Source organism: Zingiber officinale, chromosome 4A (genome assembly GCF_018446385.1).
Source record: "Zingiber officinale cultivar Zhangliang chromosome 4A, Zo_v1.1, whole genome shotgun sequence".
Taxonomy (NCBI): domain Eukaryota; kingdom Viridiplantae; phylum Streptophyta; class Magnoliopsida; order Zingiberales; family Zingiberaceae; genus Zingiber; species Zingiber officinale.
In genome coordinates this window covers 156,414,676-156,485,815 of record NC_055992.1, presented here as the reverse complement: position 1 = coordinate 156,485,815, position 71,140 = coordinate 156,414,676, and the positions used below count along the sequence as shown (strand labels likewise).

Genomic DNA, 71,140 nt, shown 5'->3' with positions numbered 1-71,140 from the left:
CGCTTATCTAATATTTCTAGCAAAAATAGAAAAAATAATAAAGATAGGTTGCTTACCCCATCTTCCTCTTACGTCCGCACATATGGACCTTTGGCCGGAGTAAGTGAAACGCTTAAGAATATGCTTGTTGCCTTTTGCGTCGGCGACTATAAGAAGTACCGACCGAGAAACTCATTGCACCGACAGAGAAGGTCTTTGGGCGTGAGAGCCTTGCTTACTTATAACTCGCACTAGGACGAGAGTCTGGGACCCGACCTGAAAGGTCATTGGGCGTGAAAGTCTTGCTCACTTATAACTCGCACTGGGGCGAGAGTGTGGGACAGCCGACCTGGAAGGTCGTTGGGCGTAAGAGCCTTGCTCACTTATAACTCGCACTGGGGCGAGAGTCTGGGACCCGACCTGAAAGGTCGTTGGGCGTGAGAGCCTTGCTCACTTATAACTCGCACTGAGGCGAGAGTCTGGGACAGCCGACCTGGAAGGTCGTTAGACGTGAGAGCATTGCTCACTTATAATTCGCACTCGGGCGAGAGTCTGGGACAGCCGACTTGGAAGGTCGTTGGGCGTGAGAGCCTTGCTCACTTATAACTCGCACTGGGGCGAGAGTCTGGGACAGCCGACCTGGAAGGTCGTTGGGCGTGAGAGCCTTGCTCACTTATAACTCGCACTGGGGGACAGCCGACCTGGAAGGTCGTTGGGCGTGAGCTTTGCTCACTTATAACTCGCCTTGGGGTGAGAGTCGGGACCGACCACGAAGGTCGTTGGGCGTGAGCATTGCTCACTTATAACTCGCACCGAGGCGAGAGTCTGGGACACCGACCACGAAGGTCGTTGGGCGTGAGTCTTGCTCACTTATAACTCGCACTGGGGCGAGAGTCTGGGACAGCCGACCTGGAAGGTCGTTGGGCGTGAGAGTCTTTCTCACTTATAACTCGCACTGGGGCGAGAGTCTGGGACCCGACCTGAAAGGTCATTGGGCGTGAGAGCCTTGCTCACTTATAACTCGCACTAGGGCGAGAGTCTGGGACCCAACCTGAAAGGTCGTTGGGCGTGAGAGCCTTGCTCGCTTATAACTCACACTGGGACGAGAGTCTGGGACCCGACCTGAAAGATCGTTGGGCGTGAGAGCCTTGCTCACTTATAACTCGCACTGGAGCGAGAGTCTGGGACAGCCGACCTGGAAGGTCGTTGGGCGTGAGAGTCTTGCTCACTTATAACTCGCACTGGGGCGAGAGTCTGGGACAGCCGACCTGGAAGGTCGTTGGGCGTGAGAGTCTTGATCACTTATAACTCACACTGGGGCAAGAGTCTGGGACCTGACCTGAAAGGTCGTTGGGCGTGAGAGTCTTGCTCACTTATAACTCGCACTGGGGCGAGAGTCTGGGACAACCGACCTGGAAGATCGTTGGGCGTGAGAGCCTTGCTCACTTATAACTCGCACTGGGGTGAGAGTTTGGGACAGTCGACCTGGAAGGTCGTTGGGCATGAGAGTCTTGCTCACTTATAACTCGCACTAGGGCGATAGTCTGGGACAGCTAATCTGGAATTCTTATACAAACTCGTTAAGAGATAGATGTTGCCGACCTGGGGGGTGTTTTCCCGACCATGATAGATATTGCCGACCTGGGGGTGATTTCCTGACCATGATAGATATTGCCGACCTGGGGGTGATTTCCTGACCAAGGACTGTTTGACGGGACCGCTTCTACTTCGTCTGCAGGCAAAAGATACATAGCATCAGATGTATTGCGGAGATAGAAATATTAAAATCTTACTCAGCCTGTTAAAAGGTTGTCTTGTGGCCTCGCCACATTCAAATTTCTTTCCCGCCACTTTTCTTCGTCTCTTCCCAAGAAAATCGCGTGGTAAGCGTTTCCGTACTCCCGCTTCATCTCATGATTTCCTTATCACGTCCATCATTAATACACTTTCTAGGGGATCAACACCTGTCCCACGCCTTTATTGCTTATGCAGTATGACGCCGCCGACGCCACTCCTTTTTGTACACGATTTCCCATAAGAGCATGTCCCTTTGCGATCGGATGGCTTTGAGCGCTTCATCCAAAAATATACTGACACATCTTTTCGATATTCCCTAGGAAAGCTCCCTTTATAAGCCCTAAAGGCAGTCCGCCGTCGTTGCCTTGAACGTTTCGACTGCCTTCCTCTTCTTGCTGCTTCGCTATCTTTGGTGTATCGGCCCTTCCCTTTCTAGATTCTTCACACTTGGTGGTCTTCTTCCTCTCGCCTAACCTCTTCTCCAACCTCCCTCACCTTGATAATGGCTGACGGTAAGACCACCCTTTGGTATTCGTGCTTCATTTCTGACATAGATGATCATGACCTATCTGTGATTCAGTCCGACCTGCAACTTAGTGATGCTTATGAACTTAGAGTTCCTACACCCCATGAGCACCCCGCGAACCCTCCTGAAGGCTTCATGACTATTTTTAGCGACCGGATTTTAGGAGGTCTGCGCTTTCCTATACCTCCATTCATCTCATCACTAAGCCGCTACTTTGGTGTCTCCACCTCTCAATTTGCTCCCAACTTTTTTAGAGCTGTATGTGGCACTGTCATCCTATGTCGCATATACCAAATTCCCCTGACCGTTCAGCTCTTCCATCATTTTTATTCTTTCAAACGCTCGGAACCGGGAGTGTTTATGGTGCAGGCTAGGCCGGGCTATAAGTTCTTTTCTGACATGCCCTCTTCCAACAAGGGGTGGAAGTCACGCTTCTTCTTTATTAGATTACCCACATCCTCAACCTTGGTTGAGCCGACCCCTTGGCGCCCAGATATTCCCTCTAACCTTCCTGTACATCACCATCAGCCTTCCTGCGACGCCGCTTCAGAAAAACTTCAAGGCGTGAGCGTTTGCTTGTCCATATTATTGTTGGAAGACTTTTTGTATTTGTTCGGGCTCAGCCCAGTTCAGACGGAGATAGGGGCTCCGTTAGGTAAGACCCTGTTTTCCTCTTTACTATTCTTTGCTAACTGAGGTATCTCTCTTTCACTTTGCAGAGGTTGCCATGCTCCGGGACGATGACGCTGCTGCTCTGCGCACACTCAGAGGAGCCCACGAGTCGTTAGAGACCGAAAATCAGGGAAAAAGTCCCCGGGCCAGACCCTCCGACGCTCAAGTCAGATACTTTTTCCCATAAAGCACAGAAAAAAGGACAAAAAGTAAAGACTGGTGAGAAATGACGAGTGAGCGTACCTGCATAAGGGACAAAGCATCCCTTTTTATACTACAACAGATGTTTCTGGGGCCTGACAAGTGTCAGGAAATGTCGGCTGTCAGGTTTTGTCTGGCGGTGATTGACACGTGGCTCTTCTTAATAGGCTAGCGGCAAAACCAAAGGCGTAGCGAGCCCCGACTGTTAGCATATTCCCTGACATACTGATTATTCTCTGACATTCTCTAATAATTAATTACGATTCCTTGACTTGTTTGTCCTGTAGTGTCTGGACGTTGCGTCTGTATTCCGAGATCTGTATCCCGACCTGCTTCTATACACTATTATCCATGACTTGTATGTCCCGATCTGTGCGTTAAGCTTGTATCCCGACCTGTCTTTGTCATCTGTTATCCATGGTCTATATGTCCCGACCTGCACGCTAGGTCCGTGCCCAGACCTGTTTACTATTTACTACTATCCATGGCTTGTACGTCCCGACCTGCACGCTGGGTCTATTTATTCTCCAGACCTGCACACTAGGTCTGTGTCCAGACCTGTTTACTGTTTACTGCTATCCATGGCTTGTACGTCCCGACCTGCACGCTAGGTCTGTGTCTAGACCTGTTTACTGTTTACTGCTATGCATGGCTTGTATGTCCCGACCTACACGCTAGGTCTGTGTCCAAACCTGTTTACTGTTAACTGCTATCTATGGCTTGTACGTCCCGACCTGCATGTTGGATCTGTTTATTTTACAGACCTGCACGCTAGGTCTATTTATTCTACGCCCAGAGCCTTTCCTCTACCTTTACTTGATCTGTGAGCTCAATCCTCCACTATACCTGGCCTGTGGCCCTGTCCTTGACCGTTATCAGGGCTGGCCCTTATCCGACTTGTACTCTCATCCTTAGACCGCCCCGTCAGCTGAGACTTGGGCCCTGGCCCTGTAAGCTTGACTCTTGACCAGCCACGGAGGCTGTGCTTCTGACCTCCACGTAAACTTAACTTCTGACCTCCACGTAAGCTTGACTTCAGTGGCGGATCTAGAAAAAAATTTAAGGAGGTGCTAGATAAAAATTTAATATAGTGTAGCTTCAGAAAACCTGCCACGTAGTCAACTAGGATTCATTTCCATTTGGCAGCTAAAGAAATGTTCATCCAAAACATAACAAATTTTTTGTTGAAAAGGTAATCACAACTTAAATTGGGTCAGATCAAAATTGAGAAGCAAATTCAAAAATTGAAAAGACAGTTAAGATGTTAATGTATTTGAGTAAGGTACACAATATGTTCTAGATCAATAGGTAGAATAGTAGATATTCATGCGGATTGCCATCATAATCTTTTGGTCATGTTGATTTATAGGGCTTCTACAAATCATCATATGTAACAATAATTTAACAAAACAAGCATTAATCGTGGCCAATTTTAATTTTTTATGAGACAAATCATTTGCTTTCATAGAATGGGAAAAGTTCAGCTCATGTTCCTCAGGGCAACAAAAAAACTAGTATTAAAAAAAGAAAAAGGAAAGAATCAGCTTGTGAAACTAGTTAAATCAAATGCAAACAAAGCTCAATCAGATAAAATAGTAAAATACTCAATTCCATCATATTTGTGACAACTCAAATAGAAAAATTAGGATTCCAGTCTAAAAAGTAGAAAAAAATGATAATGTAGAGAAAATTTTCATATCCCAGACCCAGAGTTCAGATCAAAACATTGACAAAAACGAGCCAAATTTTCAACTAAATAGTTCCCTGAATCTCTCTCGCAAAAACATGGAGGGAAAAGATACTACAATTTAATTAATAGTTTTCAAACAAAACGCCAGCTTCAACATAAATCATTATTGTTGTTCTTTACCATAGATCAATCATATTTATTTTACCTGTTACTAAAGGGGTTCAAAATGCAGATAAAATGAGGCGTAAAGGTGATTACCAACATCAACAACGAACACAATGTTAAGGAGTCACGGTGCAAATCGCTCGAGCAACATCGGCCATCTCCAAAGTCCTAAAATACCAAAATCTGAACAGAAATTACAAACAAAGGCATAGATCGAAGAGAAAATTGCAACTCATAAAAGGAAGAAAAAAAAAGAATCGAAGCAAGGGAAGGGCGAAAGCATATGTGAGAACGATGTTTGGGCATGCCGAGGTCTGGGCATGCCGAGGTGGGAAGCGGAGATGACGTATCCAGAGACAAATCCAGCCTTGAATCTAGAGCTCTGTAGGATGCCAGAGAAGAGGGCGTTGAAGATCCCTAGCATCAGCACGATGCCCTCCTCCTCGATGAGGCTGTGCATGCACATTTTCTTAGATCCAGAAAACATCGCCGAAGGCCTCACCGGAACGTAGGTCATCTGAGAGCTCGTCATCACTTCCGCTTCCACACCGACCTGGAACTGAGGTAGGGGGTACGAATAAAGAGCAAGTAAGGTATACTGGTGAAATTTCCAAGAGAAGGGGGTGCTTTAGCACCCCCTCGCGCCCCCTTGCTTCCACCATTGCTTGACTTTTGACCATTTTATGATTTTGGCTCTTAATCATATCATCTTACTGATCCCACGAATATGCACTGTATCAAAGAGCATTCGACTAGGCAAGTATAGGATCGAAAGGATCGAAGAGCATCCGGTCTGGCAACACTCAACCGGAAGGAGCGATGGGCATCCTGTCGACTAGGATCAACTCATACGCTGATCGACCTGTCAAGAGTCTACATAATTGAGCTAAATGTCTCTCTCCTCTATTGTAGCCGAGCGAGAGGGACAAAGAGTGCCTGATTACAATTGATCGGGAGAGTACACTTTCCTCTTAATTTTGACTTCCACCAAACTATAAATTTTGACTATCGGGGACACGTGGAGGCTTCCCCTATTCACCACATCAACTATGTTGGAGAATATTAGCCAAAAATGACAGCTTCCTCGTGGCTAAGCCATAAAATAAAACAAATCAAATGTACTTAATTATAACAATATTAATAACAATGATATAATTAATTAATGTTGACATAGTAAAATATTTTGGAGAAAAAAGTGAACTTAATTAGCCCATATGATTCTGCAGTACGGAGGAGTGAAGAATGCATGACACCACCGTCCAATCAAAAGCTGCTGCACGCCTGAGAGAATAATCAAACAGAGGTCACAGGAAAGAACGCTAGGTAGCTCCATAATGGCACTGTATATATCTACTCCGATCCTGATCCCAATGAGTATGTATTATCTACACTAAAGGGGAGAAATTAACAATGTATTTGTATGCTTGAAGCTGCAGCCTGTGACTGGATAAATAGCCATTTGAGTGCCGATGCAGCATCATCAAGATTCTCAAAACGAGGTGAGCTTGTGAATCTTGATGGTGCCACACCAGCAAGCAATGACTGCACAGCGTCTCCTCCTCGCTCTTCCGAGGCAACAACCTGAACACTACGATGAGAGACTGGGAAGAAGAAGGAAGAGGAGGAGGAGGTTGCAGAGGGGTGGGAGAATATATAGGCCAAAGGCAAGGTTTAGGGCAATCAGAGCGTGTACACTCACAGAGAGAGTGAGAGTGTGTGAGAGAGAATAAGAACAGTTATACATCGCAATCAGAGCGTAGCACAAAGCCAAGACTTGCCCATGCACTTTTGTAATATATATATAATCTCACTTTCTTATTGGCATTGGCATTGTGAGAAAAGTGGAGATTGTAAAAGGAAGAGAAGAAATTAAAGATGTGTGGAAAAGGCTTCCTTGAAAAGGAAACGGAGAGGAGCCCAAGGAGAGCAAGAAAAGGAGAAAAGGAAGGACTGCATCTGCCTCTCCCTCCTGTCGCCTTGTAAGAGGATCTGTTGCGTTTCCTGCAAGTATTCTCTCACTCTCTCTGATCTCTCTCACTCTGCACATCTATTGTTCTTCGAAATCTTAGCAGTACAAGTGGAACTGCAAGCGCATGGAGGGAGTAGAGTGATCTGATGAAGGGACCGATCGAGTTCCTGGATACGTATTTACGAAGCCACTTTGGTAAGGAGGAAGGAAATATAAAAAGAAAGTAAGAGTTTCAAAAAATTTATTTAATAAATAATCTAATTTAATATTTTACTATATTAACCTTAGTTATAAAATTAATCATATATATCTTTTTAAATTCTATGTTTTTTTTTTCTTTTTTCATGTTTTTCTTTTTTTTTATGTGATTTTTTTTTATTTCTTCTCTTTTTTTTATTTTTTCCATTTTTTAAAAATTTTAAAATTTTTTAAAGTTTTTATTTATTTTTTACGTTTTTTTTAATTTTTTTATTTTTCCATTTTTTATACTTTTTTTAAAAAAAAATACGTTTTTTTATTATTTTTTACGTTTTTCTATTTTAAAAAGTTTTTTTGCTTTTTTTTATTATTTTAATTTTTTTTACATTTTTTCTATTTTTATTTTTTTAAAAAAAAAATTATGTTTTTTTACATTTTTTTATTTTATTTACATTTTTTTATCACATTTTTCTCTTATTCGAGGGTATTTTGGGTAAAAAAATTTGTTAACCCTGAAATCAAGAAAAAGCTCAGTTTTCCAAGATTTTTCGGGTGCATGCCCATTTTGCTGACGTGTCGGGCATGGAACATTACTCGAGAATCATCGATTATCTAAACCAAACAGGATTTTCGTTGATAATCTTGGATGGATAACTAAGGTTATCAAAAATAATCCTCAATCAAACGCACCCTAAGAATAATCGGATGAAAGGAAATAGGATATATGAGTATGAAATTTCTTGCTACGATTAAATTGAGGGTTTTTATAATAATTTTATATATTTTTTGAGAATAATAATATTTTATGAAATGAATATGTCTTTTCGTAAATATAAAAGTTGATACGACGAGTAAGATGTTCCTTTAAAGCAAGGTAAATATAAAAGTTGATAAGATGAGTAAGGTAGATCTTCGAAGTAAGGTTTGACGTCAAGAAAGTTGTTGATGTAATAGTCAAAGTTAAAAAGGGATCAACTCTCAGGTCATATCAGTATCATGTCGAGATAAGTCCAATATCATCGCCGAGCGCTCTAACTGATCGAACCAAAGAGTCGATTGGACACGCTAGGCGCATCGCTCGATTGGAGCGGATTCTACTCAAGTATAGCAACTAAGTGCAAGATGAACCCCCGATATAAAGTCTAACCGGACATATTGTCCATGTGGATGTCAAACCCCCAACATAAACCTGGTTGGCTCAAAGGTCGGTCGAACCTTAGGGGCTTAGCTTTCTACTTCTCCAAAATGCAAGACTCTCAACTTACATCCGCCCAACTTCAATGTCGCCCAGACTTACGGGGCTTATCTTTCCCCTTTTCATGAGCATAACTCCTAGTCTATAGTCGGTCGGCTAAGAGTCGATTGGACTTTCTCTAGGAGATAGTATTGTCAGAGAATATGTCATTACTCTGACATATGCATATAATAGAGCCTTCCACCACCTATAAGAAGAATGTCGTATATACTCCACCACCCGATATACTCTAACACTAGATATTTTCTACTGCCTCATTAATGCAAATATTATGAGAGGCGGTACAAAAAGGAGAGTCCTCTCTGTTGGTCAAGTACGAGCTAGAATACATACGTATCCACACACTCATGTATTTAAATTATTGTTCTATTATTCATCATTTTTTTCCATTTCGCTCGACTACTGTTCTGACTTGAGCGTCAGAGTGCCTACACCACGAACCCCTTCACTGGTTCTTGCTCTAACATTCAAGTTGGCTCCGTCTGCGGTGTGCGTAGGTCCATAGGTCTTAGCTCCAGGATCGTTTAGCGTTGTTTCCTACCAGCTCAGAGTCTTCTCCCAGTCGATATATGAGCCACCTCGACGCCCACCCCTAGCCAGCACGCAATCTCTCTTGCTTTCAGACAGGTTCAAATTTGTTGTCATTTGTGGGAACTTTTGTTGGTGCAATTTGCACTAATGATCTAACTCAGCTTTTGATAAATGACAAGAGAATTAAAGTTACAATGTGTTGTTTGTCTAATTGCTTTACCAAGTGTGTAAGAGTTGACGGGTCTAGAGGACCTGACACCATGCTAAAATCCAGCTAGGTACGTGGGACCTGATAGCTGATACGAAGTCCAGATAGGTCAATGGGGCTCGATATTTGACAGGAAGTCCAATTGAGTCCACGGGACTTGACAATCGGCCGATGTTCAGTTAGGTCTTCGGACCTGACAACTGGTGGGAAGACCTGGTGAGTTATTCGAACTCCGGGCCTTTGGAGGTAGTCCGGGCGCCCCGACCAGCCTTGCTCGGGCGGGTGTTAGGCACTCGGGCGGTCTGGGCGCTCGGTGATGGTCTAGGCTCCCGAACTGTAAATTCCATCCCGAAGCTGAGTTGGAGCGCAACGACTGGTCAAACCCACGTCTACAGTCCAGGCGCCTGGAGGGGATCCGAGCACCCGAAAGTAGATAAACTCCGCGGATGAAGTTTGGACGAGAGATCGCCACGTTAGCAATGGTCCAAGCGCCCGGAATGGGCCTATATAAGGGCCTTCAACCAGCAACTTTCATTCCTGCGTGATGCTCTATAAAAGCTCCTACGACTCTGTAAAGCTCCTTTGACAACTGGTAATCAAGATGTATTTATTTTCTCTATTATCGGTAACATTTTCTTATAGTTCTTGTATTTAAATTTTGTAATTGATCCTGTCGGGAAGCTGGGAAGACAAACCTGTCGGAATAACGTGTCTGGAAGGTTGACCGCATACCCATGACCCGGCGGGTGAGCTGTCCTCTAGGTTGACCGAGTCGTCAAAAATCCTCCGGTCAACCGTACCTGCAGCCAGTGATCGGGATGCCCCGATCACTGGTACCTCGGTGCTCGAGGTAGGTCCCGCGAGCATATGAGCATCCACATAGTAATAGAACAATAAAATAAGTACAAAATGAATACGAAGACGTACCCTGGTCCCGGGGGGGGCGCCCTCAGATGGATGGTTAAGCTGATCGGGATACTGACCGGGTCGTCGCGGCCCTGAATAGCAGGTGAATGTCCGCCTGGTGAGTAGCTAGCTCCAATGGCTCGAAGCCGTACGCGATATGGATCAGTAGGATGATGCACTATCTGACTACAACCTTGGCTCGCAAGCCGAAATGCAACAACGGCACGAAGGCCAAACACTCTACCGGCTCGCAGACCGGGATACAACAACGGCTCGCAGGCCAGGCACTCTTTCGGCGAGGATGGCCACAACAGCTGCAGGCGGCGATAACAGTGCTGGAAGGGGTAGCAACAACCCCTGTAGGCAACGGCGGACACTGCTGGACCCTGTGAGCAGCTAGTCCCTATGGCTGTGCGAGGGAAAAGAGCGCTTCCTCCACTCTGCTCGTGGTGGTTGTGACGAGAGGAGGAGAAATAGAAGCGGCGGTCGGGTCCTTTGGCGGTGACGGCCGGCGAGAGGGCCGGAAGCATCGCTGTCCGTGGGAAGAGAAGGAGCGCGTCCACGTCGTCGGCTCGAAGAAGGATCGACGATAGACAGGGCTTCGAGAAGAGGAGAAGGAATAGGCAAGATGCTTGGCTGGTGGCTTCGTGAAGGTGGCGGCGGGAGAGGAAAACTCCACCTCCTTCCTCTCTCCGGCGGCGGCGAAACCTCAACCTCCTCTCTGTACTGGGCTATGGCGGAGACAAAAACGAAAAACCCATCCTCCTGCCCTTTTTTCTTGGCAGCGGCCTCCCGCTCCTCTCACGAACCCCCCCCCCCCCCCTCTCCTCCTTCTGTCAACAGTGCTTATAAGCACTAAAATCCCTAAAGCATTCTCCTTCCAAATGACACAAATGCCCCCTTCCCTCTTCTTAATTCTTTTCATGTCCCAAACTACATCCGGATCAGTAATCATTCGAACTATTAGTGGATTGCCCAACGAAAGCACTCGACGAGTGCGGACTTTAGAGTAGGAGTCATCGAAGGTTCTAAATCAAGTAAAAATCTACTTATGTTAGCACTTGGTTTTTCTTTCTCTGTATTCTTTATTCCGCTGTGTAACTCATTTTAATTCACAATTTTCAATGATCGCTATTCACCCCTTCTAGCGACTTTATGATCCTACAACTTCACCTGAATATGAAATACGGAGATGGAAGAGGTTGGATGACTCACCACCGTCACCTTATCATAAGAACACTTGGAGCTGCTAATAACATGGACGACTCACCACCATCATCTTCTGGAGATGTGCCCACTCGAGAACTTCGAAAGAAGAAAGCACTGATGGCCAGTATTTCCCCCGAGCAGATAAGTTTGTCGTTCTCTCAAAAAAATTTTGAAGACAAACTACCAAGTTACTTCTGCCCTTTGACGATCGAAGAATATAGAGGAGCGACCGACCGACCCATATGATCATCTACTTAAATTTGACAATGCAGTCATCTTTCATCAATATATGGATAATATCAAGTGTCGAGTATTCCTTACTATTCTTTTCGGCTCGGCACAAAGATGGTTCAGTCAACTTCCGACTGAGTCCATTTGCTGCTTTAAAGATTTTTGCAAAGCCTTCTTGTACCATTTTGCTAGCAGCAGGAGGTATCAAAAGATCGGCCTCAATCTGTTCACGCTCAAGCAAGAGGCCAAAGAATCCCTGTGAGCATATATCAGGTGATTCAACTAAGTGGTGCTAGATGTTCCTTTCGCCACTTCCGAGATATTAGTAAACATCTTCTCCCAAAGCCTTTTAAAAGGAGAATTTTTTCAAGCCCTCGTCAGAAAGCCCCCAAAGGACTTCAACAATCTGTTGAGGAAAACCGATCAAATACATTAATGTAAAGGAAACTCAGGCCGCCTGGAAGGAGCTGATTGTTTTAGCTCTGATCGGTCAAGCCAGTCGAACACCACTATCACCTCCAGAATGCCCTATAAATTCCCGCTCGAATCTTCCACCAACCTGTGAAGAAATGGCCATATGGAAAGTAGTTCAGTCATTGCCTAAAAGGCACAGACGTTTTTATGACTACCATCAATCTCCTCATCATACTACCAGTGAGTGTCATTAGTATGCCAAGAGATTTCATCGAACAACCAAATCACAAGAAGCAAATAAAGGATCAACCTCGCCCTCCTCTCAAGGATCTCCTTCAAGAACATAATAGGGAGAGATGGGCAGACGCTCAGACCAAACATTCGATCAACAACTTCAATGATCAAACTTTCAAAGTCGATTCACCACTCTTCCTGACCAATCCGTCACTATTCAAATTTGATGTCGCACCTCATCCGACCCTGCTTGGCAATTTGATATTATCGGCTCAAGCCATCTCAACAGAAGTATGAACTTGAATTTTAGAGTTTAAATTTAGAATATATCCTTATACTTATCAGGTAGGTGGTCAATATCTTCGAATGGTCGCTTAGCCAGTATCGCCAAATGGTTGCTCGACCGATATCTTCAAATGACCGCTCGACTAGTATCTCCAAATGTCCACTTGACTAGTATCTCCAAATGGCCGCTCTGCCGATATCTCCAAATGGTTACTCGGCTGGTATCTCTGAATGACTCATAGTCAGCTATTCCAGATTCATTGGGCATATCTCCCAGCCCGATAGATAAGTCTAAAATTTAAATTTTATATTTAAAAATTCAAAATATATTTCTATCTTTAACATAGCAAAAAGTATAAGGCATTCGGGTTATACATTGTGCCTCCTTAGTTCTCTAAGACATTCTGGTCATACACCGTGCCTCCTCAACTCTTAAAGGCATTCAGGTCATACATTATGCCTCCTCAACTCTCCAAGGCATTCAGGTCATACACTATGTCTCCCTAACTCTCCAAAGCATTCAGTTCATATACTGTGTCTCTCAAACTCTCGTATCGCTCGATAGAGTTATAAGAGAGCTCGCTCTCATGCCTATATCCCAGATTCTCCTGCCATCCGGCTAAGTTATAAGCAAGTATGTCCTCGCACCTCTGTTTAAGGCATTCAGGTCATACACTGTGTCTCCTTAGCTCTCTAAGACATTCAGGTCATACATTGTACCTCCTCAGCTCTCTAAGGAATTCGAGTCATACACCATGCCTCTTAGACTCTCGTGCCACTTAGGCAAGTTATAAGTGAGCATGCCCTCGTGCTTGTCCCAAATTCTCATGTCGCTTGGCCGAGTTATATACGAGTCTACTCTCGTGCCTATATCCAAGGCTCCCATGCCAACCGGTCGAGTTATAAGCGAGCATGCCCTCGTGTCCATGTTCCAAAGAATTCAGTTCATACACTGTGCCTCCACTCTCCAAGACATTCAGGTCATACACCGTGCCTCCAGACTCTCGTGCTGACGAGCCAAGTTATAAACTAGCCTACTCTCACACCTGTTCCAGACTCTCGCGCGTCGGCCGAGTTATAAGTGAGCATGTCCTAGCGCTCATGTTCTAAGGCATTCAAGTCACACATTATGCCTCCACTCTCTAAGGCATTCAGTCGTGCCTCCAGACTCTTGTGTCAACCAACCAAGTTATAAGCGATCTTACTCTTGCTCTTGTCCTAGACTCTCGTGTCGACCAACCGAGATATAAGTGAGTCTGCTCTCGCGCATATCCCAGACTTTCATGACGACCGACCGAGATATAAGCGAACTTGCTTTCACATCTGTCCCAGACTCTCGTGCTGCCCGACCGAGTTATAAGCAAGTCTGCCCTCACGCTCATGTTCTAAGGCATTCAAGTCATATACTGTGCCTCCACTCTACAAGGCATTTGGGTCATAGACCGTGCCTCCAGACTCTCGTGTCGACCAGTTGAGTTATAAGCGAGCCTACTCCCGCGTCTGTCCCAGACTCTCGTGTCGACCAATCGAGTTATAAGCTAGCCAATTGATGGCGAATCTAGAAATTCAACACAGATTTATATTTTTTTTGAAAAATACAAATAAATACATATAGAATCCGACAAATGGACCTAGATATCTCAAAATAACATGAAATTAATTTTTATATGTTCATATCAATCTCCTAATGATATAAATGACTGTAAATACCAATTCATCTAATATATTTGTTTCATATTTAAATCAATTAGATGGACTTTATAAATCCAATGACTTTGTGAAAAAGTTATTGTTTGAAAATGTTAAAGTCATTTTGATATTAAATATTCACTGATATCAATATATTGAGTGAAATTCATATTGGAGGTCATTTATGTCATTAAGAGATTGATACGAACATATAACAACTAGTTTCATATTATTTCGAGATCTCTAAGTCTATCTATTAGATTTCATACATATTTTTTTTTTTTAAATTATAAATTGATTCGTCGCAAATTCATATTTTTTTATAAATAAAAAATACTCCTAAATCTGACAGATAGAGCTAGAGAATTTGAAATGACATGAAACAAATTTCTATGTATTCGTATTGATCTCTTAATGATATAAATGACCTCAAATATTAATTCTACTTAATATATTAAAATCTATAATTTTTTTAACACAAATGAGTGTCAAAAATCTAATTCTTATTCCAAAAATCACTAATATCAATATATTGGGTGGAATTGATATTTGAGGTCATTTATGTCATCAAGAGATCAATATGAATACATAAAAACTAATTCCATATCATTATGAATTCTCTAAATCCATATGTCGGATTTCAAACATATTTAATTTTATTTTTAATTTTTGTATCAATCTGCGACGAATCCATGGATTCTTCTCCAATTTTTTACGAATCTAGGGTTTCATTGCAGCATTAGCTACAACATGTCGCAAGCTTCTATGACGAACTCAGTTTTTGTCGCAGAGTTTGTAAATATTACAATAAAATTTAAATTTCGACGCTGATTGACAATGAAATCTGCAATGAAATATTATTTGTTGTTATGTTACGACAATTTTATTTCATTGTCAATTCATGACGAATTCTATTTTCATTGCTAAATATGTTGTGGATTTGGAACGCCCTAAATTTTCATCCCTAAATTAAGATTTCTTTTTGAATGTATAAGATATTTTCTTATAATAGGATGATAAATTTGAAAGGTTGGATGTTAGATTATTTATTGCGAGCATTTTTAAATCTATTTTGATTACCTGATGATATAACTTTTATCATCACAAAATGAGTCAGTCCATGATACGGTTGGTAACGGAGGGGCCCAAGAGGAAAGGGTGAGAAGGGTCAAGGCCATATGGCGGTCAAAAGTCAAGAAGACGTGGCAGTCAATAGTCAAGCTGACTAGGCAGTCAAAGGCAAGCACAGGGGGTAGGCAGGGGTCAGGCAGGCTTATCGATCAAGGGGGCAAAGTAGTTGAAAGATAAAGGGAGACGACAGGCGGAGCACTGGGCACAAGTCGGAAGTAGCAGAGCCGTTCGGAGTCAGCTCGGTCTGCAGGTCTGCGATTCAGAGGCCCAGAGGTGCAAGTCGCGAATCATAAGTCGGAAGTAGCAGAGCCGTTCGGAGTCAGCTCGGTCTGCAGGTCTGCGATTCAGAGGCCCAGAGGTGCAAGTCGCGAATCATAGGTCGGAAGCGGCAGAGCTGTGTAGAGATGGCTCGGTCTGCGACTCGAGGAGCCGGAAGTGCAAGTCACAACTCATAGGTCGGAAGTATCAGAGCTGTGTAGAGATGGCTCGGTCTGCAGGTCTGCGACTCGAGGAGCCGGAAGTGCAAGTCACAACTCATAGGTCGGAAGTGTCAGAGCTGTGTAGAGATCGCTCGGTTTGCAGGTCTGCGACTCGAGGAGCCAGAAGTGCAAGTCACAACTCATAGGTCGGAAGTGTCAGGGCTGTGTAAAGATGGCTCAGTCTGCGACTCGAGGGCCGGAAGTGCAGAATACAGACCGTGATCGACAGGGCTGTTCAGGGATAGCCCGATTAACGAGTAACGCTTAGAGGCGAGATCTAGTCGAGGGGTGTAAGGTAGATGTCGACAGCGATAAATAGGATGAGCCGAGTTGGGCAGGAGTTGAAGCATCACAATTGTCCGTCAAGGGTAATCATTACATACCAGCGAGATGTGCGAAGGCGAAGGTTTCTAAAGGAGAAGATGCTCTCAAGACCAATAGCGGCCTGACAGGTGTCCTTCACTACAAGACAAAACCCATGTGTAAAGGCGGAGGTTCCTAAACAAGAAGATGCTTTCACAACCAATAGCAGCACGACAGGTATCCAGGACTACACGACAACGACAAAGCCCAGCGTCTAACGTTTTCTGACAGGATGGCAGGTTCTGGAAGCGAGACGGGGGCATAAAAAGGGGGAGATTCCTCGTACGCAGGTACGCGCGCACTCTCGTCACTTTTTCCTTTCACAACTTTTCATTTTGGAGTCTCTCTGTTTTCTTCTGGGGAAAAAGGACCTGACTTGAGCGTCGGAGGGCTTGATCCGGGGATTTTTTCCCTGGGTTCTGGTCTCTAACGTGGGAGGGGGAGGTTGTCTGAGTGTGCGCAGGGTCCTGCAGCAGCGTCAGCCACCCGTGGGAGCCGGATCACCTACGATTTTTTTCGTCAACAACCAGGCCACCGCGACCAGCCTCCGTCCGACTCAGCCTTCGGACGGGATCAAATTTGGCGCCGTCTGTGGGAAACACAACAGCCTGATCCGAAGCGTGAAGATGGAGGACTCTGGTCGAAGCTTCAGCAGGAGAATTAACGTTACCATGACCGCGGGGGAGTACGAGCTCTTCAAGGAGGTTAGAAAGCAAGCCGCCTCCGAAAAACAAGGGACAGTTTCACGTCCTCGCCTCGCCCCTGAAGCGTCCAAAGAACCAGCTCCTGCTTCTGACAGGAGCTCAAAGAGGAAGCAGCCGGAAGAATTCCCTCGCGCTTCATTCCTAGAGCCTCGCCGCTACCATCATCGATCCGGACCTCGCGAGCGTAGTTCGAAGAAAGAGGAGCCGCCGACGTCGGTGGCGGAAAGCTCTCTACACCCACCCCGGGATTCAGGAAAGGGGAAGGCCATAATCTCTGCCAGAGATCTACCTGAAGACCCAGATGACAGGGTACCCTTCTCGGCTCAGATCCTGAGGGAAAGTCTGCCCAGGGGTTATCGAGCCCCGAACATTGGAGAATACGATGGGAGCAAGGACCCGGAAGAGCACCTGCGGAAGTTCAAGAACGCGGCTATCTTGTACCAATACAGCGATGTTGTCAAATGCCGAGTATTCCTACACACCCTGTCCGGGTCGGCGCAGAAGTGGTTCGATGGATTGCCCCTAGAGTCCATCAATCGCTTCATGGATTTCAAAACGGTCTTCCTACGCCGTTTCGCCAGTAGCCGTAAGTATCAAAAAACCGACCACTGTCTTTTTGCTCTCAAGCAGGAATCGACTGAGCCCTTGCGAAGCTACATCAACCGGTTCAGTCAGGTGGCCAATGACGTCCCTTCCGCCACCTCAGAAATATTGATGAGCGTCTTCTCTCACGGATTGCGAGAAGGAGAGTTCTTTAGGGACCTTATCAAGAACCCCACCCGGAGCTTTGACGATATGGTGGAGAAAGTTTCTTGCTACATCAAGGTGGAGGAAGCTCAGGCCGCCAGGCGGAAGGCTGAAAAGACGGTGACTCCTAGCAACCGACCTGAAAGGAGAGTGTTGGTGCGGGAAGCATCTAACGATCGAACCTGAGTTTTGATAATGGCAAAGGATTCAAAGTTAAGGTGTGTTGTGATCTAACATGTTGAATGAGTATTTCAGGAAAAGTTCTAACTGCGGTTAGGCAGGTGAAAAACCCTAGGGGTGGTAACCCTAGGTCCTAGGGGGTGGTAACCCTAGGTGGAGAAAAGTCCTAGCTGCGGTTAGGCAAAGGGAAAACCCTAGGGGGTGATAACCCTAGGTCATAGGGGGTGGTAACCCTAGGTCATAGGGGGTGGTAACCCTATGCGGAAAGTCTTGGCAGGTCGGTGGCTTCAGGCAAAAGTCCTAGGGGGTGGTAACCCTAGGTGGAAAGTCCTGGTGTCGCGAACCAGGTGAAAGACTGGACTAGCCGGGAAGCGGATGTCCAGCAGAGAAAGTCGAAGCGTCGAGTCTTGAGCAAAAGTCCGGTCGATCTGGAGGATCGCACTGGCAGATAAATCTCTAAGTGGAGTAGGTGAGGACGCGTTCCCGTAGAGGGGATGGCGTCGAGTCGACCTAGGGTTTCGGTTGGAAACCCGTAGACTCGGATAGTCAGGAGACTATCATTATCACTTCTATTATGCTTTATGCTAACTTTGTTTTGTAGAGTATGTGTTTGGGACTAACACATTTTGCGAGAGCAAAGGAGCAAGTTACAACTCGGATGAGGCTGTTCGAGGCGCCTCCATGGAGCTTGGAGGCGCCTCGGGTGCGAATCAGGAAAAGCCAGCGCAGAAGGTTGGAGGCGCCTTAGATGAAGTTCAAGGCGCCTTGGAGTTGAAGGCGCCTTGGGTAGGTTGAAGGCGCCTTGAACTGGATGAAGTTCGACCAAGTCTGTGCTGATCTCAGCGGGTGACTCGGCCTGTTTAAGGAAGAAAGGCTTATTGCCTTGAACTGTTTATAAGGAATCACTGGAACAAGATATCAACTGTTCAAGTTTTCTCAAAGACTCTTCTAAAAAAGACATCCTGAATCAGTACTACAAGCTCAAGTTACTGGTCTTCGTTACCATTAGTTTTCTTTATTTACTTGTACTTCAAGTTGTAACTCTTTTTCATATTATAGTTGTTGCCTGAAAGCGATCAAGGATCGCGGGCCTTGAGTAGGAGTCGCCACAGGCTCCGAACGAAGTAAATCTTTCGTGTCTCTATGTGTATTTGTTTCTATTTCTTTCAGCTGCGCTTATACTCGAACGACGTACTTGATACGATTCCGATAATCGAAAAACGATTTAGCCACGAGCGCATTCACCCCCCCCTCTAGCGCATCTCGATCCAACAATTGGTATCAGAGCGGGGTCGTCTTGAATCAGTGCAACCACTATTCAAGACAAATTTTTTTCGTGGTTTTGTTCGAAGTCAATTAGAATTTAGCCTCATAGCTATATTCTAATTTCTTTTTACGAATCGATTTTTTTTGCCCGAAGTTGGTGCAACACCACTCGAGCTCGTAATTATTACTATTCTCTTCCCACACTACTAATCCAAGACTCAGTCTTGGAATAGATCTTGTTGTTTTTTGTTCTTTTAGATCTAAATTGCCCAACTAGAAGGATATAGCACCGTTCGCCCCCCACTATTTTCCGGAGAAGACTTCGGATATTGGAAGGGGCGAATGGAAATATATCTAAAGATCCAGTTCGACACCTGGATGATCGTCAGAACAGGACTACAACTACCAACTAGTACCGATGGTAAGCCTACATCCTGTGAAAGCTGGGAGCCCGCATTTATCAAGAAGGTGGAAGCCGACGCCAAAGCCACCTGCACCATCCAATGCGGTCTGACCAAAGAAGAGCTCAAATGCTTGGACTTAACGACAAACTGAATTTAACTTAACTAAACATTTAGCTACTCCCTCTTTGCTAACAAAAGACTTTAAACTAAATATCTTTCAAACTTGAGAATATTTTTAAGCTAAAATACTTAAAACTTTAGCTACATTTTCTAACTTTTACATCTTTTCAAAATCACCCTTGAAGGCTCCTTCAAAAGTCAAGTTTGCAAAAGGCTTAGCTAAGTGATTTCTATGAAAATTAAAAGCTAAGTCAATGTTTCAAAAGAAAAATTCTTATTTTTTAATTTTTATTTCACTTAGCAAAAAGTTAAACAATGAAAATTAATTATAACAAAGCTAAGTGTTATAAAAGCTATTTCAAATTTTTCTAAGTATTACTAGTGTTTAAAAATTTCAGATTTTTTTTAAAAAAAAGGTGATAAATTTTCAAATCTTGTCTACTCTTATCCCTCTTTAAAAAGTTAAGCATCAAACTAACTTGCTCTTCTAAAAAATTCAGACTTCTTTCACACTGGTATATTTTGATATATGGCAAAGGGGGAGAGTAGGAAAATTCAAAAAACAAAAAGGAGGGCTTTTATTAAGGGGGAGTTTAGTATTACAAAGTTAAAAGTTTCCAGCTTAACTGTGCTTGCATTTAAAGTTTACTTACTTAAGCTTGGTTAAAACTTAATGCATCTTTTTGTTATCGCATGTTTTTTTTTTAACTTTGAATTTCTTGTTGCCATAATCAAAAAGGGGGAGATTGTTGGTGCGGGAAGCATCTAACGATCGAACCTGAGTTTTGATAATGGCAAAGGATTCAAAGTTAAGGTGTGTTGTGATCTAACATGTTGAATGAGTATTTCAGGAAAAGTCCTAACTGCGGTTAGGCAGGTGAAAAACCCTAGGGGGTGGTAACCCTAGGTGGAGAAAAGTCCTAGCTGCGGTTAGGCAAAGGGAAAACCCTAGGGGGTGGTAACCCTAGGTCATAGGGGTGGTAACCCTATGCGGAAAGTCTTGGCAAGTCGGTGGCTTCAGGCAAAGTCCTAGGGGTGGTAACCCTGGGTGGAAAGTCTGGTGTCATGAACCGGTGAAAGCTGGACTAGCAGGGAAGCGGATGTCAGTGAGAGAAAGTCCAGGGCGTCAGTCTTGAGCAAGATCCGGAGGATCGCACTGGCAACAGGTAAATCTCCTAAGTGGAGTAGGTGAGGACGCGTTCCCCTAGAGGGAACAGTAGGCGTCGAGTCGACCTAGGGTTTCCGGTTGGAAACCCGAAGTCGACTCGGATAGTCCGAGACTATCATTATCACTTCTTATATTGTCTCTGTGCTAACTTTGTTTTGCAGGGTATGTGTTTGGGACTAACACATTTTGCAGGAACAAAGGAGCAAGTTACAACTCGGATGAACAGTGTCCGAGGCGCCTCCATGGAGCTTGGAGGCGCCTCGGGTGCGAACCAGGAAAAGCCAGCGCAGAAAGTTGGAGGCGTCTTAGATGAAGTTCAAGGCGCCTTGGGTCGAAGGTTGAAGGCGCCTTGGGTAGGCTGAAGGCGCCTTGAACTGGATGAAGTTTCAAGGCGCCTTAAACACCCTTTATAAGGGATCTCGAGCAGCAGCACCAGAACAACAAGTTTCAAGTCTTCTGTCTCCAACGTGCTGCTCTAAAAGACATCCGGAAGTGCTGCTACAAGTCTCCGACGACCCGAAGCTCCAAGACTCTTTTCTTGTCGTCGGTACCATTATTTTTCTTTATTTACTTGTACTTCAAAGCTGTAACTCTTTTTCGTACTTATAGTTGTTGCCCACGGAAAGCGATCAAGGATCGCGGGCCTTCGAGTAGGAGTCGCCACAGGCTCCGAACGAAGTAAATCTTTCGTGTCTCTGTGTGTATTTGTTTCTATTTCTTTCCGCTGCGCTTATACTCGAACGACGTACTTGATACGATTCCGATAATCGAAAAACGATTTAGCCACGAGCGCTATTCACCCCCCCCCCTAGCCCTTCCAGCGCGTCCAGCCCAGACCTGCCCCTCAGCCCGCTCAGGGAGCCAGACCAGCCCCGCGAGTTGCTGCTGTACACGCGCCCCGACCTGGACCAAGGGGAGCGCCATATTGTACATATCATCGGTCCCGTACGCACGATCTCAACAACTGCTTCCAATTCGCTCGTGATTTTAGGCGGGCTGCTGAGCAGGGAGCGCCCCAAATACAGAGAATGGAAGAAGAACGGGTCGCGGCTGGACGTGCTCGTCAGGCCCGGCCCGACCTAGCCGGTCCTTCTAATCAAGCAGGACCCAGGGAAGAACAAAGAGAGGCCGGAGAGCTGGAGAATCGGGGCAACGCCGCTATGCGAGAGATCGGCATGATCTCAGGAGGACCTACCGACGGGGACTCAGGCCGGGCTCGTAAGTCGCATGGTCGGCGGTTATATGTGGGAGCCGTGGGATGTAGCCACGAGCAGGCATCTGGCCCTGTTATCAGCTTCGGCCCCAAGACTTGGAGGGTCTGGAACTGCCCCATGATGACGCTCTCATAATCAAGGCTGTCATCGCTAATAGCCGAGTGGCCCGGGTCTTTGTGGATACCGGGAGCTCGGTTAATATTCTATTCAGAGCTGCGTTCGAGGAGATGCAGATTGACGCCGCTGAGCTCCAACCCGTGACCACTTCTTTGTACGGGATCACAGGTAACGAGGTCAAGCCCATGGGCCAGATCAAGTTGGCCATCTCCCTGAGCACGGAGCCACTGGTGCGCACCAAAAGGAACACCTTTATTGTGGTAGATTCGCCTTCCTCCTACAACGTCATCCTGGGAAGGCCAGCTCTGCATGAGTTTCGGGCTGCTGTCTCAACTTTCCACCAGAAGATCAAATTCCCGGTTGGCGAGCGGGTCGGGGAAGTCAAGGGAGAGCAAAAGGTGTCTCGCAGCTGCTACATTGATATGGTCCGGGTGGAGGCGCGTAAGAGCCGGAGGACTCAGGATGGTGGGGTACATGCTATCCAAGAGGAGCCTCTACCCATTGCCGAAGAACCGATCCCCTGGGAGGAGGTCCAGTTGCACCCCGACAGAGCAGAGAGTGTCACTCGCATCGCCAGCGACTTGCCGCCGGAGCTTAAATCAGAGCTGATACAGTGTCTGATCCGCAATAGGGTCGTTTTTGCTTGGTCACCGGAAGAGCTGCCCGGGGTTGAGGTTGCAGAGCACAAGTTGCATTTACTACCAGACTCCCGACCTGTCAAGCGAAAGAAGAGAAACTTCTCTGCCGACCAGAATAAGATTATCCGAGCTGAAGTGGATCACCTTAGGAAGGCGGACATGTTCGAGAAGTACAGTTCCCGTCCTGGTTTTCTAATGTGGTTTTAGTAAAGAAGCCCAACAATAAGTGGAGGGTATGTATAGACTTCAGAGACCTCAATAGAGCTAGTCCCAAAGATTGCTATCCTCTGCCTCGGATCGATTAGATGGTGGATTCCACTGTCGGTTGTGAGAGGATATGCATGTTGGACGCTTATCAAGGATATCATCAGATACCCTTGGCTAGAGAGGATCAGGAGAAAGTCAGCTTCATAACAGCCGACGGTACTTTTTGCTATACGGTCATGCCATTTGGACTCAGGAACGTTGGGGCTACCTACCAAAGGATGATGGACAAAGTCTTTCGGGGTCAGATCGGGCGGAACGTAGAGGTCTATGTTGATGACATCCTGATCAAGTCCCCCCTGGCGTCCAGTCTAATAAAAGATGTAGAAGAAACCTGTGGGACTCTGAGGCAATATGGGGTAAAGCTGAATCCCCTGAAATGTCTGTTCGGAGCCAAAGGAGGGAAGTTTCTGGGCTACCTGGTGACTGAGCGAGGGATAGAAGCCAATCCTGAGAAGGTTCACGCACTGCGGAATATGCAGATCCCTCAGAATCTGAAGGAAACACAGAAGCTGGTCGGCAGGATAATAACGCTGTCTCGATTCATCTCCAGATCTGCGGATCGAGCCGCGCCCTTCTTCAAAGTGCTCAGGAAAGCGGCCAAGTTTCAGTGGACGGAAGAATGCACACAGGCCTTTGAGGAGCTAAAGCAATACCTGGAGTCTTTGTCATCGTTGTTTAAGCCTGTTGTGGGAGAACCCCTTTGGGTCTACTTGTCAGCCACCCCCGAGGCCGTGGGGGCCATGCTGGTTAAAGAACAGGATAGTGTACAACGGCCAGTGTATTTTTTCAGTCATCTATTGAAGGGGGCTGAGTCTCGGTACACGGCCCTGGAAAAGTTGGTTTACGGACTTGTTCTAATTGCTCGGCGCCTCCGACCGTATTTCTTGGCGCATCCCATCACCATCCTGACAAACAGTACAATGGGTCGAGCTCTCACCAAGGTGGAGGTAGCGGGTCGGCTTATCAAATGGGCGACCGAGCTAGGGGAATATGATATACAGTATCAGCCCCGAACCGCGATCAAAGCACAGACTCTGGCGGATTTCTTGACAGAAGTTTATCAAGCAGACTCGGAGGAGGTCTGGAAAATTTATGTAGACGGATCAGCTACCCAGCGGGGAAGTGGTGTAGGTGTACTTCTAATATCTCCGTAAGGAGACATTATGCAGCTAGCTATACTGCTAAATTTCAGAGCTACCAACAATGAGGCAGAGTATGAAGCCCTATTAGCAGGTTTGCAAGCAGCTCGACACGTGGGGGCAAGCAGAGTCGTAATATACTCGGATTCGCAGCTAGTAACGCAGCAGGTGACCCGACATTTTGAAGCAAACAACGAAAAGATGCAAGTTTACAAGGAAGCCTATGAGAAGATGAGGAAGGATTTTAAAGAAGTCACAGTCACCAAGATTCCCAGGTCGGAAAATGAAAGGGCAGATGAACTAGCTAACATGGCGGCTCCCGACTACTTAGGTACTTGATGATATATAGCGCAGACCTTCCTTATAGCTCAGATTGATCCGCAAAACAACCGGAAGGAGTTATTGATTGGAGGGCGCCTATAATGAGTTTCCTCCAGAGAAATTGTGCACAACCTAGAAGAGGCGCGCATGCTCAGGAGACAGGCCCATTCTTATGTCATGATTGGAGATCAACTGTACAAAAGGTCTTTCTCCAGACCTCTGCTCAAGTGCTTAAATATGGAAGAAGCAGATCAGGCCTTGCGGGAGATACATTTGGCATGCTGTGGCAACCACGCAGGTGGAAGAACGCTGGCCCGGAAAGTGCTACTGGCCGGGTATTTCTGGCCTACCTTGCAGAGGGACGCACAGAAGCTGGTGAGTACTTGTTTGTCATGCCAAAGGTACCAGAACCTGATGCACCGACCTACAGAGTTGCTGAGAACTTCCATAGTGTCTTGCCCTTTCGACCAGTGGGGTATGGACATCGTAGGACCTTTCCCGATGGCTACAGGGCAAAGACGTTTCTTCTTGGTAGCGATGAATTACTTCTCAGTGGGTGGGCGGAGGCTCGGCCAAAATCACGAAGATGCGGTGATCCGGTTCTTATGGAAAAATATCTTTTGATTCGGTTTGCCTCACTGGTGTCGGACAATGGCGGAGCAATTTCAAGGGCCAAAATACAAAATTGGTGCAAGGGTTCGGCATAACTCGGGCCTTCACTTGGTGGCTCACCAAAGCAATGGTCGAGGCAGTAGTCAATCGAGAAATAGTCACGGGGCTCAAAGTCAATTTGGATCACACGGGAGGCGATTAGGTGGACGGTGCCGAGCATTTTAATGAGCCTATCGTCGACACCCAGAAAGTCTGGTCGACACCTTTCCATTTAGTATATGGTAATGAAGCAGTGGTACCTCTGGAGGCCGGGATACCGTCCGTGAGAAGAATGATGTATGATGAAGGGAACGCAGAGCGACGGCTGGCTGAGCTAGATTGCATCAGCGAAATTCACGAACAAACAGCTGCCAGGTTGGAGGCCTATAGACAAAGAATGAGGCAAAACTATAATAGAAGGGTGATCCCCCGATTCTTCGGAGAGGGAGACCTCGTCTGGAAGCAGATGAAGCCCTTAGGGGAAGTGACGAAGTTGGCTCCTCGATGGGACGGATCATACAAAGTTATCAAGAAATTGGCCTCGGGGGCCTATTATTTGCAGGACGCTCAAGGAATGACGTTGGATCGACCTTGGAGTGCTAACTACTTACAGCCCTATCGAGTTTGAGGGGGCTGACTCTGTTGACGTAGGCCAGGTCAGGCAAGGGGCATGGAGACAGTAGGATAGTCAACTAAACATTCGAAAAGACATGTGTACATGTAACAATTTCTCAGTTTAAGTGGCTGGTACAGATCATTTGAAAGGAGCAAAAATCTCTTCCGGAAAGCCTTGAATGATTTGAGCGTGATTCAAAAAGTCTGCAGAGGGGACGGACCTCAGGAAGTCCTATGCATGCAGTTGCATGATAACTCCAGCCGCCGTGTATGGCACGGACGCAGCAAAGCGTGCCCCAGCCTGGGATAAAAATTCAGGAGAGCCCAGATAGGACCTTCGACTTCGCAGGCAACGATCAGCCTCTCCTTCTTAATAGATCGCCAGAGCAGCGGATACCCCCGTCAAAGCCGCCCGAGACTGGGATAGTTCCGCCCTCAGGGCCTCCAGCTCAGCCCCTTGAGTCTCCAATTGTGCCGCCTGAACCTCCAGTTGATTGTTCTTCTCCTGCAGAAGAGTATCCTTGGACTGTATTTCCTGAGCCTGATGGGCTAGCTGTTGCTGATACCCTGCCTCAGATGCAGCTCTCTCCTCCCTCATAGCTCGGAGCTCATCTTTCACCTATATCAGGGACCGTTTTTGACGGTCGGTCTAATTGGTTAGGGCTTGAATCTCCACCCGCAAAGCATAACTGGCTTGGGCAGGGTCATTCAGTTGCAGCTCTAATTCGGAGACTCTCTCCCGGAGTTCTTTGCTTTCATGATGGAGGGTGTGGAAGGATTGGTTCAGCACCAAAGATTCTGCGTGAGTCTGGGCGGAAGATATAACCTTCAGTTGAAGCAATACAATAGCAAGGGTAAGGTGAGGAGTACGTACTTTGGCCCAGGACTTTGAGAACCTATCCATTTGGACTAACGGTGGTGCGTTACCCATTTGATTCATGCTCTCTGCCCACAAACTGCCGAGGTAGCCTTTCATCATCAGAAGGCTCGTAGGGGCGTCGGACCGCCGAGCTAGAGCAGCTTCAGAGGGGATGGTGGTCCTGTAACGATGGCGGGTGGAGGAGGAAGGTTGAGAAGGGTCGGCGTCAGCACCAGGAGGAGCGGGAGGTGGCTCGGCAACGGGCTCAGTTAGCGTGGGGTTTTGATGATTGCCTGGGCTGTCTTCCTCTGCAGTTGTAGGGACAGAGCGAAACGCAGCTGATCGTCCCCTGTAGGGGTTGGGAGAGGCTGCCAGATAAAGAAAATAAAAATAAAGAGGGAAGCGATGTCAGAGCCAATCACGACGGCAGCAAGGGGCAAGGTGGTAGTATAAGGAACAGAATCAAGCGTTAATAAAGTCAGACCTGGTCTTCGGCGCCTCCTGTGAAGCAGGGGCTGGTTATCAGAATCAGAGTCATCAGAGTGAGGCTGACCTTGTGAAGAGGCTGCCGCACCCCTGTCTGTGGCGCCCCGGCCGGATGAGCTTAGACCTGCGCGATGAAGAGTTGCGCGACCACGTCTGGAAGCCCGGGGGGCTCCTCGGAAGACACGTCTGGCCGGGCGAGCGGCTGGATCACGACCCCGAGCTCGGCTTGAGGCGGCAGGCGAATGAGAAGCGGCGTGTGAGGCAGGGCTGGGGGCAGGCTGAGTCGCCGCCCCGAATGAGGCGGATCCAAGATGAGGGAGTAGCCTCCTATCCAAGATTGCCCGACCGCGCCGCATTATTTCCAGATCATCGAGGGGTAGAGGCAGAACCTCCTGTAGGACCGTTAGATTCGATAGAGGGGGGGTGAATATCGATTCGAAAAAACAAGAGTTTAAACGCAGCGGAAATGTAAACGAACACAGTTGTTTTTTACTTCGTTCGGAGCCTGTGACGACTCCTACTCGAAGGCCCGTGGTCCTTGACCACTTTCGTTGGGCAATCACTATCAATTCGAATATTACAGAGTTAAGTACAAGAATTGACAGATAAAGAAAATACCGACAATAGAATTGAAACAAAACCAGCACTGAGTCGGAGAGCTTTTCGTAGCGTCGCAAGAGCACAGAGCAGCAGATCTTGGATTCTTAGTTGATATAAAGCTCCACCCTTGCCCCTTCTTTTTATATGAAGCTCAGGGCGCCGGATCCTTCCAGCGCCCTAGTGAGACGTGGCGGGTCCAAGTGAGCTCCACGTCGTCCTGGGGATAAAGTTTGCCTCCGGGCGCGGATCCCTTCAGGCGCGGACCTCAGCGCTGGATTCCTTCGGGGCCGGACCTATTCATGAGAATCAGTCACCAAGACAAGCGTTAGTCCGGAGGCAAATATATATGTAAAGCAGATTGTTAGCACAATTAAAGTTCAACAAAATAATAGCAAAGTATGACTTAGATTCCGTCTTCCAGGGCGGAATCTAGTCACGATCTCGACTTAGATATCCGAAATGGATCTAAGCGGATCGACGCCTAATGTTCCTTCCCGGAACGCCCCTCATGATCACTCCCCTCCGGTGACTTACCTTGCCGGACGTCGGTCGGCCCTTGACCGTCTGGACTTCTCGGACTATCCGGTCGGCCCGTCGACCTGTTGGACTTCTCGCCTGCGGTCAGCCCGTCGACCGCTTGGACTTCTCGCCACTATCCGGTCGACCCGTCGACCTAGCTGGACTTCTCGCCAGCGTCCGGTCGGCCGTCGACGCTTGGACTTCTTGCCGACTATCCGGTCGGCCCGTCGACCTGGTTGGACTTAGTCTGCACACTCGTTCAGACTGTCAGATATTGACACCTTACACTTGATCAAAGTGTCGGACAACAACAACTAACTTAACCTATTTGTCATTCATCAAAAGGTTAGATTACCTGGTGCTACACCAACAATCTCCCTCTTTTGATAGAATGACAACATCAGGTTAGTTGTGAAATATCTGAAACAACATGCATTTATGTGGTTTTAAAGTTTGTTAGTTTGTATTTTCAAATTGGTTTAGCTAACTTAACCACCTAACCCTCCTCCCCCTTTGGCATTCATCAAAAAATGAACAAAGGTAAATAATCATAGTGAAGACTTACTGTAACAGGTAATCAAATTTTGAAAGATAACTAAGTTTGGTTCAAAATTTGAAAGATAAAAGTGCAATTTTTAACACCAAGTTAAAAAATAGTCAAGTTGACTTAGGGTAGACAAGTTGAGTTTTGAAAAGTTAAAGTTAATCAAGTTTAACTTTTCAAGCGTGTAGAAATTTTCAAGACAGGTTTTTCAAATTTACTTTTTATGTTTAAGTAACATTTAATTTTCAAAAAGGTAAAATTTTCAACTTCGATTTTTCAAACAAAGCAAAAATTAAACTTTTCAAGAAATAAAATTTTTGCCAAAATTAATTTTTAAGGCTAATTTTGGAAATAGTTAATTTTTCAAATCAGGTTTGAAAATTAGGTGGGATTAAACTTAGTTAAATTTAACTTTTTGAAAACTGGTGTTTTAAAAATAAGTTAGTTTTAAAATAAATGTAAAAAAGTATTTTTCAAACACACAAAATTTTAATTAATTTCTCCCCCTGAACTTGATACTTAAAAGTTTGAAAATATTTAAATTTTTTTTTTTTAAATGAGGTAGAATTTTCTAGAGAGATTTTAAAGAGAAGATTAAAAATAACGCTAAGGAGATAATTAAAAAATAAACCTCCCCCTGAATTTGATATTCCTTTAATTTGATATTCCTTTAATTTGATATTCCTTTAATTTATTAATCCTCCTTATTTATTAATTTTTCTAGGGGATTTAAAAGAAATTGAACCTCCCCCTGAATTGGTTACTCCCCTTAATTTAATATCTCCCCTTTAATACTAAGGTTTGGTTGTGTTAAATTTCAAAGCCCTAACACATTTGTCTAATTTAGTAATACATATATTATTATCTCTGTATCCTTGGTATAACTGTTTATTTGAATTTGATTAATCAATTATTAATTAATTTTAGATTCAGGTGCTTAACTTTAGTTTAAGGTTAAATAAGATAAGATTTTATTAATTCAATAACAGTTAAGCATTATCAATAATTTATTAATTAGTTTTCACTTGATTTAATAATTTAATACTTAGTGAAATAATTTGAATTTCATATTACTCGATTGAGCTGGTCAATGAAAGTGTTAGTTATAATTATGATTATTAAAAAAAATTTAAAGGGATTACTAAAACAGCATTTAAAAGGAATTTAAAATGATTTTTATAATATATTTTATGTCAATTAACATATGTTTGATTCAGTTTTGATTTTAGATTTAAATTAATATTAGTGGTTAATTTAAGTTTAAGTTTAATTTCAAGTTCTAAGTTAAAAATTTTAATTTTAATTTTAATTTCAATATTAAGTTTTAATTTAAGATTTAATTTTTAGTTAAGTCAAATTAAAAATTAATTTTAAGGTTAAAATGATGTTTAAGATTAAAAATGAGTTTAAAGTCAAAATAATAATTTTTAAAGTGAAAATAATCTATAGAAATAATTTATTATTACTATTTTTAAGTTAACAAAATTTCATTCAAAATGATACAAAATTTTTTGATAGTTTTAAAATGATTTTTAAAATATTTTTTAAATGATTTTTAAAAGTTTTTTTTTAAATAATTTTTGAAATAATTTTTAAGTTAAAATAATTTTTAAGTTAAAATAATTTTTAAGTTAAAATAATTTTTAAAATAACAATAATTTTTAAAAGGTTTTAAAAGAATTTTTAAAGTTTTTTTTTAAATGATTTTTAAAAGAGTTTTTAAAATAATTTTTAAAAATGTTTTAAAATAATTTTTAAAAAAAAATTTAAAATGATTTTTTAAAAGAGTTTTTAAAATAATTTTTAAACTGTTTTAAAATAATTTTTTAAAATAATTTTTTAGAGTTTAAAATGATTTTTAAAATAGTTTTTAAAATGTTTTAAAATAATTTTTAAAAGAATTTTTTAAAGAGTTTTTAAAGAATTTTTAAAAAGTTTTTTAAAGAATTTTAAAAAATAGTTTTTAAAGAATTTTAAAAATAGTTTTTTAAAGAAATTTAAAAATAGTTTTTAAAGAATTTTAAAAATAGTTTTTAAAGAATTTTACAAATAGTTTTTTAAAGAATTTTTCAAATAATTCTTAAAGAATTTTAAAAATAGTTTTTAAAGAATTTTAAAAATAGTTTTTAAAGAATTTTTAAAATAGTTTTAAATAATTTTAAAAATAGTTTTTAAAGAATTTTAAAATAGTTTTTAAGAATTTTAAAATAGTTTTTAAAGAATTTTTAAAATAATTTTTTAAATAATTTTTAAAATAGATTTTAAAGAATTTTAAAATAGATTTTAAAGAATTTTTAATTTTTAAATATAGTTTTAAAGAATTTTTAAAATAGTTTTTAAAGAATTTTTAAAATAGTTTTTAAAGAATTTTTAAAATAGATTTTAAAGAATTTTTAAAATAGTTTTTAAAGAATTTTTAAAATAGTTTTTAAAGAATTTTTAAAATAGTTTTTAAAGAATTTTTAAAATAGATTTTAAAGAATTTTTAAAATAGTTTTAAAGAATTTTTAAAATAGTTTTTAAAGAATTTTAAAAAATTTTAAAATAGATTTTAAAGAATTTTTAAAATAGTTTTTAAAAATTTTTAAAATAGTTTTAAAAATTTTTAAAATAGATTTTAAAAGAATTTTTAAAATAGTTTTAAAGAATTTTTAAAATAGTTTTTTTTTTAAAATGGTTTTTAAAGTTATTATAATTTGAATTTGAAATTCGAAATTTAATTTTAATTAAATTTAATTTAATTTGAAATTTGAAAATTAATTTTAATTTAATTTGAAATTCGAAATTTAATTTTAATTAATTTTAATTTAATTTGAAATTTGAAAATTAATTTTAATTTGAAAATTATTTAATTTAATCCTTATTCATCTCACCCGATCTAGATTATCAATCAGGGAATCCTATAATTTTGTGAGATGAATTAGATTTAATTATAGAGTTTGGTTTAACTTGTGTTAGATTCAGGTTTAGCTTTGGTCTCAACAAATAGGCATTCTTCGGATAAACTTCTAAGCTTGGTGAGTCACCTGGACATCATTAGAAGTAACCAACCCTTCGAGGTTTTCCGAATAGTCCTATCCACGGAGCTTAGTACTAAACCTTGGTCTACCTAGTTAGGATCCGTAAGGGGTAGCTTCGGTCAGTTCCACTTGGCCAAATGCACCAGATCGAAGCCATATCTTTCTAGACATGCGATGCCCAAGCTTCCCCAACGTACTATCATCCAAAACTTCACCAGTACTACTTGTCAAGTTAAACTTTTTGTCCCTGTTTATTCTATTCCTAACTACCCTGCCAGGTAGGTTGGTTTTTGGGTACCCTACCGGGTAAGTTTGTTTCGGTTACCCTGTCGGGTAAATTATTTTTGGAGGTGCCAGCTATTCTGGAGCCTCCCCCTAAATTGTTGATTTTTATTTTTAAGATTTCTTGTATAATTAGAGTTAGTTTTAGTTAAGTTTTAATGTTTAATTTGTAATTTAAATTTAAGTTTTTAATTTTGAATTAATTAAATTGGTCAAATTATCTTTCTTTAAAAGAGTATATTTAATATTTAAATTTTCTTTCAATTTTAATTTTATTGGGTTAATTGACTTATCTTTCTTTAGTAGCTTATTTTTAAAGTTTAGGTTTTTATTTAATTTTGAGTTAATTAAATTGTTTGAATTATATTTCTTTAAGGGTTTATCTTTTAACTTTTTATTAATTGTTAATTTTGAATTTTCTAGATTATTTTTGTTTAATATGTTATCTTTAACATTTAATTTTAAGTTTGTTAACTTCCGTTTTGATTTTATCAAAGTGTTTGATTTTATCCTTATATTTTCTTTACCTTTTAAGTTGATATAATTAGTGGAATTTATTAAATAAGTCTTATCATTAAAATTTAATTTTTTGTTAATTAAATTATCTTGGGTTTGGATAGAATTTTCTAGATTGATATTGTCTAGATTATTAAACAATTTATTAATTGTGTCTAGATTGATATTGACCTTGTCATCCTTTTTGTTTGAATTTTCAAATTTGTTTAGGTTTAAATTCGAATTTTTAGATTTATTAATTATTTTCAGATTTTCTGTATTTTCTAAATTAATTATATTTGTTTTATCAGAAAATATCCTAGGGGTATTTTCTGAATTAATTATATTTGTTTTATCAGAAAATGTCCTAGGGGTATTTTCGCAAGTATTGTCATGTACACTATTTTCACATATACTTTTAGATATATCCAAATTAACATGCACATATTTTAAACTACTACTAGCAAGGGTGTTTTGGTAAATATTACTAACCTTGAGCGCAACCCCTAATTCAGCAGGCTTCTCCGTTGGATCTGACTCGAGTCCGGATTCGACTTTAACTTGATCTTCTAGCTCCATTGGCGTCTCGTGAAGCTTGATCAACTGGGTCCACAGCTCATATGCATTCTTGTATTTTTCTAGTCTGCATATGATATTGTTAGGTAAAATATTACAAATAATTTTACTTACGTTTTTATTCAGTTCCGAGTTCTGAGAAGGTTTTTTCAATATTAGCATATAATCGATATCTACGCTTCCTAAGAAGCATTCCATTCTTCGCCTCCAGTAGTTGAAATCTTCATCGTACGGTGGTGGTTCATTGGGTTCCATCCTTCTTGAAAAGACATTGTTCTTGCACAACATGAAACAAAGACAAAATCCCAAGACTTGGTCTTGGATTAGCGATTTGGAAAAATAATATTTCATTTTTTTTAAAATAATAAAATATTATTAAAATATTAATAAAAATATTATCTCAAATTTTTGAAAATGTAATATTTTATCGATACTAAATAATAGTGAAAAGATGGCGATGTATTTTTCAAAAGCAGTTTTGGAGGAAAAAGCGAAAGGCGTAAGGTTTTATTTTAAAGACAAACGATATTTAATTTTTCTTTCAAAAGTCCCCCTTGCTCGATTGGTGGTTGCACCAAATCGAGGCGACCCTGCTCCGATACCACTTGTAGGACCGTTAGATTCGATGGGGGTGAATATCGATTGAAAAACAGTTTAAAGCGTAGCGGAAAAGTAAACGAACACGGTTGTTTTTACTTCGTTCGGAACCTGTGACTCTACTCGAAGGTCGTGGTCCTTGACCACTTTCGTTGGGCAATCACTATCAATTCGAATATTACGGAGTTAAGTACAAGAATTGACGATAAAGAAAATACCGACAATAGAATTGAAACAAAATCAGCATTGAGTCGGAGAGCTTTTCGTAGCGTCGCAAGAGCAGCAGATCTTGGATTCTTAGTTGATATAAAGCTCCACCCTGCCCCTTCTTTTTATATGAAGCTCGGGCGCCGGATCCCTTCAGGCGCCTGGTGAGACGTGGCGAGCCAAGTGAGCTCCACGTGGCGGCCTGGGGATAAAGTTTGCCTCCGGGCGCGGATCCCTTGGCGCGGACTCAGCGCTGGATTCCTTAGGGCGCGGGACCTTTCCAGAATCAGTCCGTAAGACAAGCGTTAGTCGGAGGCAAATATATATCTGTAAAGCAGTTGTTAGCACAATTAAAGTTCAACAAAATAATAGCAAAAGTATGACTTAGATTAGTCTTCCGAGGCGGAATCTAGTCACGATCTCGACAGATATCGAAATGGATCTAAGCCGGATCGGCGCCTAATGTTCCTTTCCCGGGAACGCGTCCAGATCACTCCCCTCCGGTGACTTACCTTACCCAGCCGACGTCCGGTCAGCCCTTGACCCGTCTGGACTCCAGCTATCCGGTCGGCCGTCGACCTAGCTGGACTTCGTGCGTCCGGTCAGCCCGTCGACCCGCTTGGACTTCTCGCCAGCTATCCGGTCAGCCCGTCGACCTAGCTGGACTTCTCGCCAAGCGTCCGGTCAGCCCGTCGACCCGCTTGGACTTCTTGCCAGCTATCCGGTCAGCCCGTCGACCTAGCTGGACTTCGTGCCAGACATCCGGTCAGCCCGTCGACCTGTCTGGACTTTTCCTGCACACTTGATCAAAGTGTCAGACAACAACACAACTAACTTAACCTATTTGTCATTCATCAAAACCTGGGTTAGACCGTTAGTGCTACCCGCACCAACACCTCCGACGCACGATGCAGAGCCTCAGCTGAAAGCGCCAACACGAGAAGTCATTCTCACAGGGAAAGTGATCGGAAAGGAGGCACTCAACACGAACTTACCTAAGGAGCGCGGTGTGTCAGAGGTAGAGTGGCTCAGCCTGAAGAAAGAAAGTAGGTCTTCGGATAGTAACCTCGTCAGATTCAAGCGCAGTCCTCCATTCGAGTGGCAGCCGTAGCATAGTGGAGGTCCATGTGGAATTCGTCCAGCGCCGGAGTTAGAGGCAGCTCAGGTTGCCAATACATGGGCCAGTCTGTCTCCTCTGGAAATCGGAGAAAAAAGAACTTTTTCCTCCAGTTAGCACTGGGAGGAGGGAGAGGAGAGAAGAAAGCAGTGTGACTGCGGGCTTAGAAGTAAAAGAGACCGTCGGCGTGCCGAGCAAGAGCAAAGAAGCAGTGAAAAAGGGGGGCCGACTAGGAAATCTCACAAACTTCGCAGAGTATGACGAAGCCACATAAAGTCTTTATGGAATTGGGAGTTATCTGACCTAGGGGGATTTTGAAGTAGCGACACACTCCAGACAAAAAAGGATGTGGGGGTAAACGGATGCCAGATACAAATTGTTCAGTAAAGAAAGTGCAATAACCAGGCGGAGGATCGAAGTACAGGTTCACACCAGTAGGGATGATGGGTTGGAAGCTAGTAGGGATCTCGTAAGTGTACCGTAGGTCATCCCAATCCAACTCGGCGAAAGACGAAACGTCTGGGAAGTGCTCTGCCAACAAGGAGATCTAAGAAGGAGAAGTCATTGCAAAAAAGATTCTCTCAGGTGATAGAAAGAACAAACGAAAAGAAGAGGCTTGGAGAAGAAGAAGGATCGCGGCAATGTCTCAGAGGAAGCCAGTCAGCAGCAGCGATGTTTGGGTGCTCTGCGGTGGCGGCGAATCCTAAGGGAAGGCAAGAGGAAGAAGATACTTATAGGTATGGTGGAGGAAGGATATTTTCGTACGTTAACAACGGATGGTGGATACAAGGGCGGAAATGGACAAGGAGCGCTCTGCGATGAGCCTCGAGAATATAACCAGGGGGTATTATAGGGAAGCCAGGGGCCCGAGAGACGAAACGCCTCCCAAGGTGATAGCTCCAAGCAGGACAAAAGTGTACGGAGAGGCCATTAGAAAGGTGGATAGGTCAAGCGAGCGGGCCTCACGGTCACGCGAGGTAACTTTTAGTCCCCGCTGGGCTCAGAATAAGAGCGACCATTGGAGGAAGAGCTACGTGGAAGAGTTGCGTAGCGAAGGAAAGTAAACAAAGACGAGCCGATCAGTAGAGATCGGCCGATGCCAACGGACGACCTACTAAAGAAGCAAGCTAAAGGTACACGAAGGGGACGCAATATAGTTATCCGAATATGAGGGAAATTAAGAACAGACATTCCGAGTTCAGTATGACTACGCGAATAAGTACCATCGGAGAAGAGCCGGCATCAACACATAAAAAATTAAACATCATAACACGGTTCCGACTACACTACATTTGGAGAAGGGGAAACCGGTTCATCAGGGGCCGACAGAAGGGGCACTGGGTCGGCCAGCTCTGCAGAAGGAGAAGCACGAGCAGCAGACACTTCGGGAACGGCAGCAGGAAGGTCCTGAGCAGACGTATCCATGGGGGTCTGATCGGCCACCGAAGGAGGAGCATCCAGGAGGAAGAGCCCATCATCCGCTTCGAAGGAAGGGAAAGTTTCCTGCGGCAGTTCCCGAACCAGGCGAGTGGTGTCCAAAAAGGTGACGGGGGGCGCCGAGCACAGATAACCTTGCTCGAAGGCCTGCCTAACCCCACCAGCGGCCCCGTGACACAACATCGAGACCATCCAGCGCCCCAACTTCTGGAGGAAAAAGGAAGAGTGGACATAAGACAGTCTGTAGGCCCTTAGCCGCCCGAGTTCGCCCGCCTGATACTCTTCCATGAGGCCCTTGTTCTGAGCAGCCTCAGCGCGGGCTACAGCTAGGTCACTCTGGCCCTGAGACGCTGCTCCCTGGGCCTGCGAGAGCTCCGCTTGCAATGATTGAAGCTGGGTCTGGCAATCCTCCCACTGAGTCCGCAGGGTGGCCTCCCGAGCAGCGACAGCGCTAGCCAGGGCCTGGGCATCGGCCAGCCCCACCTGCAAGAGCTCCTGACTTCGCCGTAGCCTCGTCAACTCCTCTGATCGGGAGAGCAGCTCTGCCTCTTTGGTTTTCAGCTCGGAAACGGTCGCTTGATGGCGCTTCACTTCCGAAGCCAAGGAAGACTCGCTTGTTTTCAAAGCCGCCTCCAACTGTTGAAGTTTGTCGAAGGCGGCGTGGGAAATGGCCCGAGCGGAGGCCGCAGATTCCCCGGCGGCACGTAGGTAAGCGTCCAGGCTTCCAAGGGAGGGCTCAGGAAGGTCTGAGGAAGTCGCAGGGGGCTCTAGTTCCCGAAGACGCGCTTTGAGCGCCGCGGAGCAGGTCTGCCAGTAGCCGGAAAAAGAGAAAGGAGGTTACAGAAACACACGGATACCAGGAAGAAGGAGAGAAAGAGCTTACCGCAACCAGGGAACGAGTAATTTGATCGAACTCCTCCAAAGGGGAATTGCTCTCCCAGAACTGCCGATTGGCTGATTGCCAGGAGATGGCCAGGTCCCCATAGAGGTCGAGCCTACCAAAGATAGGCGACAGGTCGGCGGCGGGCACGTGGGCCGGGTCGATCTCTAAAGGGAGCCTCCAGGAAGCTTCAAAAGCCAGGTCTGCGGATGGCAGCTCCAGAGCCAGCACGGCTGAGCTCATAGGCACGAGAGGAGGAGAAGTTGAGCGAGCTAGCGAATCTGGGGTCTGATCGCCAGAGGACGAAGGTGGGGCAGGTAATACACTCTGGATTGGCAGCGGAGCGGTCAGGTCCGATGGCGGGTCTGCCACCTCCAGATCAGAGGCCTTCTCCCATGCCAAGCTTGTCTCCTGGGTCGAGCCCATGTCCGAGGACCTGGTAGGGGAGGAAGTGATCACTACGCGTTGACGGCGAGGAGGTGGAGGAGAAGTTGCGGTAACCGGGGCCGCTCTCTTGCCCTTGCGCGTGAGGCGCAGCTTCATAGTTGGAGGGAGAGAAGGCACTGGTCCTGCGGGCAATGGCTCAGCTGCAGGTTGATCAGAGGTGCGGGGCAGGGCTGAGTCTGCAGGGCTGGGGGCTGGTAGCTCTGCGAGCATCAGGGCAGTCACAGCATCAGAAGTCCGGGGCTCCGAAAGCTGCGAACCGGTGGCAACAGCGGGATCGGAAGGCAGGCCTGGCGTCAGCTCTTCGTTTAGAGCTTGCAGAACGGCCACCGAGGGTGTCTCCTGACAGGCAAAGGAACGGAGGATGGCGGCCACTACGAAAATAAGAAGAAAAAGCACCTCAGTTAGCGAAGAGCGGTATACAAAAAGATAACGACTTACCAAAAGGAGCTCCGATTTCTAGCATCAGCACAGACAGGCGAACAACAACACCTCTCAGCTTGTCCGCAGCCGCGGAGCAGGCAGGTTCATGGACATGCGAAGGGAAGTCCGAAGCAAGGAGGGGACGCCATTGGGAAGGCCCGGCTAAGGGGACGGGAGGCTTGAGGAAGAAAAAGCGAGACCTCCAGCCTTTATTGGAGGAAGGTAGGTCGTCAAAAAACTTATGGCCCGGCTTGGCCTGAACGTTGAATACCTCTGCTTCAGCTCGCCGGAAGGAATAGAAGTGATGGAATAGTCTAGCGGTCAAGGGGATTTGATAAATGCGGCATAGGATGATGGTTCCGCAGACTGCTCGGAATACATTAGGGGCAAACTGAGAGATACCAATATCACAATACTGACTCAACTCGGAGAAAAAAGGATGCAAAGGAAAGCGAAGACCACCTAAGATTTGGTCCCTGAAAACAGTGATAAACCCTTCAGGAGGAGAAGAAGGAGGCTCATCTGGCGAGGGAAGACGAACTCATATGCGGCGCCTAGTCCCAGATTGGATTGCAGTGAAGACAGGTTGTGATGGTCTAAATCAGAGATGTAATGGGAATACCAGAAGGGTTCCTTACCATCCATGATCACAAGGAGTGAGCAGGCGAGGGGAAGGAAGACAAGAGGGGTCACAGGTCGGGCGCAAGCAGGAGAACGAGGAGTTGCACTGCAAGGAACGGCCGCAAACGAAGGGAGGAGGATATCGAAGCGTCAAAGTATGGAAAGCAGACTGCCTTTAGGGTTTATAAAGCCCATTCATTCCTAGGAAACATCGAGAGTCGAGCCGAGTATCTTTTGGGGTAACGTGCCCCAGCGCCGTTTGATGGGAAATAAGCGCTGAAGGGTGCAAAAAGGGGTCAGAGGCTGGCGTCAGGAGGCGTGCGCAATAAAGGCGTCGGACAGGTGTCATCGCGAGAAGAAACGCATTAAAGATCGACAAGGCAAGGTAATCATGAAGGGGTGTGGCCTCAAAAAAGAAGCATTCTTCGTAAAAGGCTCAAGACTAGGCGGGAAGTTTCATGAAACCCCAGAATCCAGGCAATTCAAAAAGGTCGCAAATAAGACAGGGCAGATCAGCGGGAGCGATGGCCAGGTTAGACAAGTAGCAAGCAGGCCTGTGGGGCTGTTCCTCGCTCGGGCCGGCTGGGCAAGTGGCTCTGCCCAGACAGCCCCGGATCTGAGCAACTAGTCAGGCGCATCGTGAGAACTGTGTGGTCGTCAGAAGCTGCAAGGGCACTGTGGCCCAGGGGTTGAGTAAGGTTTTTATGCTCCCTCCTTTATTCTTAATTATATACCGTACATGATGCAATTGCAGGAAGAAACGCGATGCAAATGGATGAGCCCGAAGCTAGTGATAACAACTAGATCAACTAAAGCAATCAGGTCGACACAGGCGAGACAAATGAAGGCGAAGAAAAGCAATGCATCTATGCCTTTGCGGTTTGGGGTTCTTACTGGTCACGAACCAGCGCCATTGCCACCGGTCTCGGACCGGAGTATCATTACTGGTCTCAGACCAGCGCCATCGCCACCGGTCTCGGACCGGAGTATCATTACTGGTCTCAGACCAGCGCCATCGCCACCGGTCTCGGACCGGAGTATCTCCAGACTCTCGCCCCAGTGCGAGTTATAAGTGAGCTCTGCTCTCACGCCCATTGACCTTTCAGGTCGGCTCCCATGCGAGAATCAAAAGTGAGCCCTGTGCTCACGCCCAACGACCTTTTTAGGTCGGTAGTCCCAGACTCTCGTCCCAGTGCGAGTTATAAGTGAACTCTGCTCTCACGTCCAACGACCTTTCAGGTCGGCTCCCATGCGAGAATCAAAAGTGAGCCCTGTGCTCATGCCCAACGACCTTTTTAGGTCGGTAGTCCCAGACTCTCCCCCAGTGCGAGTTATAAGTGAGTTCTTCTCTCACGCCCAACGACCTTTCAGGTCGGCTCCCATGCGAGAATCAAAAGTGAGCCCTGTGCTCACGCCCAACGACCTTTTTAGGTCGGTAGTCCCAAACTCTCGCCCAAATGCGAGTTATAAGTGAGCTCTGCTCTCACGCCCAACGACCTTTCAGGTCGGCTCCCATGCGAGAATCAAAAGTGAGCCCTGTGCTCACGCCCAACGACCTTTTTAGGTCGGTAGTCCCAAACTCTCGCCCGGTCGAGTTATAAGTGAGCCTTGCTCTCACGCCCAACGACCTTCGGTCGGCTCCCATGCGAGAATTAAAAGTGAGCCCTGCGCTCACGCCCAACGACCTTTTAGGTCGGTTGTCCCAGACTCTCGCCCCAGTGCGAGTTATAAGTGAGCTCTGCTCTCACGCCCAACGACCTTTCAGGTCGGCTCCCATGCGAGAATCAAAAGTGAGCCCTGTGCTCACGCCCAACGACCTTTTTAGGTCGGTAGTCCCAGACTCTCGCCCCAGTGCGAGTTATAAGTGAGCTCTGCTCTCACGCCCAACGACCTTTCAGGTCGGCTCCCATGCGAGAATCAAAAGTGAGCCCTGTGCTCACGCCCAACGACCTTTTAGGTCGGTAGTCCCAGACTCTCGCCCCAGTGCGAGTTATAAGTGAGCTCTACTCTCACGCCCAACGACCTTTCAGGTCGGCTCCCATACGAGAATCAAAAGTGAGCCCTGTGCTCCACGCGACCTTTAGGTCGGTGGTCCCACTCTCGCCCGGTCACGAGTTATAAGTGAGCTCTGCTCTCACGCTCAACCTTTCAGGTCGGCTCCCATGCGAGAATCAAAAGTGAGCCCTGTGCTCACGCCCAACGACCTTTTTAGGTCGGTAGTCCCAGACTCTCGCCCCAGTGCGAGTTATAAGTGAGCTCTGCTCTCACGCACAACGACCTTTCAGGTCGGCTCCCATGCGAGAATCAAAAGTGAGCCATGTCCTCACGCCCAACGACCTTTCAGGTCGATCCCCATGCGGGAATCAAAAAGCAACCCCCCTGCGAAAATCATAAGCGAGCTCGGCGCCCACGCTTGACTACCCTTCTGAGGGATATGCCTCACATTGAGCGGAGCGTTTTCAATAATCAGGTCAGCTACATCTGGCTTTATTTTACACAAATTGCAAATATGCAACAAATACGCAAGGCAAGGGATGCGGAAGGCCGTCTACTCTACCCTTAGAGCGTCAATATTAACCACGAACTCAGGTTTTACACGTTCATTACAGTTTTAAATCTCAAGCACCCTGTCGGTTTTATTATCCAAAATTCATACATGAAAAGGAATCATGAAGCAACTCTTGGCTCTCACATACGGGCCAGCTTCTAAAAATGCTTGAGACTCTGAAATTTGAGCAGGAACCATGAAAAGGAATCATGAAGCAACTCTGAAATTTGAGCAGGAAAGACTATGCTAGAGGGGACAGATATACAAGTACAGCAGCACAGTTCAATAAGCAGGCAATACAGCTAAGGCTACAAGAGGGAGCGTTTTGCGGAGAAGGAGCCACTGAGACAACTATGGCCCGAGCTAACCTTAACTCGGGGAAAGGATTGGTCATGGAGAATGAGCACTGCCGTGTGAAGAAATGTCTGGGGACTCAGGGGCCTCAGGGGCGTTCAGAGCCTGAGCCAGCTCCGCATGTAAGGAGTCAATGGCTGCTTGTTGCTAGGCGATCGTGTCTTGCTTGACGTTAAGGCACGTGCGGAGAAGAGATAACTCCGCCTCATGCTCTCGCTGCAAACGTTCTTGGAGGCTGATTTGGCGCTGCAGGCTAGCCTGGCATTCCTCTTTCCTCGCCTTTTCAGAATGCACGCAAGACTTCACAACACGATACTGGGCTTCCATGGAGCGCAGGGCAGCTAGCTGACGATCTCGATCCTGGGACACACGCTCTAGTTCGCGTTCTCTCGCGGCAAGCAGCGAGGTGAGTTGATTTATCAGCATCTGGGAGGGCGGCTGATCAAATTCGTCAGAGGAAGGAGAAGGCATCTCGGGGGAAGGAAGCTGGCAGAACGTGGATTAGCAGAAGGAAGTAGGAGAGCAAGAATGAAGAAGGATAGAGTAGAGGGCTGACCGTGAGGCTCTTTATAAAGAAGGCGGGTGGCCAAGTCAAAGCAACTACGTGGGCACGGTACCCCAAGCGACTGGCGAAGCAATTAAGGAGGCATGGTATCCCAGGCGACACGACACAAAGATTGATGCGTGAGGCGGGAATCAGGGCACGCAGAGATATGCTGAAGCAGAGACACAGAGATAGGCTGAGGTCACCAAGATATGCTGAGATCTTAGAGATGTGCTGAGGTCTAGTCAGTCAGACTGTCGTCCTCCTTCGACTAAACTTGCGGGGGAGGCTTGTGATACGGTTGGTAACGGAGGGGCCCAAGAGGAAAGGGTGAGAAGGGTCAAGGCCATATGGCGGTCAAAAGTCAAGAAGACGTGGCAGTCAATAGTCAAGCTGACTAGGCAGTCAAAGGCAAGCACAGGGGGTAGGCAGGGGTCAGGCAGGCTTATCGATCAAGGGGCAAAGTAGTTGAAAGACAAAGGGAGACGACAGGCGAAGCACTGGGCACAAGTCGGAAGTAGCAGAGCCGTTCGGAGTCAGCTCGGTCTGCAGGTCTGCGATTCAGAGGCCCAGAGGTGCAAGTCGCGAATCATAAGTCGGAAGTAGCAGAGCCGTTCGGAGTCAGCTCGGTCTGCAGGTCTGCGATTCAGAGGCTCAGAGGTGCAAGTCGCGAATCATAGGTCGGAAGCGGCAGAGCTGTGTAGAGATGGCTCGGTCTGCAGGTCTGCGACTCGAGGAGCCGGAAGTGCAAGTCACAACTCATAGGTCGGAAGTATCAGAGCTGTGTAGAGATGGCTCGGTCTGCAGGTCTACGACTCGAGGAGCCGGAAGTGCAAGTCACAACTCATAGGTCGGAAGTGTCAGAGCTGTGTAGAGATGACTCGGTTTGCAGGTCTGCGACTCGAGGAGTCGGAAGTGCAAGTCACAACTCATAGGTCGGAAGTGTCAGGGCTGTGTAAAGACAGCCCAACCTACGGGCTTACAGTCGAAGGCCAGCAAATACAGGGTGCATAATACAGACCGTGATCGGCATGACTGTTCAGGGATAGCCCGATTAACGAGTAACGCTTAGAGGCGAGATCTGGTCGAGGGGTGTAAGGTAGATGCCGACAGCGATAAATAGGATGAGCCGAGTTGGGCAGGAGTTGAAGCATCACAATTGTCCGTCAAGGGTAATCATTACATACCAGCGAGATGTGCGAAGGCGGAGGTTTCTAAAGGAGAAGATGCTCTCAAGACCAATAGCGGCCTGACGGATGTCCTTCACTACAAGACAAAACCCATGTGTAAAGGCGGAGGTTCCTAAACAAGAAGATGCTTTCACAACCAATAGCAGCACGACAGGTGTCCAGGACTACACGACAACGACAAAGCCCAGCGTCTAACGTTTTCTGACAGTATGGCAGGTTCTGGAAGCGAGGCGGGGGCATAAAAAGGGGGAGATTCCTCGTACGCAGGTACGCGCGCACTCTCGTCACTTTTTCCTTTCACAACTTTTCATTTTGGAGTCTCTCTGTTTTCTTCTGGGGAAAAAGGACCTGACTTGAGCGTCGGAGGGCCTGATCCGGGAATTTTTTCCCTGGGTTCTGGTCTCTAACGTGGGAGGGGGAGGTTGTCTGAGTGTGCGCAGGGTGCTGCAGCAGCGTCAGCCACCCGTGAGAGCCGGATCACCTACAATTTTTTCCGTCAACAATCAGGCCACCGTGACTAGCCTCCGTCCGAATCAGCCTTCGAACGGGATCAGTCCATAAGAAATAATGTGAAAAAAAAGGAACATCAAGGGGAAGAACAAAAGCTACAAGCTGCAGGAGGATCTACACTAGTAGCGACGACTAGTGATTATAATCGTTAATTGTACTAGCTGCGACAACTTAACATTCAAAGTTTTTTAAATATTTTAAAAAATGATTATACGTTGTAATAAATATAAAATTTAAATACGTTGCTTTACCTATTTTTAAAAGTTGAGTGCACCCTTATTAAATTATTATAATTTTGCCTTTCCAACTACCGTACAAATTTATTTTAAAAATATTTCATTAGGTTGTAAAGGCGAAAAAAAAAGAAATTAAATTCGTCAACTAAACGGTCCCTTCAACTCCTAACGGTCCACCAGGGTAAATTACGGGATATCTATTCTAACGTAATAATTCTTTATTTATATCAACTACAAATTGATCTTAAAATTTATTATAATTCTCATATAGGTGCAAATTATATTAATCCATGAGAGTTTGTTGATTGATGATAAAAGCTAATAACCCTTACCCGAGGGCTCTCTATGATTGTTCATGATGACAAAAGATGAATATGTTCGTCCTTAGCGTCCTCGTCAATCTGTCCTAGAGTCAACATAGAGGAGATAAATCATGGACGGTTATTAACCTTTAGAATAGTGAATAACATATCCCTCTATGACTGCTTACGCATATTAAAAGAAAAATAAATTATAGAGATCATTCGGTTAACAGAGTGATCCTCTATGTGGGAGGACATATACGCTAGCATAACATTCCTGATATATATATATATATATATATATATATATATATATATATATATATATATATATATATATATTCATGGATTTTTTATAAGATATATATATTTCATTGATTGGAGTAAGATATGATATTACTCATCTCAAATGGTCCAGTATATATCATCTGTCTCATTATAAGATATAGGCCCGTAAATCCGTAAATGACAAGTATATATTTCATTGATTTTATTAAAATGTTATATACTGACCTCATGCGCCCCATATATGACTGGTGTCATAGTCATATGTAGGTCACAACATAGGAAGGTATTTCTGTCAGTTTCGTTAGAAATCAACCCTTATCAATTTATATAAATTTACAATGCGATGACCAACTCAACTATGTTTTGGGCACTGATATATATATATGATTAATTTAATTATGAAAATAAGTAATCCGATCTATGAAAATTTCTCACTGATCATGAAAATAAATCGAGAAGTGAAAGACTGACCTTAGATTATTTGATTAACTATTTAACATATTTGCTACATCATTATTTGGGACAAACCTAGCTGGCTTATGTAATCATGTCAATAATGACGTAATCACCGTGTGAAATGCTCTTATATTTATCCTTTCAAATGATGCTTTTGGATGCGGGTTTGGCATCCGTAAACTTTAAGAGCATCCGCAACGCCGCGTTAAAGCTGTGTTATAACAATACTGTAGCTTTAACGCGGCGTTGCAAGTTCTCGCGTTAAAATTAATCACTTTAACGCGTTCAAGTTGCATGGGGTGGGCCTTGGCCCACCTCATGTGTAAACTTTTTTTTTTTAATCACGGCTAATTTTAAATGTAACGGCTTTTTTTAATAAAAAATTGTTAAATAACGGCTTTTTTTAATAATTACTTTTTTAAATGTAAATTTTTAAATTAAAAATTAAATAACGGCTAGTTATTTAACGATTATTTTTTAACGGCTAGTTCGAAATTTCATCTATAAATAACCATCAATATGCACACATATTTTCATTCCAACTCATTACTCTTTCAATTCTACTCTCTAAATTCTCTCCCCATTTATTTTTTTCAAGTTTTTACCATCTTATTTTCTATCCGAAATGGATGAAAATAATAGGGCATTTTTTACAGATTTCTTGAATTCTACAAACAACTCGCAAGAATATTCATCTTCCTAAAATCCACAAATTCTACCAAATTATCAATACCCACATCCATTTCCCAATATGTCGTTTCCTCCACAAAATCTTCAAAATTTCCAAGGTTTTGGAAATTTTATGGATCATCTGAATTATGCCCCTCGAGGTCCACATCAACTGCTTCCAGCCGAATATTGGCAAAACATGAGTCATCTGTATTTCACGTCGTCGGTTGTTCATGGATATGGTACCCCGCATACAACTGGTATGTCTTTCACTCCTTCGATGTCGAATGAACCTGCAACTCCGACTTTTGTTCCGGAGACTCAACTTTCCGACCGTGAATCCCCAATTGAGGTGGTTGATTTAGAAAAGGCGGTTTCAAATGCTGAGGGTACAAGAAAGCGTTCAAGTTGGACAAAAGTTGAAGACGAGGTCTTAGCGAGAAGTTTTGTCACTATCAGTGATGATCCAATAATCGACAATGATCAAAAGGCGGATGCTTTTTGGGGACGAGTTGCAAGCTACTACAATGAGAATCTTCCCCTAGGTTCAAACATCAGAAGTGCAAATGTTATACGGTCACATTGGCACAATACAATCCAAAAGAAGGTATATCGATTCAACACAAATTACAATAATATTTATAGTTCATATCAAAGTGGTCACAGTGATGAAGATATATTGAGGTTTGCGTATGAAAAATATCTATCCGAAAACAATGGTGTTGCATTCAATCTCGAACATGTGTGAAGAATTGTTAAAGACAGTCCAATGTTTACTCCACAGTCCACTGATCACTTTGTGGCGACAAAGAAGACGAGGACCTCAGAGTCGGGAGCAAGCAACACCTCCTCCAACCAAGATGTGAGTATAGACCTGGATTATGAAGATACTCGTCCAATGGGGCAAAAGGTAACAAAAAGAAAGGGAAAAGACAAAGTAAAATCGACCATGGAGGATCTGATAGTAAACTATAACAATATTATCACAAAGTTCACTGAGTACACAAGCGTGAAGAAATCCGAAGTCGATTTGAAACAAAAACAATTCGAAGTAGAGGAGATTAAGGCAAAAACTACATTGTCCAAATCTGAAGCTAAGAATCGTCGCTTGGAATTGAAGGAGTACGAAATATTGAACAAAGACACCTCGCAGATGACAAAGGAGCAGTTATCATACATGAATGCCTATGCAAGGATATTAGGTCAAAATGGAATATCTAAATTATTTACTTAACGTTCATTTTCTAGTATTATTATATTTTCGAGTGATTGTAATGTCTAATTATTGTATTTCTCATTTAGATTAATGTGATTTTTAATTATTATAATTTTGTAAAATAGTCGTTATAAACAAGTCGTTGGAAACTAGCTGTTACAACTAGTTGTAATTTCGTTTTCCCAACTTTATAATTTTAAGTGTTCAGTTGTAATTTCGTTTTCCCAACTTTATAATTTCGTTTTCTTAACATTGTAATTTCGTTTTCTCACAAACATCTATTTTATTTAATAAATATATTTAAAAATTAATATTATTTTTGAAAAATAATAAAATTATATTTTTAAACGTAAGATTATTATTACAAATAATAATAATAATTTAAATATTTTAAAACATATTAATTTAATATGGTATAATGTTAAAATGAGTGAGTGGACGGTGAACCCCATGAATAATGAATATTAACTTTAAAATGAATGTGGGTGAAAGAAGAATATTGTTATAACGAGTATGTGACAGTGAACCCCATGCTTTTTGATGAGGTGGTGGGTGTTATAATACTAGAGCATTGTGGATGCTCTAACGGAAGAAAGGCTAAGAAGACAAGCAATATCACAGATATATGTCGGCGTTGAATTTATTAGGAAACTCAGTTGAACGACCATAAGCTAGCCGAAGTATTTATGAGTGAAGAAATGTAGGAATTTGCCTCCAAAGTGGAATATTGGATTTAGAGTTGGAACGATTTTATAGGAAGTAGGAACAACGAAAATTGTGGAGGTCGCTAACAACACAGTTGCTAGACGCTTTCGAGATTTATCCTTGAAAATCCATAGAAATTTTTATGATACTGAGCCAATCAAATCAAATGGTTAAAAAACAAAACAAGTGATAACCATAAAGGTCTCTTCGCCCTGTGTTCTCCCTCCACCGTGACCGCTGGTCGCAATTTTACAATTGACTGTAGTCACTTATAGCCATGTCGTCCGCGGACGTAGGATGATAAATGAATTATTCATTTGTGAATAAATTTAATATTTAATTTGATAAAAATTTATTTATATTTATTTAATATATACCAGATTAATTAAATAAATAAATTTGAATAACTCGTTCAATTAAATAAATAAGTTTGAACATATATATATTTAGTTCGTTAACGTTCATGAACAATGTTTGTGAATAATGTTCATTAATAAAAACCTTATCAATATGCTAAATAAATAATAAAATAAACAAATAAATAATTTTGAATTATTAAATTTAATAACTAATCAAATAACTAAAAGTTTCAAACAATCAAATAAACTTGAACTGAGAGCTCGATAACATTTAAACGAATCAAGCTCGAACTATGCTCAAGCCAAGTTTGAATTGAGAACTCAATAACGTCTAAATGAACTAAACTCAAGCCAAGCTTAAAACAAGCTCAAGTTCATAAAAAATAAACTAAGCCAAACTTGAACAATCATTTCAAAGGTTTAGTTTATTTTAAATTGGATTCGGTTTGACTTGATTACCTTATCAAATAAACTTGTATTAGGACTCGTGCGGCTGGTAAGAAGGGGTGAATTGTCTTTCAAAATGAAAATGAAACCTTTCTTGATCTTTTGAAATATTAAAACACTTGTATAAAAATGATTGATAAACTAATTAAACGAAATAGGCTGTCGATTTTACTTAGTTACAAACAGAAATGTTGTTAATTCAAAACTTTGAAGTATTAATCAAATTCTCCTTTCATCGTAGGTGGAGAAGGTTGTTACAAACGTTGGAAGTACACAATCAAAGTAGTAGAACAGTAAAGAAACTTGAGTACAAATGATTCTGAACTACTGGGATTAAGGTTGTATTTATAACCCTTATACGGATGTTTGGGCATGGATAAAATTTTATCCACGTCATAATGGATCACGACAGCTCGATATGGATAAGTTTTATAGTCCGGGCGCCCGAATCGGGCTGAACCAGTCCTCAACCAGGGCGCGAGCTCTAGGCACCCTAGCTGGCCCCAGGGGTTCGGGCGCCCGGACTAGGCTCGAACTAACATCTAAACGAACCAAGCTCGAACTAAGCTCAAGCCAAGTTTGAATTGAGAACTCAATAACATCTAAATGAACCAAACTCAAGCCAAGCTTCAAACAAGTTTAAGTTCATAAAAAATAAACTAAGCCAAACTTGAACAATCATTTCAAAGGGTTGATTTATTTTAAACTGGACTCGGCTCGGCTCGATTACCTTATCAAATAAACTTGTGTTAGGACCCGTGCGGTTGGTAAGAGGGGGTGAATTGCCTTTCAAAAAGAAAATGAAATCTTTCTTGATCTTTTGAAATATTAAAACACTTGTATAAAAATAATTGATAAACTAATTAAACGAAAGAGGTTGTCGATTTTACTTAGTTACAACTGAAAATGTTGTTAATTCAAAACTTTGAAATACTAATCAAATTCTCCTTTCGTCATAGTTGGAGAAGCCTCTTACAAACGTTGGAAGTACACAATCAAAGCAGTAGAACAGTAAAAAAACTCGAGTACAAATGATTCTGAACTACTAAGATTAAGGTTGTATTTATAGCCCTGATCCGGATGTCTGGGTATGGATAAAATTTTATCCACGTCGCAATGGATCACGACAGCTCGACGATGGATAAGTTTCATTTTCCGGGCGCTTGGACTAGGTCCGAGCGCCCGGAACGGGTTGAACCAGCCCTCAGCCAGGGCGCGAGCTCTGGGCACTCTAATTGGCCTCGAGGGTTCGGGCGTCCGGGCCAGGTCCGGGCTCTTGCTCTTGTTCTGCTCGCTTATGTGATCTCGGTCATCTGGAATGGGGCTCACCAAATCCATTTTTCGATCTTCTTGAGCATTTTTCTGCTCCGGCTTCTCATCCCTTAGAAACGTCACGTTCCTTTTTCTCGTCCGCCAGCGTACTCTTCCCAGCGCCTTGTTCCTTAGACACACCGAGTCCGTCGACTCTCTCCCGTACTGTCATTCTCGCTAGTTACGTCTTTCGCTTGACTTCTTGTGCTTCTAAGTTCTTGTACACTTAGACAGAAGACATCAAATAAATATATGACCTATCTTAACTCAGTTGACCATATTAAAACTACTCGAGATATTAACAACTTGAACATCCTAAAACTTAGCTCGGCGGACGGTAAGATTAGACCAAGGACTAAGATTTTTTATAATAATTTTATATTAAAAATATATTGGTGCAATTTTTATTTTTTTTTAAAAAGTTAAATGCAATTTTGATAAAATTATCCAAACTTTACCTTTTCCATTACTTTGTAATTACCAAATACATTTACTTTAAAAATATTATTAGACACACCACGTTCCGACGGAGTGGGTAGGTTTAGCAATAATGTAAGCGCCACGCTATGTTTCATTCAGGCGCTTTTCGACGAGGGTTTTGCATCTCTACAAACCCTAGGCTTAGCGACGGCGACGGCGAAGAGTAACGGCGGCATGGAAGCGGGAGAACAGAAGCCGCAAGCCGGCGGAGGCCTCTTCGCCTCGTGTTCTTTTGATGACCTTGGCCTCCATCCTACGTTGTGCCAACACCTCCGGGGTCCCTATCTTTTCTCTTCCTCTCATCTCATCCCCATCTTCCGTATGCTTACTGATGATCGGTTCTCCTTGTCAGATAAAATGGGGTTTCAAGTTCCCACGAAGATTCAGGCGCAGGCGATTCCAGTTGTAATCTCTGGTCGGCATTCGTATCCTGATCGGCGCTTCTTTTGATCCGTTTTTTAGCATCTATTGAGATAGTTTTTCTGTTCTCCTTGGTTTTCCTTTACTCGAAAATACTAGACTTGTTAATGCCGCCACTGGAACTGGCAAGACAATCGTGTACCTTGCGCCGATTGTTCATCTCCTTCAGACGTATGAACCTCGGATTCAGCGTTCTGACGGAACATATGGTACAGCGATTTCTTCGCTTAATGATTTTTCCCCCTATTATGTTTCGTTTCCATTGTTTTTTTGCTTCTTAATGAAATTGATGTGTTGAGGGCATTTCTATTTCTTTTCCCCTTGATTAATTGACTGAAATGATAACAGCGTTGGTACTTGTACCAACGAGAGAGCTTTGTATGCAGGTTTATGAAATTCTGCAGAAATTGCTGCACTGTTTTCATTGGATAGTTCCAGGTTATATTATGGGCGGGGAGAACAGGGCAAAAGAGAAGGCCAGGTTGCGCAAAGGTATGATTTTTTCCCCTATTATAATTATTATCATTTGTTTTTGGGATCGCACAAAGTAATTTATGTTTTGTATGCATGAAATTTCTGGGCAATCAAATCTATTTTGGTACTTTTAACTGATTAGTTATTTGGTTTTGCCAAATAGGTTAATAATACTTTTTATCTTACTGAAGGAGATTTCACATGTTGAAGTTGTAATTTCATATAGAAATGTTCAATTTGATGGCAGAGTGTGAAGATGCGAGTAATTATGTGTGTACTAGAAGTGGCTTCCTTCAGTCACTCCTTGTGACTCATTTATATACCCATGTATATTTATATTTGAAAAACAATGTTGATATTCTAATACTGGATTCTGTCAGTAATTTTGGTTGATATGATATGTGCAGGAATATCCATTCTAATTGCAACCCCTGGGCGTCTGCTGGATCACCTAAAGAATACATCATCATTTCAACACACAAAATTACGCTGGATAGTCTTTGATGAAGCAGACAGGTACAAATTCTGCTTTAGCAACCCGTGTAAAGCTTTGTTAATAAATTTGTATTTCAAGTTTTATTCAGCATTGCTAATGACTCACAAACCTGATTGTTCCTTTAACTTTCTGTAAATATTTGCACAAGAAATTCTGCTTCACTCTACTCCCACTTTCCATAACTGTTTTCTGTTTTGACTCCTTCACAAACAGGATTCTTGAACTGGGATTTGGAAAAGCAGTAGAAGAGATTCTAGATATTTTGGGTTCAAGACAAATCAATCATATCCCGTCAAACGGAAAAATTTCCAACTCTGTCAAATGTTCCAGGCAGAACTTGCTTCTTTCAGCAACCTTGAATGAAAAGGTGAACCATTTAGCCAATATCAGCTTAGAGAACCCAATCATGATCGGCATGGATCAGAATAATTCTCACATTGCACACACACTTTCAGTTGGTAATGTCACTTCAGCATATGTTATTGATGGAGATTTGAAAATCCATGATGGATTTGCAAGTCAGACAGTAGAAAATTATAACCTACCTTCTCAATTAGTTCAAAAATATGTCAGAGGTATGCTTTCGACATAATCCACTTGTTATTGTCTCAACTGTAAATATGCTTATGTCAAAATCTAATTGCTTGGTGTCCCATGTAGTCCCTAGTGGTTCAAGACTTGTGATTCTTCTCTCCATCCTAAGGTCTTTATTTGAAGGAAAAACCTCCCAGAAGGTGATTTTAGTGCTGATAATTCTTTTTTGTAATTGTTAGATGCTATGTTGCACTGCGAACGTGCATGATTATTGGTCTTCTTTCAATGATTGTTGTTTGCATTGTTCAGTTTATGTTGCAGTATTTGCTTACAGGATCATTTTGCAGATTGTTGTTTTCTTTTCAACATGTGATGCAGTGGATTTCCATTATGCTCTTATAAATGAGTTTAAATGGTCTCCTAGTTCACTACAAGAGGTGAAAGAGCAAAAATTTGTCAGTTGTACGACCTTCCATTTGCATGGGAATATGGAACATGATAATCGCAGAAAAGCATTTCAAGGATTTAATGTTGAAAAGAAAGCACTATTATTGTGTACAGATGTCGCTGCTAGAGGTTTGGACATTCCTAAGGTCAGGTGTATTATCCAATATGATTCGCCAGGCGAAGCTTCTGAATATGTGCACAGGTATTGGAGATATTTTTTAGTTGTTTGCTATGGAATAAATTGTCAATCGCTAATGTATTTCGATTATCCTTTCTTTTGTAGGGTTGGAAGAACAGCACGATTGAGGGAGAAAGGTGAAGCTTTGCTATTTCTTCAGCCCGTTGAAATGGATTATTTACATGATTTGCAACATCATGGAGTTAAACTGGAAGAATATCAAATTCAAAGGTGTCTAGATGGATTCGCATTGCACGGCAAGAATTTTTACAAGAAGTCGATCTCTTTAGAAACACATCCTTGGGTATTGTTTCTGCAGAAGGCTCTGGAAACTTTCATTTCCACCGAGGTAATAGCTGTTCATTTGTCATAAACAACTTATCTTTAAAATTTTATAAAGAATAATTCTGGTATTGATTTTTGAATGGATTTTTTGTTAAAAGACAATTGCACTTTCTTGCATCATATTTTACCTTTTTCCCTGAACATATTGCATATCTGTCACTGCCTTTGGTAATTTACCAGTTAGATAATCATTAATCTGAAAAGATAAAGAAAATAGACCATTATTTAACTTAATTACTAGGTTTTTCCCCCCAGAAATGATGCATCAATTTAACTTAGGGTGCTAGCTGTTTTTCAGAAACTTAGTCATCATCATTAAGCTGTATTAGTTCCAACTATCTGGGCTTGGGTACATAGATCATGGAATCATTTGTTTAAATACTGGACCAAGAACTATTCTATTGTGGAATTCTTGGAATGAATTGTTTAAAAAATTGTTAATAGGATTGCTCTACTGCATCTCATCATCTAAATCATTTTCCATAATGTTTGCTTTACTTTGCTTCTGGTTCATTTTTACTTTGACTTGTTCACCATATGTCTGGTTAAAATAGAATTTATTTCTCACTTCAACATGAGCTTTTCTTTGTGAATTGTTTCTCTTTATGATTTCTACTTTCATTTTTAAATTTTTTTAGGCTAAGCTGAATAAGTTAGCAAGGAATGCATTTTGTTCCTGGGTTCGTGCATACACTGCTCATCGAGGTGAGCTGAAACGAATTTTTTTGGTAAAAAAACTTCATTTGGGTCATGTGGCGAGAAGTTTTGGGCTGAAGGATCAACCCTCATGGGTCGGAGGATCTCACAAGAATGAAGCAAAGAAAAGGAAGAAGTATGGGCTGAAGATCAACTCATCCAAAAGAAGGAAAACCTCCTGATAACGATCAGTGCAAGTTTTTCTTGCTATCTTTTATACCGAAGGATAAAGTGATGAACTGTTATACTGCAAACCAGTTGGATTTTTAAGGTCACAATGTTTTCAACTTGTCGCTTGATGTCAAAACTATACTGTAGCCACCCAACAAAAGAACCTTCTTGATGGGTAGCGGCCCACTTTTGCAGATATGGAACAATTACTGAGATACCATATATTATCAGATCTGATTACAGCGACTGACCACTATGGGATCCTAATTGATAACAAAAGGTTTGCGTCTTAGTTGTCATCTTTGATGCATATGGTGTTCAGTTCTTCCCTCCTGTGCACTAGGGGTTTTTGCTTGCTAAGTTTCTGACTAAATTATGTTCATTCTGTGACTGAGTTGGATGATTGCACTTGTAAGGTGTCTGCGATAAATTCTAGTTCCATAGCCTTGTGCATTGTTAGTGTATACACAAATCAGTGTAATTCATCTTCACACTAAATTCTTAATTATCAAATCTTTAATGCGTGTTGTTTACACCTTATTATCATGGACTTTGAAATTACTTGGTAAGTAAAGATAACTGAGGTCTATCTTGGAAATATTTGATAACTCTTTCTGCCAGAATATTTTCAAGAAAAAACTATATCGATATGGTATGGTTGATTCATTGATTCATTGTCTAGTCAGCTTAACTAATAAGAGTTGGACGGAATTGAACTTTGAGCGCAAACTTTATAAATATTTAGAAAATTTCAAATGATTTTGAGTGATGAATGTGATAGTGAAATCAAACTAAAACATTGATTGTTCCTTAATATAATTCATGACAATTTTCAGTTTCATGTGTTCATCATATAATTAGTAAATCTAACAATTATATTTGATAATGAGACTCTTGTTTATATGGTCAAGTTGATATTACCAAGGATAGACTTTATCTAGATTGCTAATTTCGAGTCGTTTTATTTCCACATGATATGTAGAAATGTCAAGATAAAAAACATAATATAATAATAATTTCCTAATGCTACAATAAACCTAGAGGACAATGACAAACAATAGGTTTTTATGTCAAATGCGAAAACTCAAACAATACCAGCCCATCTTGTTTGGCCTCTTTTGTCTTATGCTTGGATTTTTTTAAAAAATTTATTTTTGAATCCACTAGAAAGGATGAGAAGAGGAATCCTTGCCCTTCCACTTGAACCGCCTTTGTCTTTTCCCTCTGGTGGCATTTGCCCCGGAATGTATATTATACTTAAACTTCCTTTGATTCTCGACTTTAACTTTTGTTACTATAATAAAAAAATCTCTAGCAGTTTTGTACAACTTCAACATGTTGTAATTCATGGTGAATGGATTGTAGTACAAGTTCTATTTTCAAGTTAATTGTTGGAGGAATAATGCTCTCAATGGTTATGTTTGATTAGATTATTTTGATGTGTTTAACAAAGAATTTAAGTTAATTTTTCAAGTGTTTTTGATGTTTGCATCATGTGTGTATAACTTGTTAGATATGGTGCACAAAGAGCTCGCTGAGCTAGTCGAGTGAGTGAGGTCGAGTTGGTTTATGATCAATGATACAAAGATATGAACTGAGTGTTGGAGGACACTATAAAGTGAGGAGCATTAAATGGTTAAAAATAAAAGTATAGAAAAAAAAGATAGATCCGTTATCTTAACGGTTCCTCTAGTGCCAGTCCCATATATATGGAGGGAAGTAAATGCAGTATAGAGATTGTGTGCGGATTAGAGGTTTAGTAGGATGTGAACTTAAAAGGCATAGAAGATTGGATGACATAAAACAAGCTGAGAGTTTTTAATACATTAGATGAACCAGATACCTAGAGAGGTGGACTCTCAAAGGCATAGAGAGTCAAATGCAATGAGTAAAGTTTGAGGAGTTTAGTGCATTTGCTAGGTCGTAGTCCTAGCAAGGTGAACCCTAAACCATAGGGCGAACAACATTGGGGGAACATAGATCTGGAGGCATGATTGTGTGAGATATTATGCAAGTGAAATGTAATCTTGGGGCTTGTGTTTTTAAGCATCATCAATTGGTAATGTAAATGCTGGCTTTCAATGATAGGTCTTTTTACATGAGTAATGGAGAGTTTTGAGCCCAAAAAAGGTTGGACAAAAATATTCCTAAAACTCCTCTAAGAAAATGCTAAAACTGCTCAAAGCTTCTAAAAGCTTGCTAAAGTGACATATAATTCTCTCTTTACCTGAGCTTTATACTTCATTCTTTTTTGAGGATAGTGATATTTAAATTCCTTGTTTTGCACACCCCTCTCACTTTAGCTGGACTCAATGTTGGTGGACATCCTTCTATTTTTCCATACACTATTCCCTCTTTTATATATATCATATAACTGATCTTCTACAAACAAGCTTCAAAATGTCTTTAGTTAATTGTAGAGGATAACCAAATTCTTATAAAAGGGTGATGTCAAAGAATCACAGCCCACTGAAATCAACTTTAGCAGGCTTTACCTAGTCTAAGTTGCCATTTGTGATTAGTGCAACAAAATGCTAGTTAAGAAAAGCTATACGATAATAGTGCTACTTAATTAATCAAGCAGGACTAACAATATTACATGGTAGTGATTAGTACATGCTGGTCCTCTTTTTATTTAATTATTTCCATGCTCATTCATGGGTTACGTCGGCTAGTGCCGATCAGGTGCAGTCGCAGCAAGCGCAGCTGCAGCTGCTGCCGCATTGGCACTTGGTGCAGTCACAGTTTCCGCCTTCAGACCCAGCCGCCATCTCCATGCTCCTCCTGCAGCATTACCACAAACATCATCCCTGCGTTAGCTTTCTTCATAGAGACAAGTGAGAAAGAGTAGAGAGAGAGAGAGACCCCTCGTGGACAATTGCTGCAGCAGTCTCCCCAGTCATGTCCGGGTACATCTTGCACCTAGTCATGAGGATCAAAATTAGTTACGTGAAAATTAATTGCTAAAGTCTTCTTTTTTTTTTTCAGATGACTAATTAGAACTCGTACCCTCCACAGCCATTGCCGCACTGGCAGCTCGAGCCACAGCCACAGTTTCCGCCGCAGCAAGACATGTCGTTGCTAGTAGAGAAGAGAGCTTGGTTTGCCTGAACAAGTGTTGAGAGAAGTGTGATCATGGTGGAGCAAGATGCACCCTTTTTATAGGCCTCTTGCAATAGTTGTCAAAGTAAAGTAAAGTGCCCAGCACAGACAAATTAAAGCAGTGTTACTGAATCAGTCTGAGTGGATCGACTGATGGTGAAAGAGCCACCACCACCACCTCCTCTCTCCTACCGTGGGATAAAGTAGTAGAGAAAGAACAATTCCTTCAGTTCTCAGTGTCAACCCAACAATTATTGCCCTTATCATTGCAGCTGAGGAAAGCATATATGTGTAGGACCTTGAAGGTCACACTGGATGGTTGAGGGCGAGCGAGAGAGGAATCTCATCCTCACCACAGTACAACACTCTGGGTATGAATGACATGTTATACAGTGCTGGCTCTGACTTTAATTTTCCTGGCTCTGAATCTGATTGAAGCATTTCTCAAATGTGTTTGGGTTTTTTTTTAAAGTCCAAATCACCTGATTAATCCTGGAGGTAAACGATTTTTTTCGTGATTCTACTAATAAATTTGAAATATAGTATAAGATCACCAAGAACATATGCAAAGATTGATATGTTCATCTGGAGAACATGTTCCTCTAACATGGAACTGATTGATATGAAATAAATTAGAGGGCTGATAGAAATAAAATTGTGCCGCTTGAATTGTTTTTTGAATTTTCAAAATGCCCCTTAGAGTTTTGCAATTCTCACTTTGCTCCCTATAGTTCTGATCTATTGTCAATACACTCTTGACTTATAAAGGAGTATTGATAAAAGGGAGAAAAGTATTGCAAACCGATTCAAGAGAACACTTAAATTGGATTTATGCATACTGAAATCTAATTGAATAAACACTTGGACACATCTTGATAGGATAAATATTAATTCAATTCTTAGGAGCACATTATAATATAAGAAGATACAAAGATTGTATTGAGCAGTAATCGTGTTATAGAAAGTCTTTATTAAAACCACCACTCCTAGATGGTGGTTATACTTGATGTCTTACTAGATGTATGAAAGGCAATGATATATTTGCAAAAGAGTGATTGTGCTTCCAATAATGAAGACCTTGAGAAGGAGAAATGACTCTTGTCTATGCTACCTTCCATTGATGGTGCCAAAGAGTTTCTTCTCTCCCACAAACTCTATCCATTGATGGTGCACACTTCACTTTTCCTCTCCATCAATCATGTGCTGCACTGATTCGTTCAAAAAGGCCAGCACACATTCCATGAAAGTATTGTGACCTCTATCACTAGTAGAAGCTTTAGCAGATATATATTCTGCAAAGAGCTTTTAGGCTTCAACTTGTTTGATTAAATATTCCTTCAGATTAAACAATCAAGATCTTATTGATTTCAAAGATTTGAATGCATGGAACAATTGTAATATTTGCTATATTCTTGTTTTCCAATTCCAACTATATATTTTTTTTAAATGACAAACTTTACTAAGTCACACTCAAACTCTATAGAATACATATAAAGTATACCTAACTTAGATATTTATAAACAAAATACACTTATTTCAAAAATTATCTTCTACTCTTTACCATTTTTGAAGTGGAGTTTGTCTACGAGCTCCTAAAGAAGATGGAGGCCACTAGCGTCTTGACTTGCAAGGAGAAGAAGGCAAGCACATACAAGAAGTTCTCAACTTTCACTTTAGCCACTCAAAAAGTTGTAACCCTATGCACCCTGCTTCAACTAAGAAGACAGCTGCAAAAGAAAGTTCCTTTGATAAGGGTTATCATTCCCTCCTTGGAGAACAAGATGAAAATCAAATCTTTAGTGATAGATAGTAATTGTTAACACGATTACTATAGCAAATACTTGTCTTTCCAAGGGCAATTTTTTTTCCCTCTCTAATCAGTGAGGTCTTCAACTACCAATCCTTTTATCATATTTCCCAAAGACAAATTCTTTTCTTTACTCTCTATCTCAGCTACATGACTTCTTTCTACAACTTCTTCCTCTAAATCTTTTTGTTAATTAGCATTTTTCCATTGTTCACATCGACACCGTAGTGTTTGTTTTTTTAGAAAAGGACAATCATTTTGATCTTAGATTATTGCATCTAACTAGTCCACATACAAATCAATATCGGGATGAAATCTCTTCATGTACTTCCGGCTTGATGCTTGATTCATAATTGAACTAAGATCTGAGATATCTATAACATGAATCTTCATTCCAACTACCAATTGGTTGATAAATTTGCTACTTGACATTCTTTGAACATCAAAACTAGGATTTTCAATTGTATTACCATGTGCAATGTTAAAACTTCAATTCAATGCACCACCTTTCTCGGCATTCAACAAATCATCAATGCTTTCTTGACACACAATGCGCCGCCTTTCCATATCACCAAAGAGGCCTTTATCGGGTAAACCCACTGCGCTTTGCTAAAATCACACTCACCTGTCATTTGCCCAAAACACTTTGTCATCCTCCACAACAAACGTATTTTATCCATTGCCAAAGAACAAAGCATACAATACAAGAATTTTGACACTGTACAAATATGAACTATCGAAATAGTTTCTGTTGTAGGCAGACATTTTTATGGCCTCACTCAGAGAAACTTGTAACCATAGAGAATGATTGCAAACAGCTACAATGGGAAGAAATGAAAAGAGGGTTTCAGATATCTTCCAGATATTCAAAAGATAACTCCTCTAATAATTCATCCCATACAAAGCTCTCTATCTCAACACCAAGAGAAACCGCATCAGGTCGAAAATTCAACCATCCATCATCCTTGACATAATCTTGAGCCACAGAATCTTGACACATGAGATTTGGTTGTGACTGTGAATTAAGATGTATAGTGATCTTTTTCCAGACCTCCCCAAGCACATTGGACTCCATTGGCAGTGTTCTAAGCTGGGAGTCGAAGTGTGAGAACCAGCTTTGGAATGAGAATCTTTCATATAGTTCCAATAGGATCTCATTGATCATATCGGATAGGAGCTGGTGATGAGGAGAAACATCTGAAGATTCATACGATGCAAACTCAAGATAATCAGATGGCTCACACGACTCTTGAGAAAGTAAAGGGCCAACTAGCTGTGCTCCAGCATACTCAATACCAATGATACCAGATTTTGTCAATGCATTTCTGACATAGTCGAAATCAGCATCAGCTTCACGATCAAGGTGAGTTTGAGATTTGTCATCAACCACAAAACTTTTTGGCTTTCTTTCATCATAACTCTGGCTGCCATCACTCATCGCATGAATAATATTGAAGCTGAATTCATTGTCTGTTATTCCCAGAAAATCATGCCCATCGACATGTAGACTCCCTGTGTCAGTCTCTGGATCTGCTAAAACCCAAATCACAAAGGAAATTGAATCAAATAGTGATCACTGAAGAAGACAATAAATATCTTATAATCAGAACTATGGCAGGTAACATGTTAATCTTCTTCCGTATACTCGTATTCTTTTCAGTTTTTTGTTTGTTTACTTCTATTGAACGTGTTCCAGAGTCGAGAAAAATAACAACACAAGTTAAATCAGTATCTCCAATGTTCAAGCTAATCAATGAATAGCTTCAACTTTATAACTTACGTTTGCTGGATGTTACTTTTAAATTTCAACAACCTATTTTGTTTATATTTATGCAATAAATGGCAAAACTTTACCTCGGGGTAACTCTAAATTTGTTGGTCTGAGAAGATCGACTTTAGGATCCAAGTCAATAACAGAAGTTGAGCTTGGTGTAATTGACTCATCAATGGAATCCACTTCAATTGCAACAGAGCTATCTTGCATCTGTGGTGAATCTGAAACTTCATCAACATCACACTTTTGAAGCTCGATGTTAGACCCATGCTTACGCAACGTGATGCAGCCAATACTTGTCTCAGATGTACCAGAAACACTGCTCATTTCATCGTCTATGAGTTCATTCGATATACTTGGCAACTGTCCTCCAACAATTGTTGCATCAGCACTTTCAACTGAAGTTTGTGCTAGAGTTGTATCAAGTTCAAAACTGGACTTGATATTCAGAAGTTCATTTCCCAAGTCAACTGCCTCATCCATACCTGAAGGATCACTAGGTGTGCTTTGTTTCAACAACATAGTTCCATGATCCTCTTCAATTGGCATCAAACTCTGCGAAAGTCTTTTCGATTCTCCAGTTGAACTGGGCTTAAATGTATGTTGATACAAATCTGAGGGCTCACTAAGTGAATGAGATCGTCTAAATCTTTGAGAGTGCACTTCTGAAGGAGCAACAGGACTATCACTTTTGCCTTCTCTGTAAGATCTGGCTGAGGCAGATCGGAGTAACATCTCTTTCATGCCATCTCCAGTTACAGGTAGTGTCTGACCATAAGGGATCTTATGGAGAAGTCCATCCATGGAAACATGGCGGTTCTCCTTCTTGCGAACGATTGCATCTCTCACATGTCTATTAGCATTATTAGAATGACTCGAACCGGTTACATGATAAACTTGTCTTGGGGACTCGAGAGATGATCTAGACAAGAAATCTGAACTATTATGAGCAGTATGCTCATCAAGCTCAGCGATCCTATGCTTAAATGACTTTTGTAGGAGATTCGGTGATGCCATGGCAACATATTCCTGCGAACTTGACCTGCGAAAGTCCTTCATGACATTCTTCAACGTGTCGGGATCATCAATCATTTCTGAGAATGACTCATTCTGTACACTAAATAGCTCCATTGTTCTGGCAAAATCATGAGACTGGATGTTGTTAGCTTCTCTTCCCAGCCTATCAACTGATTCTTCCACCACTTCTTCATTTTGTGCGTCTAAACCTTTGATCTCGGCTTGACTAGCAAAACTTACACCTTTGATGGTGCCATTCCTCCTGGTTTCCTTTCTTTTAGATGATTCTGTGCTTTCAGCTGGAGGAACATAGTTGTTGTAGTCCGAGCGATGAATGGAATTGGTGCGCGTTAAGCGCAGTGTCACCGACTTTTGTTTCTGAAGATGCTTCCTAAATAGTTTCTTTACGATCAAAGATTTGACAAGAGCCTTGCCTGAGCTTCTTTTTGGCTGGTTGGCCTTGTTTAAGATCTGGAGCATGTAGAACAAACTAAGCAAGCAAGATATTTGATCCCAACAGATTGATACTCTTAGAGTAGAATCAAATCAAAAGCAAATAGAACAGAATAGAACTCACAGGGACTCTTGCTTCATCATCCACATTGTCATGCTCATTTACTCTCAGAGGCAGATAGAACCTCTTGTTCTTATCTCCTGCAAGTAAACTAGGAAACATTAGAAGCATAAGATTGAGTTGGGAATCTAAAAATTCAGGCTTTAGAGGAAGTGATTGGATCGAAGAACCCTAAAGTGGAAAACAAAGATTAAATTGCGGAAACTGTGTTGAAAAAGGACTCACTCCCAGAAGGTCTGCTGCCGCTGCGATGATTGCCGTCGTCGAGCAGCTTTCTGACGCCGATCCGGTGGTGCAAGTCGAAAATCCGCAGCGGCCAGTCCCACACACAGCTCCGGTAGTGCCTCTGGAACACGGCCGTGGAGTTCTGGTGCTGCAAAAGATTCTCCATCAAAAATACCTAATTTCTCCCCTCAAAGCATCTGCCGTTTAGTCCGCCGAAACCGGAAACCCTGGAACGAAAGCGAACCCAACAAGCTAAATCGCCAAGAAATCATAGGAATCGCATAAAGCTCGAGCCTTTTTGATTTGAAAAACAAGAATCTTCGATCAAAATAACGAAGAAACAGTGGAATCGAAAAAAAAGAAAGCAAAAAAGAAAAAGGAACCTGCTTGAGGGGGCGGCGGGTGAGGGCGAATTAAGAAGGAGCGTGAGAGAGTGGGAACCTGCTTCAGCTTGTGTTCTACTGGGCGGTCGTAGTTGGAATTCTGTCCTTCTTATTGCGTGCTCTTCCCGGTCCTCCCCCAAATTTGACGAGATTTTTTTTTTCCGGCGTTGATTTTTTCGTATTGGAAACGTACATTTCACTTTCATCACTTTTCACTGTGGTCTTCAACGAATTTTATATCTCTGAATTGCATGCCAACCAAGAACACTACGATATCAGTCAGTCAAGCAGTCTGTTGGCAGTATATAACGCAGTAGCTCAGCTACGATGATGTATAACTGATAAAACTGCCTTCTGTTTAGCTGCATGCTCTCTCACTCTGCCCGATCTTATTTTTCATTATTATTATTATTCATCATTTTTTTATAATAATATATCGTAGTGCAATTTTGCAGTAAATTAAAATATATATGAAATAGTATATTTTTTTAAAAAATTTGGCCAAATTCTTTTATAGATTGGATGAATGAATGGTCAAAGAAAGAGCTGTTGGTAGGAGAAACAACGTTATTAGGCGGGCGTCGAGGCTGCTGACTGAGCTTATTGAACAATTCTACATGCGAGAGACATTGATAACGACCGCATCTAGAAATGCAGCAAGTGGGACCCATCCCACTCGTTTGACTTTTTCAGTCGCCTCGTGTCGAATAAACAATACGAATGAGAATATTGACACTCGTTTTGTATTTGTATTTGGAGAGGAGAGGACGAACAAGTACAAACAGCTCGGAGTTAAAAAGGACTATCAGCGAATTCTTTTTCTCTCTTTTTTAACTTTTTGTTTTTGTTTCTGTTTCTAACAAAAAGAATTTGAAAATGTAGAAAAAGAAATTGTTTCTTATCATTGTTTTTTTCCACTGAACAGATGGTTCATTTTAAGTAAACCTAAGGCTTTGATTTCTCAATAGGAAATGAGGGAAGGAAAATGATTTCTTTGCTTAAGCAAGAGAGAAAAAAAGGAGAAACAAACAAAAGAATAGAAATTGCCTGGTTTCCCTCCATTCTCAACTTGCTCTCATATGGTTTTAATCATCCCCGTGGATTCATTTCCTCACAGATTAAACATCCTCCCACTTACTTAGGAGGTTATTTGATACTCTAATTTATCTCCCTTCATTTTGTTATTGGGTAGTGATAAAAAATACTTGGGATAAGCAAAATCACCTTGTGCTTTGCCGTACGTAGAGCTGTCAGACGGGTCAATCCATGGCGGAGCGGGTCCGCCCGTGACGGGCCAACCATTTGGCGGGGCGGGCCGTCAACTTGGCGGGTTGAGAAATTTCCTACCCAACCCAATCCAAGGCGGGTCGCGGGTTTGGCGGGCCAACCTGCGGGCCTATCAAATTTTTTAAAAAAATTTTAAAAAATAATTCATATCTTCAATGTTTTACTTTGAAAATATTTTATCAATCAAATGTATTCATAAACAAGTATTTTAAATATAAATGGACATAAACAAGTACTTATGTTGGGTCAAAAGTACTATTTTTATTTTAAAATTATAGCAAAGAAAGATAATAAACTGGCATAAAATTATGCAACGAAGAGGAATAGTAATTAGGACTCCTGGCTGTGCGTCGAGCAGTTTAGATCAGTGGTACCCTGACTGTGCGTACGTAAACGAATCAAATAAGAAGGTCATCTAATTTTAACAATGCCATCTTGTTTGGGTACACACACCAAGCTCTTCATTGTGCATAATGTATGTTTCAGATTTATCCCATAAATGAATCAAATAAGAAGGTCATCTACTTTTAATATTAATCGACTTTGTGTGCATATATATTTCTGTAACTTTTGTCTATCACACTCAATTTCACAAGTATGGACTTTTCCTAATTAGTATTCCTCTTAACGAAGAAGATAATGAAATACTACAATTTAACCCCTGATACTCTCGCAGTTGCAGCATTGACTACTGATATAAACTGCTTACATATGTTTCTCAACCCGCGGGTCAACCCAAGCCCATTGCGGGCCGACCCGCGCGGGTCGCGGGCCTAGGCGGGTCGGCCTGCGGCGGACTTGGGTTGATAAAATTCCAACCCAACCCGCTTAAATTGTTTGGCGGGACGGGCCTAACCCAAATTGACGGCTCTAGCCGTATGGTCTTAATAATCACTTGAACAATTTTTACAAATTTAGGTGTATATATCTAGGGATGGTTCGGTATGATATATCAAATTTTGTATACGATATTGTATACCATACCGAAAATTTTGGTATAAAAAAAATTTATACTGATATCGTATTGAAAATTTAAAATACCGAAATTTTAGTATGCCGAATTTTCGATATAATATAAATTGCGTACCGATCATACCGAAGATTTTGTTATACCAAAAAATTTGATATACCAAAATTACTTTGACACTAAGAAATATAACTAATTCAGAAGTCACACAATACTCCTATTTATAATAACAAAGTATTAATAAATTGACAATAAATAATAAAATTTAAAAAAATATGATCAATCATAACCATAACTAAAATATTGATTATAAAAGAAAGTTCACAAGCAACAATTAACATCATATAATGATTACAAAAGAAGTGTTTTTTTCTTATCCAAGAAAATTTACTTATCCAAGAAAATACAAAAAAAATACTTTTTAATTTGTCTTAGGATCAAAACAATGTGAAGTGATATCGCACATTTTCCCCTCCAGTATAATAGGCACACAACATACTTGTAGAAGTAGATGTAAGATGAAGATAATAGATTCTTAATTATTTTAAGATATGCATGGATGAGAACTTTAAAATCACTAGAAATGATATCTTACCCAACTTCTATTGCATGACTATCCCCAATTTTCACTATAGCAATTTTTAAAATTAATTTTCTATTATAGTAGTAACGAGCGTTATGTTAGTGCAATCGACCTCTAGGGTTTCAATGTTTGATAATGTACCTAAGTCTGGTCAGTTTGATCAAAGGTTGATTCAAATAGGACTTCATATTCGGAAGAGAGAAGTTTAGTTATGACTAGATGACTAGCAAGGGTAAGTCCTAACCAAAGGATACGTAGGTAGGAAGTCCTAATGAGTGAAGTCAGGCCCTAGTGAGTGAAGCAAGGTAGTGAAAGTCCTGGTGAGTGAAGTCGAGCCTTAGTGAGTGAAGCTAGGTAGTAGAAATAGTGGTTAGTGAAGTCGGGCCATAGCGAGTGAAGCTAGGTAATGGAAATCTTAGTGAGTAAAGCCAGACTCTAGTGAGTGAAGCTAGGTGGTGGAAGTCCTGGTGAGTAAAGCTGGGTAACCCTAGGGGGAGGTAACTCTAGGTAAAATATGAAAGACTAGTTTCCGATCGACTGCACACGGTTGATCAGACCAGTGAATTATTAATAATGTTAACACTATTTTTTCTTTAGCATTTTATATATACTGTGCTAACTCAGTGTTGCAGGCAAGGCTTAGTAGATTAGCTTGGCCGGATACTAAGCAAGGTCAAAGAAAGTCTAAATAGGTCTGAAGGGCCAAATTTTTGACAGGTAAGTGAAGGTAAGTCACTTGAGGAGAGTGACTCAGTGAGGATGCATCCCAGTTGAGAGGATAGTAGATGTCAGTCCAATTTAGGTCCATTTTAGAAACCTAATTGAGACTCTGACTAGATTCGGGTCTGGAGAACAGGATCTAAGTCATATTTTGATCACATTTTTAATGTGCTAACTCTGTTTTGTAAGGTAAATTTTATGCCTGGACTAACTCTGTTTTACAGGAAAGAAGAGGCTGAAAAAAGAGTGTCCAGGCACCCAGAAGGGATCCGCGCGCCCAAACTCTAAGCATGCACCCAGAGTTGGTTCGGGCCCTCGGACTGTTGGTTAGTCCTAGGAAAACCGTACCGGCTCCACTGTACAAAAATTTTGTATAAGTGTCGAACCTTTCCTTAAATAACCTATTGTGTTCTTTAGAAGTTAAATTAGGAATCACAGACGGAAATTAACATCATTGATTCCAAATTTAACTTATATATTCTTAATGGTTTAGATTTGAATCGCAAGCGGAACTTAACACTATTGATTCAAATCCACCTATGTTATTAATTCTATTAAATATTAATTTCCAAAATTGGCTTCCAGGACTGCATGGCGAGGCACATGGCCTTCTTGGATATGGGAGCAACCACCACCGCCTAGATAAAGCCTTTTAAGGAAAACTAATATTTAATTTCCTTAAATAACTCTAGGTTAACCAAAACGAACAATTGAATCACAAATTCGAAAACAAAGAAAACACAAATTCGAAACAAATCCGAAAACTCTAGAATCATATGCCTCTTGTGTTTGGTATTTCCAAAAATAACTTATACAAAGAAAACTAGTATGATGCGGAAAATAATTACTAGTTATACCTTTCTTTGTAAGCAAATAACCTCTTGATCTTCTACCGTATTCCTCTTCTTATCCCGGACGTTGTGTGGGCAATGATCTACCGAGATGAGAATCCACCTAAGCCACCTTCTTCTCCAAGCAATATTCGTCCACCACAATAGCTCCATGAAAGGATGAGGTTCGGCCACCACCAAGCTCCAAGGGATGCTTCCTTTCTCTCCTTCTTCTCCAAGCTAGAATCCGGCCACCTTCAAACTCCATGAGATGATGAGGTTCGACCAATGAAGAAGAAAAGGAAGAAAAGAAAACTGATATGGCCGGCCACATCAAGGAAGAGAGGGAGAGAAAAAGAATAGAGTCGTTAGCCATGAAGACACCTCTACCCCTTCTTTTATAATCCTTGGTCTTGGAAAATAAGAAAATTTAAATAATAACTTCCTTAATTCCTTTGCCATGAAAAAGAAAAATTATTTTAATTAAAAACAATTTTCTTTTCTCAATAATAATGGTCGACCACCTTTTCTCCCAATCAAGGAAATTTTAATTCACACAAGAATTTAAACTTCCTAATTTGCTTCCGGAATTTTAAAAAATTTCTCCAATAATTTTTCCCTTCATGGTGGTTTATAAAAAGGAATTTTTATAAATTAAATCTTTCTTTTAAACATGTGGATAAAAAAAAGTTATCTCTAAAAATTAAAATATCTTTTAATCTACAAATAAGGAAAGATATCAAATCTTTTCTTAATCTTTTGTAGAAGCTTTATAAAAGAAATATTTAATTTTTAAATTCTCTTTTAAATCATGAACATGGTTAAAAAGGAAAGTTTTCTCAAAATTAAAATCTACCTTTCAATTTACAAATAAGGAAAGATTTCAAATCTTTTCTTAATCTTTTGTAGAAAGCTATAAAAGAAAAGATTTAAATTTCAAATTCTCTTTTAAAACCATGATATCCACATAAGAAATAATTTTAATAAAAATCCCATTTTAATATGATGTGGCCGGCCACACCAAGCTTGAGTTCAAGCTAGGGCCGACCACATCAACTCAACTCATCCTATTTACTTGGCCAGCCCAAGCTTAGGTTCCAAGCTTGCTTGGCCGACCCCAATATGATGGGTATAAAGGTGGGTAAGAAGTGGATATGTGGTGGGTATAAATCTCTTTATACAAGAGGCTACGATAGGGACCGAGAGGAGGAATTGGTTTTGGTCTCCCGATGAAATTAAGCTTCCCGTGTTCGCCCTGAACACACAACTTAATTTCATCAATAATAATTCATACCACTAAAGAATTATTATTGAACTACCGCACCAATCCCAAATTACATTTTGGGCTCCTTATTCTGAGTGTGTTAGTCTCCATGTTGTTGGGGTTGCAAGGTTACAAACATAGTCCCATATTGAAAATACATGGAAAAGATCATGGGTTTATAAGAGAAAGATATCTCCATTGGCATGAGGCCTTTTGGGGAGAGCGCAAGAGCAAAACCATGAGGGCTTAGGCCCAAAGTGGATAATATCATGTCATTGTGGAGATATCTAAATTCTTTTCGATCCTACAATTGGTATCAGAGTCCGGACTGCCAGAAGGTTTAACCGCCGACTGTGCACAAGAGCTATGGTCTGATTGAACCATGTGAGTACAATATTGACCTCGAACAAAGAAAGTGGGGGCTCCTATGTTCGGATCAAGAGGACCAAACACCAGGCAGGAAGTCCTAGTTGCGGCTAGGCAAGGAAGTCCTAGTAGGTCGGGTGGACCGAGGGGCAGGAAGTCCTAGTAGGTCGGGTAGACCGAGGGGCAGGAAGTCCTAGTAGGTCGGGTAGACCGAGGGGCAGGAAGACCTGGTGGGTCAAGGATCGGACGTGGGAAGCCCATGGTCCTTTGTTTGAGGGGGGGATTGTTGGAGTTGGAAGGTTGCAAACATAGTCCCATATTGAAAACACATGGAAAAGATCATGGGTTTATAAGAGAAAGATATCTCCATTGGCATGAGGCCTTTTGGGGAGAGCCCAAGAGCAAAACCATGAGGGCTTAGGCCCAAAGTGGACAATATCATGTCATTGTGGAGATATCTAAATTCTTTTCGATCCTACATTTCTCAACTTATCGGGCTTATTGATTTATCGAGCTAAATCTCACCCATTGATAAGTCAAAAAAAAATAAATACTAAATATATGTGTTTGTTATTATATTAGAATCAAGAGCACACACTTCCATAATAACTAAGGTCTAGTTCTTTTATAAAGTCAGTACAAAAAGAACTTACCTAAAATGGTCCTACTCAATACACTTGGAGTGTATCAGTGTAATTTATTAGTTAAGATAAACTAATACTTAATTACACTACGACTACTTCAACGGTTTGTTCCTTTCCATTTTAGTCGCGAGCAACTGTTTATAATTTATAAAGAACCGACAACATGATCTTCTGTGTGTGACACCACACACCATGTTGTCTACTATATAAATTAATTGAACAAATTACATTTAACAAATAAATGTAGATATTCGACCATTGTGATTCCTTTTTTTAAAATAAATGTTTATACAAAAGCTAGACTTTTAGTATACACTCTAATACGGACCAGCTTCACCGGGCGGGTGCCTGGCCAAGCACTCGAGTGGTCTGCGCACTCGGAGTTGATCCAAGCGCTTGGACTAGAAAAGTCATCCAGAATCTGAGTTGAAGCACGACGACTGGCCGAATCACGTCAATCGTCCAGGTGCTCGGAGGTGGATAAACTTGATGGATCAAGTTTCGACAAGTGATCATTACGTCAGTAACGATCTAGGTAGTTCCAGGTGCTCGAAATGAGTCTATATAAAGGCATTCGACCATCAGCTTCAAAAACACATCTGCTACGACTTTTATATTCCACGACACCGAAAGGCTGCTCCAAAGTTCGAAGAACATATAGTTCTTCAAATTTCCTTTATGTTTGTCGGTAACATTTATATTTCAGTTCTTGTACTCAAATCTTTGTAACTCATTTTAGAACTGATACTAATTACCGAACGAAAGCACTCAACGAGTGTAGGCCTTGAAGCAGGAGTCGTCAAAGGCTCCGAACCATGTAAAAATTACTTGTGTCAGTGATTGTATGTTCATGTCTCTTTTCTGCTACATATTCTCGATTTTCAAAAAAAAATGAAGAACGCTATTCACCCCCCTCTAGCTTCGTAATGATCAAACACGTTAACTCTGTGTTGGCTATTGTAGTAACTATGAAACTGTAGCTGCTATAATATGATCATGATTTATTTAATTCCGTTGTAGCAGTTATGAGTCTATAGCTGCTACAATACAAAGTCTGTATTCTAGCAGCTATAAGACTTATAAATGCTACAAGTCTACAACACAAAGTTTGTATTCTAACAACTACTTTGTGTTATAGCAACTACATAGTTTCTACAATTGTAATAGCTATTTGGTGTTGTAATAGTTACGTAGTTTCTACAATTATAGTAACTACATAGCAACACAATTGTAATTGTAGCGGCTACAATTAACACAAAGTAGTTGCTAATTGATTAGTTCTACAACCATAAATATTACTTTGTGATGTGCTTCAACAATTATAGCAACTACGTAGCTGCTATAATTATAACAGTTAATTCACAATTAACTGCTACAACACAAAGTAGTTACTAATTGATTAATTCATAATTAGTTATTACAATTATAGGT

At 41.9% G+C, this 71,140-nt stretch overlaps 4 protein-coding genes across 4 annotated transcripts; 2 read left to right on the top strand and 2 right to left on the bottom strand.

Moving 5' to 3' along the window:
- Positions 1–45,969: 45,969 nt before the first annotated feature.
- Positions 45,970–47,121, top strand: LOC121972961. The gene is made up of 3 exons (XM_042524570.1): positions 45,970–46,571; positions 46,638–46,797; positions 46,879–47,121. Exons 1-3 carry the CDS (start codon positions 45,970–45,972, stop codon positions 47,119–47,121), a joined length of 1,005 nt encoding a protein of 334 aa, XP_042380504.1.
- Positions 47,122–50,456: 3,335 nt separating this feature from the next.
- Positions 50,457–54,605, top strand: LOC121971825 (DEAD-box ATP-dependent RNA helicase 17-like). Its single transcript, XM_042523278.1, has 10 exons — positions 50,457–50,682; positions 50,758–50,830; positions 50,925–51,034; positions 51,174–51,317; positions 51,707–51,815; positions 52,009–52,370; positions 52,456–52,529; positions 52,677–52,978; positions 53,060–53,303; positions 53,938–54,605. Exons 1-10 carry the CDS (start codon positions 50,580–50,582, stop codon positions 54,175–54,177), a joined length of 1,761 nt encoding a protein of 586 aa, XP_042379212.1. The 5' UTR covers positions 50,457–50,579; the 3' UTR covers positions 54,178–54,605.
- Positions 54,606–56,717: 2,112 nt separating this feature from the next.
- LOC121971826 (metallothionein-like protein 2B) lies at positions 56,718–57,379 on the bottom strand. Its single transcript, XM_042523279.1, has 3 exons — positions 57,176–57,379; positions 57,032–57,088; positions 56,718–56,950 (listed from the first exon to the last, which is right to left on the bottom strand). The coding sequence occupies exons 1-3, from the start codon at positions 57,301–57,303 to the stop codon at positions 56,848–56,850; spliced, it is 288 nt and encodes a 95-aa protein (XP_042379213.1). The 5' UTR covers positions 57,304–57,379; the 3' UTR covers positions 56,718–56,847.
- A 2,348-nt stretch (positions 57,380–59,727) lies between these two features.
- Positions 59,728–63,259, bottom strand: LOC121971823. Its single transcript, XM_042523277.1, has 5 exons — positions 63,049–63,259; positions 62,666–62,892; positions 62,444–62,520; positions 60,930–62,337; positions 59,728–60,605 (listed from the first exon to the last, which is right to left on the bottom strand). The coding sequence occupies exons 2-5, from the start codon at positions 62,829–62,831 to the stop codon at positions 59,923–59,925; spliced, it is 2,334 nt and encodes a 777-aa protein (XP_042379211.1). The 5' UTR covers positions 62,832–62,892; positions 63,049–63,259; the 3' UTR covers positions 59,728–59,922.
- Positions 63,260–71,140: the final 7,881 nt, after the last annotated feature.

Bases quoted from the DNA above. Each gene is read 5' to 3' on its own strand.
- LOC121972961 (XM_042524570.1), top strand. From the start codon at position 45,970: ATGTCGTTTCCTCCACAAAATCTTCAAAATTTCCAAGGTTTTGGAAAT. The intron at 46,572-46,637 runs GTTTGCGTATGA...ACATGTGTGAAG, and splicing joins AGTGATGAAGATATATTGAG to AATTGTTAAAGACAGTCCAA. The intron at 46,798-46,878 runs GTAACAAAAAGA...ATTATCACAAAG, and splicing joins CTCGTCCAATGGGGCAAAAG to TTCACTGAGTACACAAGCGT.
- LOC121971825 (XM_042523278.1), top strand. From the start codon at position 50,580: ATGGAAGCGGGAGAACAGAAGCCGCAAGCCGGCGGAGGCCTCTTCGCC. The intron at 50,683-50,757 runs GTCCCTATCTTT...TCTCCTTGTCAG, and splicing joins GTTGTGCCAACACCTCCGGG to ATAAAATGGGGTTTCAAGTT. The intron at 53,304-53,937 runs GTAATAGCTGTT...AAATTTTTTTAG, and splicing joins AAACTTTCATTTCCACCGAG to GCTAAGCTGAATAAGTTAGC.
- LOC121971826 (XM_042523279.1), bottom strand. From the start codon at position 57,303: ATGATCACACTTCTCTCAACACTTGTTCAGGCAAACCAAGCTCTCTTC. The intron at 57,089-57,175 runs GTACGAGTTCTA...CCTCATGACTAG, and splicing joins TGCGGCAATGGCTGTGGAGG to GTGCAAGATGTACCCGGACA. The intron at 56,951-57,031 runs GTCTCTCTCTCT...GTAATGCTGCAG, and splicing joins GCAGCAATTGTCCACGAGGG to GAGGAGCATGGAGATGGCGG.
- LOC121971823 (XM_042523277.1), bottom strand. From the start codon at position 62,831: ATGGAGAATCTTTTGCAGCACCAGAACTCCACGGCCGTGTTCCAGAGG. The intron at 62,521-62,665 runs GTGAGTCCTTTT...GTTTACTTGCAG, and splicing joins CGGCAGCAGACCTTCTGGGA to GAGATAAGAACAAGAGGTTC. The intron at 62,338-62,443 runs GTGAGTTCTATT...TACATGCTCCAG, and splicing joins ATGATGAAGCAAGAGTCCCT to ATCTTAAACAAGGCCAACCA.